Source organism: Mirounga leonina, unplaced genomic scaffold, assembly GCF_011800145.1.
Source record: "Mirounga leonina isolate KUSES-001 unplaced genomic scaffold, KU_Mleo_1.0 Mir_56, whole genome shotgun sequence".
Lineage (NCBI taxonomy): Eukaryota > Metazoa > Chordata > Mammalia > Carnivora > Phocidae > Mirounga > Mirounga leonina.
In genome coordinates this window covers 365,865-437,116 of record NW_023270819.1, presented here as the reverse complement: position 1 = coordinate 437,116, position 71,252 = coordinate 365,865, and the positions used below count along the sequence as shown (strand labels likewise).

At 40.4% G+C, this 71,252-nt stretch overlaps 1 protein-coding gene across 1 annotated transcript; it reads left to right on the top strand.

The window, feature by feature from the left end:
* Window positions 1-10,559: 10,559 nt before the first annotated feature.
* On the top strand, window positions 10,560-66,491 carry LOC118002000 (NADPH oxidase 3). Its single transcript, XM_034992215.1, has 13 exons — window positions 10,560-10,604; window positions 11,236-11,331; window positions 11,438-11,548; window positions 12,759-12,843; window positions 20,664-20,809; window positions 23,312-23,493; window positions 26,734-26,863; window positions 32,157-32,249; window positions 34,037-34,290; window positions 40,224-40,383; window positions 51,689-51,835; window positions 56,424-56,548; window positions 66,365-66,491. Exons 1-13 carry the CDS (start codon window positions 10,560-10,562, stop codon window positions 66,489-66,491), a joined length of 1,701 nt encoding a protein of 566 aa, XP_034848106.1.
* Window positions 66,492-71,252: the final 4,761 nt, after the last annotated feature.

Here is a 71,252-nt window from a genome sequence, read left to right as displayed (position 1 = left end):
AAGAAAGAAAGAAAGAAAGAAAGAAAGAAAGAAAGAAAGAAAGAAAGAAAGAAAGAAGAAAAAGAAAGAAGAAAGCCTACTAGAATTTCCAGGCTGCTGCCCTCTGTAATTTGGACTCAAGACTTGACATCAACTCTTGCCTGATTTGCCAGCTTACTCAACAAATTTCAAACTTGCTAGCCCACATGGTCATGATCACGTGAGACAGTTCCTTAAAATAAATAACCATGTGTGTCCCACTTGTTCTGTCTCTCTGGAGAACCCTGACTCATTCAAGGCAGAAAAGAGAAGGAAGAATGTTTCAGAAAGCAGGAGCAAAATACAGGCGTACTCATGAGTTCACATGTCGCCAGCTCATGGGGTGTGCTGAATAATGGAAGAGGTAAAGCTGGAGTGGGGGCTTGGGCCCAGGCTTTTACTGGGGTCATTGCAGACATAGACACAGAGTTAGAACAGGATTCATTCTGGGCTTTAGAAAGGTAACCACTACGGTGGCAGAGATGGGATGAAAGCAAAATAACTCTAGACAGACATCTCGGTTAGTGAACTGCTGCAAAAATCCAAGTGAAATGTAAAAAAGCATATAAGGAGGCACTTGGAATACATGGGAGGGGACAGGTTGAGATACAGGGGCAGAGCCAAGTGACACCAACTGATGGCTAGCTTGCTGCATGGTGATGTCTGGAAATCAGCCTATGTCTATTCATCGGGGCACCCCAGGGCCCAGCACACCTGAGACACAGCACTCGATAACGTTTGTCAAGTAAGGAACAAATGAAGGTGTATGCTGGAGGACAGGTGACAAAGGATTAAAGACAATCCTATGCTGCTCTCTGAATGGCCGTGTTTTTCCTTTCTGCAGCCTTCTAAAGCTCTACTTCTTGTTGCCCATCTTCAAACCCTGTATGGTCTAAAAATAATCAGGAACAGTGTGGATTTAGCTTCCCACAAAACTTATTCTCCCTCGAGCTTTTCCTCCAATTTCACAGTGCACCCAGTCTCTTCCCTTTTCCATCCTCCAGTTTTCCTTTGTGTCATGTTGAGCCATGAATGCATGAGATGTGATGGATGAGCATCAGGGCTTGGCAATTAGTGAGGAGATCCAACCCGGTGGAAGTAAAATCAAGGTTGGTTCGAAAAATTATTAAGTTACCAAACTTAGGGGGGAAATGTATAGGTAGGCAAGACCTACCCACACAGTAGGGAAAGGCAGAAAATTGAGAAGGTGTCAAGAATACTGGGGGGTATTTTGCAATCATCTGACAAAATCATCTGAACAAAATTGGGAGTCTGACCAAGCGGTTTTGAGAAAAGCCAAATTGCACATTGTACCACCTTCATCACCTTGACAACACATCCTCTTTCTCTTATGATAATGATATCATACCAAGAAAAGCCTTTGCAAATGAGGGAAATATTAATTATAAGTGGAATAGGATATAGCTAAGCTAGCTCTGTCTAGGGAAACAGGTGGTGAGGTATTTGCAAGGAGTTTGTACCACTAACACAGAATGAGATAAGGAGGGAAAATTGAAGTTATGTGAAAAAGGGATAAAACGCGAAGGACAGAGGGGGTTATTCACAACCAGTATCAATCAGTCAAATAAGGTGTAGCCGTGATTTGGGATCCATTGGCCTCACCTTCTGGAAGGGACTTTGAGCTGAAAAATAGACAAGTTGCTGTTGGAGGCTGTAGCTGTTAGAGCACCTGTAGCTCAGAGCACTACACCTTCATTGGGTGGGAGGGTGGATGGAGAGGGATGCAGGAGTCGAACTAGCATCCAAAGCAACAAGAGACAGACATACTGATTTTCAACTTACTTACAGGAGGTCACTGTTCTTGAAGAGCCATCTCCCGTAAAGCACTCTAAGGTGGATTCTGTGCAATTATTTTATTTTCTCTTCATGGGAAAAAAAAAAGGTAAAATACTGCCATTAGAAAAATGCATTTTTGTTTTTAAATTACCTACAAGGCATTTATTCAGGACAATTGTCTTATTAAATTGTATTCTCCCATTGGGAAAATCTACATTTTAAGTATAAACTTTTAAAATTTGACATAAAATCTAGGGTAGAGTGAGCATTACATGACTGATCCTCTCTTACCTGTGGCAGAAAGAGCTTAATGGCTCCAGTCGTCCTGAATAACATTTTTTTCTGTAAAGGTTCAAGTTAATCAGCCAGGCCATTATAAAATACCTTCTAGCTCTGGATGCCAATCAAAGCAGAAGCATTCATGCTCGTAGGAGAAGTTGTCATCGCTGGTTTGGGAAATGCCTCTGTGCATCTGTCTTAAAAGCAACGTGGTCAGACAGACCATTGGGACTGAGGGGCAGACACAATGGGCTTGCAGCTCAGCCGTGATATGTGCTAACTAGATCTTAGTATAGTTGCTGAGTCTCCGCCTCTCCACATTATCCTCATCTATAAAAACATTTTATCATACCTTCCTCAGAGGTCTGTGGGGATTATGTATCACAATGTATGAAATACCTGGCACCTGGGAGGCCCTCCGGAAATATCCATTCCCTAGGCTTCTGGAGAGTGATTAAACCCCCCTTGTGAGCACTTCCAGGCTCCATCCTCTAGGATCGAGCCTCCTGAAGTGAGTTTGTAGGAGATGCTTTTTACTAATTCTTTTATCTCTCTCCCATAAACTATAAGGATATGAAAACAGAGATGTAGAAGAGATGTAACAAAATAGCCAGTGGTCTGGAACATCCTGGGCTCTAGACCTATTTCTCCATTAATCAGCAATATGCATTTAGATGAGTCCCTAATCTCCCCGTCTGTTTTCTCCTTTGTAAAATGAGAATATTGCTCTAAATTTATCCCTAAGATTAAGTATTATGATTTTAGGCAATTTTGATTCAAAATATGAGGCTCTGCAAACCACCTCTAAAACATATCACTCAATAGGGGCACCTGGGTGGCTCTGTCAGTTGTGTCCTACTCTTGGTTTCGGCTCAGGTTGTGATCTCATGGGTCATGAGATCGAGCTTCCCCTTAGGCTCCACACTTAGCAGGGAGTCTGCTTGAAGATTCTCTCTCTCTGCCCACCCCCCCCCCACTCACTCGTGCTCTCCCTTTTTCTCTCATAAATAAATAAATCTTTAAAAAATATATCACTCAGTCTTTTTGTGTGGGCATGTCCAGTGTGTTGGATGATGGTGACAATAAGGATGGTGAGCAGGTTTGTCCCATTTTGTCAGTTTCTTGTTTTGTGCTTATTGAATACTCAGAGAAATCTTGTCATGGTACCAAGCAAACATACCTCCTTTCTTCTTTTTTCTTTTTTAAAGATTTTATTTATTTATTTGACAGAGAAAGAGACAGCAAGAGAGGGAACGCAAGCAGGGGGAGTGGGAGAGGGAGAAGCCGACTCTCCGCTGAGCAGGGAGCCTGATGTGGGACTCGATCCCAGAACCGTGAGATCATGACCTGAGCCGAAGGCAGACGCTTAACGACTGAGCCACCCAGGCGCCCCAAACATACCTCCTTTCTTTTATTTTCCTTTTTTTTTTTTTTAATTCTGTTTCTAGCTTAGTTTCCTAATGGTCTTTTATTAACAAAATGAGTCTTCGAAGTTGTAATAATGCAACGATTGGCAGTCGAGCAGAATGATAACAAATGGCGCATGAGATGACAAATGAAGAGCAAACCATTTCGTCCTAACGCAGATACCACTGAACATTTTGCATGCTGTTGGCATCCTTCAGTGCAAATGTGCAAGCTTTCTCCAGCAAGCTTTCTCCAGCTTCATTTTCACATCTGCTGGTTTTATTTTTTGAAGATGCCAAACCTTTATTTGATCTTCCCATTCTTTTCTGAACTCGGATGCAACATTCCCACAGTTGGGCAAAGTACCTTCCCAGGGACTAGAAGGCTTAAAAGTAAACTTTCCAGCTTGTCTAAATGGATCATGGAAACAAAATATTTCAATAGATGTTAATTTGCTTTCTTATTTGCTACCAGAAAATTCATGGCTGTTACAAGAAATATTTATTTATAGGAAGCTTGTTTTATGTGACTCCCCCCCGCCTCCGTCTATTAAATCAAATGGATGTAATTCATTGTGTGACTCGTCGGAGCCTGCCCTGCTCCACATGGGGGATCAGCAAGCATGCAGCATGGGAGAGCAGCAGAGAGATGGTTTGGAAGTGCTCTCCTCATCACAAATACATGGCTTCAATATTTAGTTGTTGTGGCAGAAAAATGGCAACAAATACATGAACTGTAAACCATCTGCCTTGAAATATGTTCAAATATGAATGTTCATCTTGAAAAATGAAATCTATGGAATCCTGGCATCCACTTTGACTTTTGAGAGATGAACAGCTTGAATATGCAAAGAACGGATTTCTAGACTAGCCTTCTTAAACTTTAAATTTTCGTGAACTCCAAAGTTAAATGATTCACTGTCGAGACCGGAAAACTTCCTTCTTGCTTTTCAACTCTAAGGAAAAACCCTTACTGCTTGAAAATCCTGTGACTGTAACCATAGAGGGATTTGTACAGAATTCTCTTTTGTGTTAAGAAATAGAGCAGTGAATGTGATTCTGTGTTTATTTAACATCTGCTAAGTTCCAGTGTATGCTGGACACAATGTAAAATGTGTAAAAAGCATGAGAATTCTGGCTTTCATGAGATTCCTAAAATAAAATGTTTAAACTGGTAAAACAGGAGACTTTGAACTGTGCCACTTAGTTTGGGGTAAGACGTGAGTCATTCCCTCTGCTCTCTTTTGAACCACGATCCAAAGGCTATACAATATCCGTGCCCTGTGAGAAGGAGCTCTCCAAAATGCTTTGCGAGGGGTTTCAGGTGACTTGATAAATATAAAGAAACAATGTGTTGCAAATGTATGTGAGCAGTGAGGAAGACGAAGGCAGGAGAATGGGAACCAAACAAAGCCCAGAAACCCTCTGGGCTTAGCAGACCAGACCAGAAGTGACCACGGGAATAGGATTGGGGGCAGGAGTCCTTTCTGTTTGCTGTTTGAGGTTTGGGGAGCTTATTAAACTGACCTTTGGGGAGACACAGAAACTTAAACTGATCTTCTTCCTTCTCTTCTTCACACCATATACTTTTGACCTTGATCCACCTCTAGAGAGCATTCTCTCTAGGATAAATCCTCACCTAGATCTCCTGTGCTTTGGTGGTGCCCAGGTGTGCAGTCTCTCCCACTCCCGGATGCACTCACCTTCAATGGTTCTCCAGATGTTGCATGTGCACCTGCTGCCTCCCCACTACAGTGGAAGCTGCTGAATAATGGAATCCAGACCTCTTCTGCCCACTGTGCCCAGCATCATGTGATACGTGCAGTGGTCTCAGTAACTATTCATTTGAAATTGCATAAATGAAAGAATTACGCCATCGGTAGGGAAAAAAGCCTGAACTGGATAAGGTTAACTAAATTTGTGATACAAAGCATTTTAAAATGATGTTAAGGGAGCACCGGTGTTTTCTGAGATAAAAATATGATATACATACCACAGTAAAAGATAGGGGTATTGTTGATACTCTTAATTAAAATTTATTTTAAAATTGGATATATTTTAATGTATTAACTTCATTTTTCTTTGATTCTGCTTTTCCTTTAAAAAATGGAATTTATCTCACATGGAATTTGTCTCATATAATTACATAGTTATCACAACAACTGGTCCTCAAAACAACCATGTAAGGATTTGAGATGATAGGTGTTTGTATTTTATTCTTTATTTTGTTCATCTTTTTCACTTTAATACTTACATGTTTACTTTGCTTGGAGGAAAAGGCAAAAAACATGTTGAGCACTTAGAAGAGGAAAATTTGGCAATGCTATTTTTATACTGTAAGTGCTCTGCTCTATCTACAGGGAGCTTAGATCTACAGGGATACAGCAGCAAAAGTCACCAGATGATCAGTCTTGCCCTGGAGGATCAAAGTGGTTTTTTGTTGGGTCAACTGTTTAACTAAGAAACTAAAAAGGACTAAAAATATAATAGAGCAAATCCAGTCCTGGAACATAGTGTGGGAGCAGTGTAGAATTTGTGTTCATACATACAAGCAATTAACCTGCCTGTGTAAACATATTTGTTCTGTTCCCCTCCTACTTTTTCCATTAAACTAGTTTGTTATTGGTGATCTTTACAAGGGAAAAAAACCACATCATCTTTTGTGGTGAACTGGAAGAACCAATGAGTGTACTCATTTAATTAGAAAGACTATATCTGCCTTGGAAATGAACAATGCAAACTTTACTTTGTTTGTTCTGAGAAAATTCTGAGAAATGAAATGGGCACTACTTATTAACAATGAAAACAACTAGGTGAGACTAATTCTGAGCATTTATGTCATTTTAGTAGATTTTGTATAATTTCCACTCTCTTTATATGCAACCCTATTAACTCGGCCCTGATTCTGGGGAAGTGATTCAGATAGTCTTGACTTAAATTGTAATTTGTATGGATTCCTTCATTGAAGTAAAAACTGAGGCAGACCTTTGGGGCATGATCAGCATCCCCAAACTTTCCCCAGGTAAGTTAAAAATAATGAGAGCAACCACAATGTCTTATTTATCCAAAATGAGAGCTTCCGGGAAGGAGCCCAGAGGCTGAATGAAATTGGACTTAGGTGTGTGGTATAAGATATCTTCAGTCTTATGAAATCTGATTCCAATATTGTAAACCAACCAGTGGTATCATGAGATTATTCTTAAATGTGAAAATAGAAAAGTTGAGATGAAAAGATATGTACATCAGTTGCACAAAAGTGTTGAGCTCTGAATGGATTTGAATATAATTTGAAGTTCACATATTTTTTATATGAGTAAACTAAATATCATTGCAAGTTCTACAAAAATAAAATGTCTGAAGAAAAATGCTGAAGTAAAGTCATGAGTTATGCTCTTATAATACAACCGTGAGCCATTTTTGTGTGCTATAAATGAATAATAGCTACACTTTAACACAACGTGTCTTTACATATTCAAATGAGGAATAAAACACATGGCATTTTACAAATAAGAATGGAGCATGGAAAAATGTGTTTTTAAACCTAAACCTTTACATTTTATTTTTACAGTAGCACTAGCAACATTCTAAGCAATTAACAAAAAAAATGTGACTACACATTATTATTCCGCAATATATGCGTCTCATTTGTAGCACTGTATGAAGAGTACAGAAGGCTGGAAAGTTCCAGGCTTCCTTACACTTATTGAATCTAAAATAGACAAGATAGTATAAAATTCTAGATGTATTCTCTCTGAATTAATTTTTATAACCCAACTGAATAAGGCCTCTAAGATATGTAAATCCTAAACACTTCAGAAATAACAAATCATTTCATCATGGAAGATTATTGGCTTAAAGAAATGAACATGAAGACTTTACAACTTTATATTGTTCACTATTAAACAGGTTACTGAAAATATTTCACTAAGTGCACTCTAACCTCAGGTTAATGCTGCCAAAATACCTGTACTTTTATATATTTCTGGGGGGAAAAAATTTTCAAGAATGGTATCTTTTTCTAAAGAGAAGCAAATTTGCTAGATTTTTACCGGTAAATCTAAGACTTATCCCACCCAGACAGGCATCATCTTCTGTAAGTGTGACTGTGTGTGAATGTGTTTATGAGTGTGGGTGTCCAAGTGTCGGTTAGGGGACCTGGAGGTGAAGAAGCAACAAGATAGGCTCTATGAGGTAGATATTATAATTAGCCCTAGCAGACAAATGGAGAAACAGACTCAAAAGAGGTAACAACAGTCAGAGCCAGATGACATGTAGAAAACTCATCCATTCATCAAAACGCTTAATCTGTGACTCTGAAGTTCAAGATGCTTAGAAATACAGGCGTTTTAAAATGTACCTGGGGTTTGTTTCAATCGAGTATGGTAAGCTGGCAGACATACAGACATCTGCCTTGAAAGAAGAGTTTATCACTTCTAGTTCCCAAGACAAGGGGGTGCATCACACCATGCAGGGCCACGAGGGCAAGCAGTAGGATCAGTGAGGAGGAGGAGGAGCAAGAGGGAGAGCATGGGCCAGAGTCTCTATTGTGCTGTTTTTTTGGGTAGACATGGGCAATGCGGGGTGAGCAAGCTGAACAAGCTTGGGATTGGATAGTTTGAAGAATTTCAATAGGCTTTGGACTGAAAGGTTGGTCCCTAGTTGTCCAGTCCCTGGTCCTGGGGTGACTTAGGGCAGAGACAATATCGGGTTGGTAAGTGAGAGAGAGCTTGATAAAGGAGGTAGCTAGGCGGGCATGGGCTCTAGATGGGTTGTTTGCATACCAAAGATGTGTCCCTGTTTAAGTTGTTTGCTCTCACTAAGAATTAGCCAACCCGAGAAGGGCAATTCCTCTCCTGTGTCTGAAGAACCCAAGATTCCAAAGGCGTCTTTTTACAGAGAAGATAAAAAACATGGTTCATACAATAAGATAACCTATGTATTAATTTTTTTAATCTTTATTATTGAAGGACAGTTGGTAGAAAATGTTACATTTGTTTCAGGTGCACAACTTTGTGATTTGACAATCACATACATTACACAAAGCTCACCATGGTAAGTGTAGTTACTATCTGTCACCATACAAAGTTACTACAGTATTATTGACTATATTCCCTATGCCTTACTTTTCAACCCCATGATTTCTTTATTCTATAACTGGAAGTTTGTATCTCTTAATCTCCTTTATCTATTTCATCCATCCCCTATCCAGCCCCCTACCCGGCAACCACCTGTTTGTTCTGTGTATTTATGAGTCTGTTTCTGTTTGTTTGCTTTGTTTTTTAGATTCCACATATACATGAAATTATATGGTATTTGTCTTTCTTTGTCTGGCTTATCTCACTTAGCATAATACTCTCTAGGTCCATCCATTTGTCACACATGGCAAGATCTCATTCTTTTTTATGACTGACTAATATTCCATTGTGTGTGAGTATGTGTGTTGGGGGGTGTGTACCACATCTTCTTTATCCATTCTTCATAGATGGACACTTACATTGTTTCTATATTGTAAATAATGTTGCAGTAAACATAGGGGTACATCTATCCTTTCAAATTAGTGTTCTTATTTTCTTTGGGTAAATATATGCAGCAGTAGAATTACTGGATCATATGGGTCATTTTCATTTTTCTATAATTCATTATCGTTATGTTAAAATACATGTGTAAATACATGTTAAAATACATCATACTTAACCACATATAATAACTTATTTATTTCTAATTAATAAATTAAATTAAAGGAATTCCTATTGCTTAAATATGTCCAATTTATAGGAATGAGATTACTATCTGTACTTAAGTATGTTTGATGCACAAATTCATATATTAGTATTTAATAAAAAAAAAAACACAGTGTAAGGTAGTGGTTAACAATAAAGATGCTCAATTCAGAGAGAACCAAATTCAAGTCCCAACTGCTTCTACTGTAAGTTACTTCACTGGGCCTCTTTCTACATGTGTGTAATGGAGCTTTTAATACTTACCTCATGGAGTTAATGTATGACTTAATTGGACAATACTCAAAAATTTCTTAACCTAGTGCCTGGATTATTTATTTAAAATCTAGGATTATTATTACTATTATTTAGGTCAATGAATATCAAATTAATGTTCCTACCAGGTTTAAATTTTTTTTAATTCTTGTAGGACAACTAGATTCATCACATAAAGAAACAGAAGCTTGGGCAAATGTTTAAATGATTCAAATCTCCTCCTATTTTCATCTTAATTATATGAAATTGTTAAATGAAATACTTGGGCCAGGACTAACCAGTAAATTGCTTCCATTGGGATAACTTTGTCTACCAAAGAAGTCATAGTTCTTGTATGGAACACAAAACCATAGAATGGCCAGGCTCATGCACAGCCCCTCCTGGAATCACTAAGATAAAAGGATAGTCTCATCTACTTCATGAATGCACCAAGTGGGATTGGGGGGGAAATAGCATTTATTCTATCAATCCCACAAATATCATCTATTTTATTCTTTAGAGTCATACTCAAAGATCTGTTTCATTTTTCTTCACCATCTTCTGAAAAACTGCTTAATTCATGTTTATTTACCACCATTCTATATCTTCCATAAAGGATTTTTTTTAAGGGGTGGGGGGAGTAAAGAAGTAGAGAAAATAAAGTAGGAAAAGTTCAAGTGAAGTGTTTTGCTATACCCGACCTTCGGCAATGAGGTTATTTCTCAAATTTACATAAAGACTTATTATCATCTTGACTGCAATCATGTAGAAAATGAATGGGGTATAAAGTACATGAGGATAATTTAATAAAACGAGCTTTCTTTTCTTAAGAAATCTTTGAAGAAGAGAATCATTAGACAGAGACTTGCCTTGTATTCACCCAGGTCATGAGGCATGTCAGCCTGGTGATATGCCTTTGGCAAGAAGTCCTTAATTAGAAATTCCTCGAGAGCTGCTCCCAGTAGGTGCTTCCTAAGACAAAAAGACAAAATAATTTAGCAGGGAAGCCCTTACTAAGGATACAGCATCCAGGCTCAGGTGAATGAAGGAAATAATTTGCTGACAGCAAAAGAGCAAATCTGTCACAATGGGGTGCTGGATTTTGAATGAGAGTCTCTCCATCATATTAGTAGTAAGTATCATTTTTGTTATTCAAGTTTAAATATATATATTAAACAGTCTTTAATTTTTAAGATAATTTGTATAGGTACGCTAAATAGCTTGAAGTATTACTTTGGTAAAAGACTAAAACTTGTTAGAAAACATTCAGTAGATACATTTAATTTACCCTTACAGAATCATGTAAAGTTGTTTTTCGATTGAGTTCATTTTTAATTATTTTTAAAGTCAAGTAGTCTGTTCTTGCATAATGTATGAATGTTTCTCTAAATCAAATGAAGTCTTTGAATTAGACTATGAAATTGGAAATTTTCTAGAGTACTTTCTGAGTTGTTTTTAAAGATTTCTCCTTTTGCCATCATTGATTTAAAACACTAGAGCAATGTTGATTAGGAAGGTTTTTATACCTTTCATTAAATTCCTTAAAGTATACCCATATGTGTTTAAAATCTTTTTTATAAAGTTAACAATTTATTAACATTGTAATCACTGTTAAAAACTAATCTATGAGAAATAAGTATAGAGTAAGTCTGATTAATATTGAGAAGCTCTTCATTTCACTTTAAAAGAAGAACCCCAAGTGATTTTGAACAGAATAAAAGATTGAAGATAGTATTGATTGGTCTCTTTTCATTCAACACTAGCTCTCATGGCTGGGAGTGAATTTATATCTGTTTATCGACACATTCTGTTGGTATGAAGAGGAAGAGTCTTTCCTTTACACGCGAGTTATTCTGGGTGTAAGTAGAGTTGGTGACTACACAATATCATTTTGGAAAACATTCTATTTTCCCCAGTTTCCTTACTCTCACTGCATCTCTCTCCTATGTCTTTATATATGGACAGTCAACGCTGGCTTGGGCGAGAGCGTCTGCAGTCTGCCTGAATTTTAACTGCATGCTAATTCTATTACCAATCAGTCGAAACCTTATTTCATTCATGAGAGGGACAAGTACCGTAAGTACTAAAATATTTGAAATAATTTCCATTGTCATATCCTATTATAAGTGCCATGGAAGACAAAGATGTACTTTACTGTGAAATTCCTAATAATCCTGTTTGAATTGAAGTTTGTTTCTTTGTAAGAGAGAACACAGTGGCTAAAACTAAAAATCAGAAATCGGTACATCCGGGGCACCTGGGTGGCTCAGAGAGTTAAGCGTCTGCCTTCGGCTCAGGTCATGATCCCAGGGTCCTGGGATCGAGTCCCACATCGGGCTCCCTGCTCCTTGGGAGCCTGCTTCTCCCTCTGCCTCTCTCTCTCTCTGTCTCTCATGAATAAATAAATAAAATCTTTAAAAAAAAAAAGAAAGAAAGAAATCGGTACATCCGGTGTGACTTTTGTTCTTGCCGTTCACTCCCTACATGACATTGGAGCTATTGCTCAGCCTTTCCCTTATATGTTTGCTCCGCTGGATAAAGATGGCTAATAGAATTGACCTGACTCACAAAGATGGAAGTATTATAGCAGTTTGAACTGTTACCACTTCTAATTGAAAGGAGACAAATAAGCAGTTGAGCCAAATGCCACTAAGGACACATCTTTCTGAGCTCTCAACCCAGGAATGCACAACCACAGTGCACAGATTTCATTATGTAGACTTTAACCCCTACCAGATATAACGGGACATTTCCTAATTATATTGACCTCACTGTGTTGGGTACTGTGTTTCCTGTTGAACTGAGTAATGCGCCATACAGAAAAATGAGAATGTCAATAACCCTAGCTAGATGAAATAATTTACTATATAATCATCATCATAATTTTATGAATATTTAGAGGCAGATGAATATAGTGCCTTTGTGTAATAAGGAATGCTTTAGAGACTACTTAAACCACATCCATGAGGATGACGGTTTCCATCTTCATTTCCTAAACTAGTTGAGGCATGGAGATTAGCAAGTTTATTCTAGAATTTGGACTTAATAGTCAGGGAACTATACTATCTCCTTCACTTTTATTGAGCTGAAATGTCAGCAAAGCCAGTAATAACCGTTTGATTTTGCCTGCTTGGACTAATTAAAGACCACTAACTTCTGTGCCCCATCATCCCATCTTCAGGAGTGTAGATAGAGGCAGAACCTGAGTCCTGCTCTCTTAGCTCTGAGGATGCTGTCATTGCTACAATTTTTCCTCAAACAAGACTTTTATTTTCTGTTACTCCAGTGCTGCAGAGGACCATGGAGGAGGCAATTAGACAAAAACCTCAAATTCCACAAACTGGTCGCCTATGGGATAGCCGTTAATGCAAGTAAGTGCTTCTTATTCATCACCCAGTGCATTTTACAAAACCTAATGTTTAACTTGATAATTTTGTTTTAGTTCCCCCCTCCACCAAGGGCTCACCTTAAACAGATCTTTGCCTTCCATTAGACCCCAGAAACCTTCTATAAATGGATTTTTAAATTTCTAACGTAGACTCATGCAGTCTTCCCTACAAAGCCTTCAATTTGTCAGGGAAAAGTTTATGAAACTCCATTGTCATTTGTGAGCACTTAAGCTTGTTGAGAAGACAACAATAAATACCTACTTGCAAAATGAATACCGTGCTATTCGATATGATTCACATTGGAAATAAAACTCACCTATACTCAAAATCTCATTCACAGTCGTGGGAAAATTGTATCATAGGCAGTAAAAGAAAAAATAAAAGGAAGATCAGGTGAACAGGGTTCCGAATAGTATTGAGCTAGTGGATATAAAAGGACCTTGAAAAGATATGAAGCTTTAGAGCATATAAAGTGTTATTGTTATTTTTTGAATAAGAAGACAAGAGAATTCAAGAGAAATACAATAAAAAGTAGCATCCAGGGCCAAGGCTAAACTCTGATGAGGAAGAAAAGAAGCTGAGCAATAACCAACTCGTTTGTGGTTTTGTTGGACAACAAATACACTGAAATGAAAGGCTATCTGCACAATAAAGAGTTATGGTTCAGGACTGTTTCCCTCAAACTAATTTAACTATAAAATGTTTTCCTCATTTGTTTTTATCCTTTCATGCATAAAAAATAGCAGAGTAAAAAGAACACTCAAAACAAATGTGGGTTTAATTAAGCAACAAGACATGATAGACAGTGCCTGAGTGCCAATTAACACAACTTCGGGTGTGCGGTGAGACAAGTGAGGAGATTTCCCCATCGATTGTCCTCATTGCCAGATTAAACCAATCCAGGAAATGTTTGCAAAAGGCCTTTGTAGTTTGTTAAGAAATAAGGGTAAAAAGACATCATGTCCTAGAGAAAACCAGCCAAGGTATGGAGGGCAAAGAACAAGCTAATGCATCTTTATGTCCAAGGCCTACTTAGGGCTGTCGTCCACAGAGGGGCCAAAAACCTTTGATGTATGAGTTGAACGCATGAAGGAATGAAGACTCAGGGAAGCAGATTTCAGCTCAGATATGGAAGTCTTCCAGACCTTCAAAATTATCTAAAATTGGAATGAGGATCCCTGAGAATACGGAGTACCCTGTCGTGGGTGGCGTCAGAGTGGAGTTCAGACTGCTCCTTGGAAGGCTCTTCAGAGAAGGAATTCGAGGATTCTCTAGGTTTCCTTTAAAATCCTAAGAATCTTTAATTCCTGCATTAAAAGAGGAGATAAAATATAGTAAAAAGGCAGGAAAGATATTATCACTATACAATAGGTTTAAGACAGAACTAAACTCTAGGAGAAAGAGAGAAGGAACCAAAAAAAAAAAACCCACAGCATCAAAACACATCAGAAAAGGAAGCAAAAAAATAAAGGAAAATATGTTATGCAATTACTTCATCCTTAAGCTTTGGGTATGTATATTTCTTTCTGTGTAATCCTAGATCAATAGGATAAATGCATCAGTGATGTGTATTGAATGTCCCCCATGTGCGAGATACCCTAAGAGAGGCTATAACCTGAAAGTACTACAGGCAGTGATAATTTAGCAGGGACAGCAATTGACTAGAACCAGGCAACCAAATTATTTTATTCCCCTGTTACTGACTGGTCCTGTGATCTCAGATAAGTTTTTTATGCTTTTTCTTCTATGAAATTAAAAGAACAAGAATACAATCTATTCATCTCTAGATGTGCAGACTAGTTGTCAGGACGTCTCTTGGATTCCACGGACCACGGGGTCATCCACTTGCCACCATTGCAAAGAGAATCACCTCCAAGTTTAGCATGGCCGGTGGGCTCCGTTCAGTGAGCCCTGCCCCCTCCTCCACTCTCATTTCTCTCCATACCCCCTTGCTACCCCCCGCCCCCGGCAATGCCCAGCCACGGGGTCCCTGAGTAGTCTGTACCTTTGCTCCTGTTATCCCCTTTGTGTTACATGCTCTTCCTCTCCTTCCTCAGTGGATAAGAAGTTGCCATATCTGGGGCTCCTTGCCTGGCCTACTCCCCCTGACCCTCTGGGTCTAAGCTGTCAGCCCACCTCTCCTGCTGGCCTCAGCCTCAGTCACACCTCCTACTACAGACTAAAATGTCTCCAGACTCCAATCGCCTCAGGGGCTGAGCTGTGCCTTATCTGGCTTGGCTTTCCCAGCCCCTGGCACATAATAGGTCCTTAACAAATTTGGTCAAACCTGAGGATAAGCAGGAGTCAGCCAGCCAGAAAAGGGATTGGGGGAATTTGTGGGAAAGGTACAAGACAGCGCAGAGTTGTTCAGGGACCCAGCAGCAGCTGGGTCGGGGCGGGGGGGGGGGGGGGAGAAGGGAGGAAACACAGGGTGTGGGCAGGGAAGAGTTTCAAAATGATGCCAGTTGTCCAAGATAAATTCACATTCTGCTGCAACAGGAGGAAGCAGGATGCTCTTTTTCCCTCCTTCCCTCCCTGGAGAGAATCAAATATCCCCTCGGGGCCTCTTCTGCTTGAACCCCCACTGCTTTGCGGGGCTCCCAAACGTCCCCGGGCTCCCCCTCCCGGGGTCAGGCTGCTTCTGAGAGCAAAGCACTCACCCCCCCACCACCATGGCAACCAGCAGCACGGGGCTGTTTCCATTCCCGGCAGAGGCAGGAGGGTGGGGGAGAGAGCTCTCTGCTTCTCCCAAACCCTGACATAGCAATTATTACATTTCACACTAACTAAGAAATGCGGCTGGCAACTGCGCTTTTAGAAGAAAAAAAAATGCTAAGCCCTGGTTTCATAGATATCCCTTTGCTTTTCACATTTTGTCCTTCTGGTATATTCACTTGGGAGCCGCTGAAAATGTCCCCGTGCTTATTTTATTAGCATCACCCATTATGCTGCTTTTCAAATAGCCGACTGGCTTAATAGAGGTGTGTAACCTTGGAAGAAGTGCATCCACATCGAAGTTTGCGTGCCAGCCCCTAATTTCTCATCGGTTCCTCTCTAAGTTGAACTGCAGGCTTTAATTGGTCAAATCATTAAAGGATGTAATTAGAGCCTGGTGGAAGTAGGCTGGGGAGGAGGGGTGAGACAAACAATGGTATCTATAATCAAGGGCATCACTGAAAATGCAGTGACAGAAACTCTTCTTCTGGCTTCCTGCCTTCCCTCTTGCCTGCCTATGATAAGAGCTGCTGGAACATTCTTCAACCACTAATGAATCATTTTCAGGGACCTATAAACCCCAGTGGTATAAAAATCCCAGTTTCACAGCCCCTTCATTCTTATGAATGTGGATCTTTTTGGACTCTGTGGTCCACAGTGCACCTTAAAATCCCTCCAACTGAATAGTCGTACCGTGAGCCGAAGCTTCCTTCAAAGGGGGCTGTGAATAGTGACCCAGGCGGCTTACATCTGCTTGGCTCCAGGGGGGTAACAATTACCCATGCACAGCTACTGATGAGTTGCTAAAATTAGCTTACAAAGCTCAATAAGCATAAGAGACAGGTTGAGAGGAGCGAGCTCAGAAGAGACTCAATAGAAAGACTTGGAGACCGCTGGAGAGAGAACCGCCCCAGAGGCCCAGATGCTTCAGGACCAGGTCCCTAAAGGATTGCTACTAATCCAGTGCTGCCAAAGGCATTGGGACCTCCAAGGAGGCTGTCTGCCCCATCCTGTCTAGCATAATTGAATGTGATTTACAAATGAGTGGCGTGCACAGGGCACCATAGTCACTGTGCATTCCTGCGGAAATCAGACCGCACACCTAAAAGTTTGAGGGCCAGGCTCTGGCTGTAGATGCCAGGATTTGTCCCTGGGTCCTTATTTCTGAAGGCTGCTTAATTAGGAGGTGACTAACTCCAAAATGACTGTTATCACTGACAGGCAGGCAGAAAGATAGCAAGAACTGACCGCCCTTCCAAGGTTCTCCTTCAATTATGCTTTCTTTGATCTCCTGAAAAATAAAAAGAAGGAAAGAAAGAAGGAAAAGAAACTTTCTCAGGGCAACTGGCTCTAATTGTAGCCTTTATGATTTTTTTGTTCACTGTTCAATAAAAGCTCCTTGTTTGAACTCTGAAGTTCACACACCAATTAAATGTGCATTTGTGGTTTGTCCAAGACTGCTGCTCTCTTTTAACTGTAGAAGTACTTTGGTGAGAAAATAGGATTGTGGAAAGACCCAGTTATAGCAACTTTTAGCCTGGCGTTTGGGTGGAGTCAGCTTGAGATTCTCTCTCCGTTTGCCTCTCTCTCTCTCTCCCAATCTCTCTCTCAAATAAATAAATTATCTTTAAAAATAATAAAATAAAATAACTGAAGTCTGTAAAGGGAAGAATAGAACATATAATGTCTGAAAAAACAGAAAATCTGTTTCTCCCTGGGAATCTACCAAGTCCCAGCAGCCATGGAGTTGGTGGGTGGGATACCTTTAGTTCGAAGCCAAGATCACAACAAAATTAGGGTCAGCCCTCAGAGGAAATAAAACGTTTAGACAAACCAAATGGGCACAAGTAGTTTTCCTTCTGAGAATTCCTGAGATAAACAAAATTAGATAGTCTACTTGTTATCTTATTACCTATAAAAAAGAAAACAAAATGGAGGCCGTTGGAGCAAAGGAGCATATCAGGCATGAATTTTAAACTACATGAAAAGAGAAGAAGCTGAGAAGAGTAGTTTTCAACATATCCCCTCAGGAGCTACCTCTTAAAAAGCATCTTGGGTTTTCTTATACTACTTCATTAGTTTCTTCAGCTCTGTTAAGGGAGACCTGGCAATAAGAATAAATAAGTAGTTCAATATCCTTGCTCATTCAATAAATGTACTTAAATCTAGTTTAACAGTGTCAAATTCTCATGTGGAAATCAATCTAATAGAAAATAGATTGTGATCAACAACTCCTTACACAGGAGGAGAATGCAATGAAATGCAGAATATAAGACACGGAATCTATCCTGTACTTCCTTTCTGGCCGACACCGGCGCATTATGGGATCGGAAATGATGTCACTTAATTTGGCTTGAAGCTCAGTATCTACGTCTGTAAAATGGGAACAGCTCTGCTCTGTCTGGTGAGCTTTAGTCCATGGAGAACTGGGGACAGCCAGAGGCAGAGGGGTAAGGGTAAAGGGGCAGAGAGTAAAAGGTGAGTTTCCACCCACCTGCAACGAGGATTCCAAAGGCTGCAATTGGTCTTAGGAGCTATTTGATTCTAAAGACTCAAGTGAACCATTCAAAGAGTTTTAGCTAAGCCCACAGGAGAAATTAGTTTTCAGTAAAGTATAACAATTACTCATCAGTGAAAAGAAGCAATATAACTTAAAGGTCAAAAATGGGGCTCTGGACTCAGACAAACAGGGTTTATCCCACTTTTGCCATTAATGGACTACAAGCACCATAACTTTTTGAATACTGGTCTGTCAAATGGCAATAAGACTAATAAGTCTTACTGAGGATTAAGTGAGATAATATGCCCAAAGCATTTATAACATTGTTTGGAGTATAGTTAAGTATTCAGTATCTGTTAGCTATGAGAAATACGACCTTTTAAAAAAAACTTTAATAAAATTATCAGAAAACAGCAATTAAGGGGCGCCTGGGTGGCTCAGTTGGTTAAGCGACTGCCTTCGGCTCAGGTCATGATCCTGGAGTCCCGGGATCGAGTCCCACATCGGGCTCCCTGCTCGGCAGGGAGTCTGCTTCTCCCTCTGACCCTCCTCCCTCTCATGCTCTCTGTCTCTCATTCTCTGTCTCAAATAAATAAATAAAATCTTAAAAAAAAAAAAGAAAGAAAGAAAACAGCAATTAAGAATACTGCTGAACATGTTTGTGTTCAATTTAGCAAATAGTTTCCATTTTATATATTGCATATTGGGAGAGATGGCTACTAGACAAACTTTTCTAGCTTTATGGATGCTGAGACTAAACAAGGCAGCCCCTTCCTAGACACGGCCACATTTATTGACAAATGGAACATAAGGAAGCAATACAATGCCTTTTTGGCGCTACCCGTGCCATACCCATAAGGAGATAGTCCACATCATGGACCCGGAAATAGCATCATGCTTTGCCTTTTTAGGTGAGCTTTAACCAAAAGCATATTCGAATTGATTTCTAACTTAAAGGGTGCAAGAAAATGTGCAAAAAAAAAAAAATGTATTAACAGGGAAAACACCACTCCAACAATGTTGCATCTGCAGACAACCTCCTGACCCTTTCTCTTTCTGTAAGCTCATTGTCTCTCAGCAAATTCTTATTAAGTATATACTGGTAGTAAGCAATGTGCCAAGTGTTGAGGTTACAAGATGAATAAATCTTGAGGCATGAGAGTCCACTGGGCAACATAGATGTAAATAAATACTCATAACAGTAACGTCTGGTAAATGTTATAATTAAATCATTGCTGTATCATTGGTGTCATTGGTGCCTATGGAATTGAAAACAACTTTGATAGAAAACAACTTTTGAGTTGGGTCTTAAAGCATGAAAACAACTTTGCAGGGCAGAAAAGGGAATGGCTCTGATCAAAGAAACTCAGGGGACAGAGAGTAAAGCTAAACAGCAGATGGTATTTCTAAATAAGTTTGCTATTAGGACCACAGGGACCAAAATGCCACCAATATTCTCAGAAGTTTCGCTGTTCCTTTTTCTTTCAACTCCCAGCACCTCAACCCACAATGTACAGCCATGGAGGATTCCAGAATTTGCCTACAATGTGTAGAGACTGTATAATAGTAGTAGTCACTGCTTCTTTCCATGGTGAAGGGGGGAAAAAAGGTATCAAATGGGAAGTTATCTACACCCTGGGTAATGAATTCTCATTTCACACTCGAATCTGATACCGATGGCTGGTATCAACGGGTCACCCAATAGGGCTTTCATTTGCAGGAAAAGCATCAGGAGGAGGTCCTTGTCTGGATGTTGTGACTGCTTGCTTCCCCACAGATTTTACAAGACAGAAAAGCGTGGCATTGGACACAGTCTCCTCAGGCTAAGTTATGCTGTGTTCCTGAGCTTGTTCTCTTCATTTAGAATTTAGACATCACCAATTCTCAGAATTAGAAAGCTGAGTTTTCCTCTTCAGAATATACGGAGAGGATTAATTCTATAAATACTAACTTATTTCTATCCTCAAGGAATAACACATGCAAAGATATTGTGTATATGTGTAGGAGCGAATATACATATACAGTGAAATATATAAAGGAAGAATAGAAAGTATAACGTCTGAAAGAGAACAAAAACTCTTCCTTGGTATCTATCATATGTGTCATATGCACAGATGTCCATGTATATGATATACAGTACTCTAGAATAATGCTCTGTGATTGCTTGGAAAACATATTATATAAGATATAAAATATGGATCTATATACATATATATAAAACAGAATGTGTTCTATATAAAATATGGAGTTATATATATATAATGGAACATGTATATAATTATGTTGTGGCGTCCTGATACCTATTCCACTTGCAGAGTGAGCATGTGTTTATAATTAAATTAAGGGGAATTGAGATTTACTTTATTTCTTCAAATAATTAAAATAGATGTGGCGAATCCCAGCATACCTTTAGAACTAGTCAATCCACTCCATTCGGCACAGTGTGAAAGATGCACAAATAAGTCACTCTTTGGAGATTACAAAAACCAGAACAGAGAAACTTGACCATAGAGGCATTGTGTTTCTGAGTAGCCATAAAGGAAGAAATCCATATGGCACATGTCTGATGTCAGCTCCTCGACCGCAGCCATCCACATCGTCGCCCATTTGTGCAACTTGCAGCGCTTCCACTGGAGCCAGTCGGCCCACGCAGAGGGACTTCTGGCTGTGCTTTCCAAACTTGGCAACGCCCCCAATGAGAGCTACCTCAACCCCATCCGAACCTTCCACACAGTGAGTCCTTGCATGCTACCTAGTTTCTCATCTGAAAAGTCCTTCCTTTTCCAATCATTTTATCAGGAACACCATGTTTCAAAAGCTATTAATAAAAGAGCTGGAGAGAAGTTTCTGCCAATTGTTAACATCGGTTTCACCATTTTTTTTAAAAAAGCTATTTTTTCATAAATGTTGCTAAAAGGTTATGAGCGAGAAGAAAAACTGATGCCACTGAGTTTATAGGAAAACATAACAAATACACCTAAACAGGAAATGCAGTAACCTGTTAAAACCCTGATACTTTAAATTTTAAAGCAACTCATGATTAGATATTTTTTTGTTGGTGTTGGAATCAGAATATGAAGTGCCATCTAAATCCAGGGATTATAAATTGGATGTCTTCATCTTCAACTTGCAAATTGTTTTTGGATCTCTTCTCCTATGTCGTATTTTGGCACACAATGTGCCTGGTTGATTTGCCAAATCAGATACTGGGCAGAGTAGCTAATTTCATAATCAGACCTGCATGGCTAGTGACATCATTAATGCTAATTATCTGTGGGCACAGAATGGCAGCACATGTGGGAAACAAAAAGAAAACCAAAATTGTAGCTCCAGAAATCCACCTGCAGAGATTAAGATATTCCTCTCCCATCATCCACCTCCTACCCCTTTTGTCCTGGTTGATCAAAATATTAGATCATGTACTACCCTATTGAAATAGGCATCTACCATGTTGACCAGGCTAAAAAAAAATTGGTATTGCTCAAGAAAAACCCAAAGACAATGCACTCCAGCCATGGAAATATCTCTTTCATGACACTTTTGCCCATGCAGCCTTATTTGAAGAAGCAAAATTCAGAGTCTCTTTTTGGGGAAATTCTTCTATGGCATGCCCCTAATTACCCTAAGATGATTTCCAATATCAGGCCATTAATCAAGTAGAGCTACATTTTCTTAGCAGACAACAATCAGAAGCATAAGTTTCAACATTATAAGTCAAAAACAGATGCCATAAGCCTGTGGGAAGGCCTTTGGGGGTCACTCGTTTGAGCCACAGTATTTACCTTGACACCTACTGGGGTTAATACTTTTCCCCACTAAGGCTCTGGAGAGCTCATTGTTACAGACAACCAAGAATAAGCCTCAATATTTTGAAAAGACCATACAGTGAATAGTATTTATTATAAGTACTTTTAAAGCAATTTAACAAGATAATTAAGTTACTCCCAATATGGTTTTCTCAAAATTTTAGAAGCAATCTACTATGTAAGTGCTAATTAAGTTCAAGAAACCCTCTACTTTAGGGTATTTGGAGAAAGATCAATAATACAAATTGGTACATTTGGAGAAAGTATCCATAACACAAAGTGTACATTACAGAGTATTTTTAAAGAGATGCAATGGGATTATTTTAGAAGATACATGGCTATTCAAACCAGTCTATAAAAATATGTTGCAAGAAAAGGGAAGTGGGGATTTGCTTTAATAAGCAAAGAAAGATGATTTGAAATTAGCACATCCTATGATATAAATGGACTTCTAAAATGCCTGAGTACACTTGCAAAAAAAATATCTTTTAAATGTTTTAGACATAGCCCTTTCAATTTTATTTCAACTATTTGTTCTATGAAGAAAAAAAAATAAACATGAAGTCCCTATCCAAATTACCTTGAGATCTCAAAGCAGCCCAAATTAATGAGATTTTACTGACAAAAGATACAGTGTGAGTTTATTGAGCTCACAGTCGTCTCAACGATAGTAACACAATGTATGAATACTAATGACTTGGCAAGAGTATGGAAAACTCACAGTAAATACAAAGTGCTTTGTGATTCATATTCTAACAAGCTCTTTAACCATCCCTTACACTCATAGGTCAGAATGCTGGTCTTTTGGCAGTGTCTACCAGATAAGAATAGCTGTATCTTTATTGATCACCTAGGATTTACAAAGCCTTATTCCAAGCCTCCCAAGGTGGCATGAAAGAAATGCAAGTCATGGTCCTTCCAATTAAAAAGCAAGAGCAAGAATAAACTACCAGGGGAACAGAATGTGCAGCTGCTTTATTAGGAATGGCCCTGAGGGATCTCTCCAAAAAAGTGTTTATTAATGTTAAAATGCAATTAGGCATGGCAATCCACATTTTTATTTTAAAGATTCAAAACTTGAGACTTGGATTTATTTTGCAAGATTTTATCTTAAAATGCATTTTCATATATTGTCTTCATTTCAATTCAACATAATAACTTTGACAGGAACATTGATTTATACAGATGGAAAACATATAAATGATCAGTGGCATTTGATGGAATGGAGCAAAGCAAATGTCTGCCACCAAACGGGAAAAGGAAAAGACAAGGAAGCTCCCATCTTGAGTCATATGGGGACCCCTTTTTGAGGCTAATATGCTCCTGATCAGAACATCCTAAATTACCCCCTGCTTGAACTCTCAAATATTGACCCTAAAATGGAAAAGTAGAACTAAGATATCAATGTCATGGTGCTTGTTTCTTTTAGAACACCATCACTGAATTGTTAACGACAATCGCGGGTGTTACTGGCCTGATCATCTCTCTGGCTTTAATCTTGATCATGACCTCTTCCACCGAATTCATCAGACAGGTCTCCTATGAGTTGTTCTGGTACACCCATCATGTGTTCATCATCTTCTTTATCAGTCTGGCTATCCATGGGGCTGGGTAAGTCCATATTGTGTTCAAAGTGTAAGATTTTATGTCTGTGAACCTCAAAATCATCTTAGAGAGCCCTTCGGATGGAGGAACACGACTGGCAGGAACTAAAGGACACATAGAAGGTATGGAAAAGAACATTCACTGGGGCAAACACCTTTTTTTAGTAACTGAAAATAAGCAACATAGATGGTGAAGTAATATCTTTATTTTTCTTGCTAAGTTTGTTGGGGAGTATTGACATGTTTATAAGATGCAGAAATTTTAATGAGTGCTGGAAAACAATAGATCTGTGTTTCATTCAGAACATATTTTCACAATCCAAATTACATGGGATTAGTCAGGATATATATTTTGGACACCTAGATGTCATTTCTGCCTAACCAAAACCACCCACTGGGAAACCCGGTGTGGGGGAGGGAACTGTGTGCCAGACGGCAGTGAGACCTAGGCTCTGCCACTAGTCATCAGCGTGGCCATGTGCAAGTCCTTCAAATTCTATGGACCTCAGTTTCCCCATCTGACTTCTAGGATTCCTTCTTGCCTCAACATCTCATACAATGCCATTCTGGTATTCAACACCTGCCTGACACTATTGATCTCTGCATCAGGAAACTAGAGTAGTGCGGCTCAAATACAATGTTTTCAGTTCTTTAAATAGTCTCAAAATGACTCTGGACCAACTAACCCATTGATGTCTATTCACTACTTTGTTCCACATTAACTATTTCATAAACCGATGCCTTTTTTTTCCATCTCACAATGTTAAGAACACATTCATGTGCATGATCCGTCTGATCCCAACAACAGTCCTGTCCAATGAAGAGGGTGACATCAGCCCTATTTCATAAGGAGGAAACATGTCCAGGGGGCTAAGTGATTCACTCCAGGTCCCAGGACAAATAAATTCCAGAGTCGGATATAGGGCACCCGTCTTCAGACAACCCAACCTTTTCTGATAATAAGCCCTGCAGAACAGCTCTTCACTGGCTCCCGGGAAACATTCCTCCACACCTGCAGGAATGTGCATCAGCACATCCCCTCTCTTGAACTTTTTTCTCCCTCCATTGCAGCTGCTGAGCCTGGAGGGGTCTCTGCTTCTGCCCTGACTCGGAAGAGCTCGGCCACAGAGACTGTGGGGCATGGCCAGGCACACAGAACAGGGTGACAGAGGGGCTCACTCAGGACCCTAGGGCAGCTCTGCGTGATAAGCCACTTCCATTCCTCCTCCCCACACTAATGGCCTCCCTCCAGCTCAGTTCTCTCCTTCCTGAAGGAGGTCATTTCTGCTGCTGCCACGGCTCCCCACCATCCACCAGCTCGTCAGATGCGCAGACATTGTAGAAGGAAGCATTGCTCCCCCGGGGCATTTTTACCCAAAAAAACTGCCGATTCCTCTGTTCATCCTTAGAATCCTAGTCAGTCAATGTTCCTATTTATGCTGCTGCCTGGCTAATGGCTTTCTGGTCTTTAAAAGATCAGCAGTTGGCTCTTCTGATGCTTGATCCCCCACCCTGACTCTCTATATTTCGGGGAGCAGGATGGATGGTCCCAAAGTACTCCACCCCAAAGACTGCCAGTCCTCCCTTTCTCTGTGGATTCTTCTCCTGATGCTGGGGCATTAACCCCTGTAGCACGTTTGAGAGACTCTTCATAATCCATATGGGTCTAGAGCTCCTCGTCTCAAAAATCATGCACACGTCCCCGGATCCTGCCTCCCTGCATTCACACAAGAGGATTTCAATGGGCCAGTGTTGCATTGGAGATATATTTTTTTTAATATCCAAATAACATTTCATGAGATGAAATATTTTAGTCATTTTAACTTAGTTGAAAGGCTTATTTTGGGATAAGGGCTTCATTTAATCCTCTCAGCTTGAAGTATTCTACAGCTACTGTTTACAGCAAAAAGTAATTTGCAAATTCTATACAAAATGCCAAGTAAAGGAGGATTATTGGAATGTGTTAAAGCCCACTAATCTTTCTATTATGGGATAGCGTAGATGAAGACATAACTTTTTTTAATTTTTAAAAAGATACTGCATTTGTGAAATGTTCTGAGGTTTAGATAATATAGAGAACGTTACCTAGAGCTTGAGAATGATGGTGTTAAAATTTACAGAATCTTTTCCTCTGGCTCCTATTTATTATTCACCCTTCCCATGTCTGGCCATCAACATTTCATGGGAGATTCACAGATAGTTGTGCTCATCTAACGCAAAGGGATGCTTTGGATGCCTTCCACGACACAGATTGGGACAAGGGCCAAAATGTCAGTTCTCCAGGCTGAGGTCTGAGGTTCCCAGGGTCATTGCCCCTCCCTCCTCTAATGCCTGACGATGCAAAAGGGGACATGTTACTCCACAGACTACCCAGGACATGAGCCTGTGTGATGCTAAAGTTTCTCAGTCTCTGAGTAGCATGTTCCTCAAAAATAAGTCAATGGTTTTTATTCATAAACACCTAGGAAATGAGCAACTCCTGGATTACATTACCTCAATTCTTAGGCTCGGCAGCCCAGTGCACCAATGGGGAAATCGAGGAACTTACACCAGAGCAACTTGTCAAAGGTCAGTCAGAGCTGCATTTGTGGCAGATATAATATAGCAGAATTACAGGACTCTTGATCCAGTGCTCCATTCACGAAGACAGCCTTTCCTTTTCACCCTCAGATTCATCATGGAGTCCTGAAGACATACTTCCCACTGACCTATTTTGACCCTGTCAAACACTACTCCTGCTTGTGGTCACTGGGGGGAAAAATATCATTATTCAGGGCACTTCTTCTGACTCCTTCACTTGAAAACTTCTAGGTGCTCAAAAACAAACCAAAAAGGGTAGAAGTTAAATAAATCTGCAAAAGACCCAAATAGTACAAAGTTAGCCAATTAGCCCAAATCAGCAATCAGGACGAGATGTAACCTAATTAAATTCAACAGTCTACAAAAGGATGTGTTCAAACAATTTCCCTTCATTATGAATTCTCTAATATAGACACTTTCAATTTAACACAGGATACCGCAGAGGGGCACTTCTTTTCTGGGATCTTCAAAGTTACTTGAAGCTTCTTAAATTCCTATTTTTAAAGATGTTGAGAGAAATGAGTGACAGCCCGAGTTTCAAGACAGTTGAAGTGTTATTCCAGAGCCCACTGTAGAATATATGTCAGTGGTATCATCAGACTGCACAAAATCAATTTTAAATGTTTAGGTTTTGTTTTGTTTTGTTTTGTTTTGTTTTAATGGCAAGTCGGATCGTTCGAGGCCAAACTCCCGAGAGTCAACTGCGGCACAACGTCACCTTCTGTAGAGACCACTATGCTCAATGGCAGAAGGCGGCCCCGTGCCCCATGCCTCAATTTTCTGGCAAGGAGCCTTCGGTAAGAGCGAACCCAAGAGCTTTTAAAAAAAATAGCTGTCTCCATAGTTAAAAGAACTAGAGCTTTATATGCTTGAGAAAAAGAACAGCCCATGTCACCACTAGACAAAGCCAACTCTTTATTAAGTGTGCTAATGGAGAAATCTAGTTATGGATCATTTTAAAAGAGGTTTACTGCCAAAATTATTCTGTCCATTTTGAAATGTGCTCCTGCACTCACATTTAAATGTGGATGTCTGTTATGGCGGATCGCACAACATCACAAGCGCTAACAACCGTGTCTCTGGCTTGCCACCCTCAGCTCAGAAGCTCAACTCCCCGTCCCTCTGCAGAACTGCCCTCGCCATTCTGGGAATTAATAGCACCACTTCTCCAACGAACGTTAAGCAACAACCAAATGAGAAGCATGCCCTCCTTATTAAGCTTGCCTTCTTGCTTTCTGCAACTTTGGGGATCAAAAAAATTGGGGTATTAGATGCATTTACTTCCTGTTCTAATTAAGCTCCCATGACTAAAATAATGATGGTAGACAAAAGGAGACCAAATTCATTAGAGTAGACGATAATGTCCATAAGATCTCAAAAGTAAGATTTCCTGGGCATGCTGTCATCATTATAGTTTGTGGCATAGGTAAATAGAAATAATGACCCTATTTGGTCTCCTCGGGAATCTTCGTACGATGCAAACCATCGGGCAGCTGGGTGATGCATAAAAGCAAATCAGTAAAACCAGCAGATTAAAACTAGAAGGAAACAGTGCCCCCAAAATATGTGTCATTAAAAATGAGATAATAGTATGTAAATGGTGGGGGATTAGGAAATGAAGTCATCAACTTATGAAGACTCTAAGGATGGACTTTTTCTAAAATCCTCGAAAATACTAAATTAAGCACTGGATTTTAAAAGTGAAAACTGCTAGGGGGAATGTGTAAAACCGAACCAGAATAGATGTGCCCATTAGACTATGGTTCTTTTAATGGTCAGTATAGATTGTCTCTGTCTTAAACTCAACTATTGGTAGCCACGACCCAGCCTGCATATTAATGAGGAACATGAATGCCTCTCGAAAATCTTCAGCTACAGCATCTCCATTAAAAAAAAAAAAATCAATATTCTCCCACACCTCATGAATACAGACCATAGCTGGCTCAGCAGCAGATGCTGACATTAATTATTATTAAAAGGAGAGAACTTACCCATCTCTCTGTTAACTCTCCCCTGCTACACCTCCTTGCACACCCAAACTCATGTTGTCACTCTTTCTCATTATTTTTAATGGATCCTGATTCAAAGCATGTGTGGGTTGTGCAATTACTGCTTGGCTGAATGTACAATATTCTCTCTGATGTCTTGCAGACACTGAATCTAGAAGGTATCCCAAGGACAAGGAAGGGCTCTTGCGCTTCACTGCACCACATCTACCCATCTCTTCCTCTTTGCCTCTCCTAACTGCCTTTTCACAGTTCTTTCATCGATAGAACATTTGTCAATTCACCTTCAGTGGTGCACTACTGCCCATGTTAGGAGGGAGAATGCTTTTTGTACATCACCACAGAGACACTGAACTGATCAAGGGAACCAATTATACCCTCAGCCCCCTTCTGTCTCCAACTCATGGACACATACGAGGCTCCAGAGTATAGAGTTACTCATGGAACTTGGTCTCAAAAGAAGCCTGGTCTTCCTTAGCCAAAGAAGCACCTTCTTTTATTTAACTACAGCATCAACAAGTGACAATAATAATAGTAATTATAAGGCTAATGCTTTTTAAATTACTAGGGCATGATATCAATGGCAGAGGAGGAAGCTTTAACTGAGGTAGAGTTAGTATAGCAAACTTTTTCTTTTTTATGTGCTTGGAGTTGCACTAGACTCAGGATGCAGAGACATGGTTCCTTCCCCTGGAAATCTTATTGTCTAGAAAAAGAGCCCATTTATAAACACACACATAAAATAAAATCAGAGCCAGCATGTTCTTATTTTCTGGTAAGAATGAAAAACCAGGAGTGAAAGTGGAAGAAACAAGTTTCGTTATTGCAGCTTTAAATCAATGTAGCTTTATTTCCATCATAAAATATTCACTGTACCATGACTTTTTTGAGTATTTTTTGAGAAGAAAAACTAAAGCAAAGAAGCCATAGCGTATTTTAGCATTAAAGAAATTTAGATATTAAATAGCCCTGCCCTTTATGTAATAGATGGAGAACTTGTTTTAGTTTCTTCCCTGTGGTCACAAAAGGCATTCCCAGGAAAGCCACACCAAGAAACCAGAGTTCTTGTGGCCATGAAATTTCATCTCTCTTCTCTTCAACATTCATTCTGAAGCTCCAGCCTTCTCCCACCCCTCACTTTGTCCACTCTCTACTGCTCTCCTTGAGAACATACCCCTGACACTGTATTTATCTCCATAAATAAAACTAAAACATTTAAGAGCCTGGAGGAAAGCCAACCAATAATTTTCTCCAACACTCTCATTTTACAAAACGGAAAATTTGAACATAAAAGGCCCAAGATTTGCCACAAGGCATAGGTGGAGGGATGGTAACCCCGAGACCAGAAGCCCGGTCTTCTGAGACTCAGTTCAGGAGCCCCTCCTGCCCTGGGGCCTGGCCTCCTTCTGTCTTTACTCACACTTGTCTATCCCAGTTGTTGCTGAAGGATAACCTAATATTCACCTCTGGCCACTCCTGTCCTTCACTCCCTAACTTCCAGGGGCTCCGGGAGTATCACGGTATACCCAAACTGGGCTTTCTCCTCCTGGATCAATTTATATACTAGAGTAGAGATAGAGCCAAGGATTCATAGCTTACATTCTCCTTCCTGACTAACCGTATAAGGAAAAATAATCTGTTTCATTTTTATCAATATGGAAGAATCGGAGACCATGACTGACTTGACACCACCAAAATGAAGTGTGTGACGTCTAAAACTTTCTAAAATGGGCGTGGAAGATTATTTGTAAAAGTACATAGAGACTATGTTGAGTGTTTTTTGTTGTTGTTGTTGTTGTTGTTGTTGTTTTAAAGATTTTATTTATTTATTTGACAGAGAGATAGAACAGGTAGGCAGAGAGGCACGCAGAGGGAGAGGGAGAGGCAGGCTTCCCGCCGAGCAGGGAGCCCGATGCGGGGCTCGATCCCAGGACCCTGGGATCATGACCTGAGCCGAAGGCAGCCGCTTAACCGACTGAGCCACCCAGGAGCCCCAATGTTGAGTGTTTTTGCAAATATCTCTCTAAGCTCACATAGAAAGAATTGCATTCTTGCTATCCTTTCTGTAAATATCCAAACCAATTCTCAAAACACTCTGTGGTTCATTCAAGCATAAGAGACCAAAGGATTCGTTCCCTTGGTCCAACCCCATCCTTCATGTCTACCCCTTCCTATCTTCTCCCTTACTCTGCTCATCATACCGCCTCACCCACAGCACAGGTGGACAAAAGGCTTTGTTCTCTCTGCTATGCTGAACACGTTGCTGAACCCCACTGAGGCATAAAAGAATAAGTGGGTCAAATTGCTTTGTGTTGCCTGCATAAATCGAGCCTTTATCAGGCGAACAAGAGGCTCCCAGGGAAAAAGCAAGGAGTGTTGATGTAGGTGAGCAGAGATGCCATGCAAACAGACCCAGCAGTAAACAAAAGAGAAATACACAAGAAAGATAACAGAAGCAAAAATAACACTAAAGGGCTTGTGACCCATCAACAGAACAGACCAAACAAGATAATGGGCAAGAGTAAAGAGCAATAAAGATGGTGAGCCAGCCAGAAAGGTTTTAGTGAACGTGAGTTCAAAAGGTGAGACATCGTTCCTGCTCCTAAGCTAGTGTGCTAGCAGGAAGGTCGAGGTGCACTTAGAATCCCAAGCAGAGGATTTAGGGAAATTATGAAAGGCTTGAGTTCTAGTCCGAGCTCCCCCGGGATCAAGTTCTGTCTCCCTACACCACTCTACCAGTTCCCACAAAGTCAGGGATTTTTCTTCTTTAAATGAAGAATTAGATGAGATTTCAGAGAACCCTTAACATCCCAAAATTCAATGAATGACTGAGTCTCTAATGTTTTGTAAAACAAGGCTCAGTAGCAATGTCAACACGGGACAGAAAGAAGCACAATTCGGTGGTAAATGCACGGGGCAGGCGGTCAGACCCCTCTGGGCTCATGTTTTTCTGGTGCACCTCATTACTTTTGTGACCCGGACAATCTGCTTGATCTTGCTGAGCCTCAGTTTCTTCTTCTGTGAAACAAAGAAAATACCATACGCCTCGTGGCGTTGTTTGGTATCAGACCTAGTGTAAGTCTTCAAACATTTTTTTTTTTTAAGATTTTATTTATTTATTTGAGAGAGAGAGAATGAGAGACAGAGCATGAGAGGGAAGAGGGTCAGAGGGAGAAGCAGACTCCCTGCCGAGCAGGGAGCCTGATGCAGGACTCGATCCAGGGACTCCAGGATCATGACCTGAGCCGAAGGCAGTCGCTTAACCAACTGAGCCACCCAGGCGCCCCAAGTCTTCAAACATTTTAAGTGTATGTTTGTACACAGCAGTTGGAACAAGACTAGCCTGCTGGCAAACTGATCTTCAGTGATACTGATTATTCTCATGAAAGGTTAACATAGGAAGGGATTTATTAAGAATGGAAATATTCGCTGTCACAATTGTCCAGAAGATTGCGGAAGATTTTGTTCTGATTCTGTAAACCCACGTTTAAAGTTCTGAGACACTACCTTTATGTCTTATTCCTGATAACATTGGATATGCCTGTGTGTGTGAATGTGTGTGTGGGTGTGGGTGTGGGTGTGCAGGTGTGGGTGCTTCTTCAGGCAGACCCCCAAGTTATGACGCATTGGTGGCCCAAAAAATTACTGTTCACGATGTTTTTATTTCATTCTCCATGTCCTATTTTGGCTCAAGAATGTAACTCTGTAAGCCCTTGACTTTGGCTGAGTTGGGAGCATTTATGACCCTATCCTATGTAACGTAAACATCAATCTGCTTTCCTATTTCTTTACAAATTCAATTATTTCTAATTACATAAAGGCATCATTGATCAAGTAAGCATAAAAACTAATACAGAAGAGTTTAAACTCTGAAATAAGCTTGTAGACTTCAAGGAATAATTGAATGTTATAGTACTTAATACAAGGAGATATCTTTATTGTTGATAACTGGCCCAAAGTTAAAGGAAAATGTCTGAATCCCATCATGTTGTGTATTGATCTCGTTCAAATTGAAAATATTTGGATTCTATTTTCATTTCCTTTTCCTCTCTCTCTCTCTCTCTCTCTCTGCTGCTCTCTACAGGCTTGGAAATGGGTTTTAGGCCCTGTGGTCTTATATGCGTGTGAAAGAATAATTAGGTTTTGGCAGTTTCAACAAGAAGTTGTCATTACCAAGGTATGCGTGTAGCTTTATGTGTGAATAAAAGCCTGAGTGTAGATGAAAATTTTTTATTAGCCCAAGCTTTTAATTTGCCATTTTTATTGCAGAACGGTCTGTAATTTAGAGGCCCATCTTCTGTTCTAATAATTGCTTATATCCCGCGTATCTTTTAGTGTGACTAATTTTACTGAAGACGGGGATCAGGGCTCCAGACCGGTACACGGAATTCTGATAAAGGTTACGGTGCAGCCCAGGAACCATCCGTTTTGCTCTTTATTTCAGTTTTTCACTGGGGGGTTGGGAAGGATGGGCAAGGGGACTGACTCAGCTTTGGTTGGTTTACGTTGGTTATGGTAACTTCTAATATAATCACTCCGTTCAACACATAAAGATGGCGATTTTGCAAACACACAAATAATAGACATCTTCAAGGCCACACGCTCCCCTCGGAGCTACTGAGCAGAGGACAGGGAATGGTCACCCTCAGGTTCAGAGTGAGAGGGAGAGTGAGAGGGGAGGGACCACGCGAAGCCCCACCTAGTGAGTGAGGGGCCCAGGGAGTGTTTTCCAACCTTGCACCCCTCCTCACAGCTCTCCAATTTACCAAATGCTGGAGGAAGATGGAAAACATGTCTAGGAGACTGAAAAGTACCAAAGACCCGGCCCCCGGTGTTTTAAAGGTCCAAGAAGAAATGCTCTGCTAACCAAACTTATATTGCTAATACAATATTAACAGAATCCCCTTTCTCCTTAACTGTCTTCATGAAAGCAGATGCATAGAAATTGCTTCATATTTCTGTTTTAAGCTGTTTCCATGTTGCTGCTTTTAAGTTAAGCACCAAAGGATATCAGGCTACGTCAAAAGCCAGACAGTAAAACTTCTGGAAATCCACTAGAGCCGTTACTAGGGAGACAGTTTAACAGCAGAATCAGAACAAATATCAGTAGGGAGATGGGAAACAGAACTAATGATTAAAATGCGCTGAGATCCTCTTCCAAATGGAAAAATACTGTCACAGGATCTAGACATTTGCTTTCGCTCCCTTTCACCTCCTGCCACAAAAGAAGGCACGGGAGCCTAGAGAGATTTTTTTTTTTTTTTCCAGGAAACAAGATGGAAATCAAAGAAGGGAAATCAGTTCTTTCCTTCCGATAAGCAGCACTTGGCAAGGCTCTTAAAAAAGCGAGGAGAGTCTTTGCCTGCTACTTCCATACACCTCAACTCAGAGCCTGAGCAGGACCATGGATGAGACCTGACTAAAAAAAAAAAAAACAAAGCGAAACATGTCACAGTGAATTTGAGGATTGTTTTCCACTTAGAATGAAAAAATAATAGGGCCCAATCAACCAGGGATTGAGAAAAGATACAGGTCACTGAAAATGGTAACAGACAGGACCTACATTTTAAAACCATGGAGATGGTTCGGTGGGTATTTTAATAACCCTAAGCATCATTAAGTGCAGTGTCTCATATGTTGGCTCCTATCCTCTTGATCCTGGTTAACTGCGCTAGCGAGAGCTTGGCCGTCGGGGGCATAAAGTCACGTGTCAGACACCACGAGGTGCAGCTACCCAAATTTCAGATGGCACTCTGAAGGAGGTAAGCTTCACGCTTGCTGGAGTTGCCAAGCCAGATATAAAAGGGATGGCAAAGATCCTTGGAAGGTAACAGCAAATGGCAGATGGAAAGGACCCCTCAAAAAAGCCGGTTCTAGAATGTAAAATCCTCTGGTGGACAAAAGTCATTGTCTTCTCCCTTCACCTGAGGAAAAAAGGCAAACGACTCTCTTGCTCTGATTTAGGTGGTGAGCCACCCGTCTGGAGTTCTAGAACTTCACATGAAAAAGCGGAACTTTAAAATGGCCCCAGGGCAATACGTCCTGATCCAGTGCCCCTCCGTATCCCGGCTGGAGTGGCACCCCTTCACCCTCACCTCCGCTCCTCAGGAGAACTTCTTCAGTGTCCACATCCGGGCGGCAGGAGACTGGACAGAAGCTTTATGTAAGGCCTTCGGGGCAGAGGGACCAGCCCCACAGGAGCTCTGGAGCCTGCCAAGGTTGGAGCCCATTTCATTTTTACCTATAACTTAGAAGAGTATAACAAATAAGTCATTTTCGTGCATCAGCAGGCTTCCCATTTATTCTAGATGGCAAGTTTTAATCCATTTTTTAAATTTGAGCACCTATATGGAGTCTAATTTAGTGGATTTCCAGTAGAAGCAAGTACATTTCTAAAAAAAAAAAAAACACAAATGTGCAACAAAGCCAAGCAGTGATCCAGGAAGAAGGAGCATTGTGCTTTCTCAGCTCCAAAACAACACTTGACTAATTACACGCAGCCCGCAATGAGTAAGACAGCCCTGTGAGCTTTTTGCTTTTGCAGGCTGAGGTCTTTGTATTTGTTATTTTGGTCTTCCTAAGGAGGATGCTTTACAGTCAGAGTGAGGCTGGCAGGCCCCGTCCCCTGGAGAAAGAGCTAAACAATTGCAGATTGAAACTCATAGACTGACAAAGTGATCGAATGGTCCAGAAAGTTGTGCCATTCAATCTGTTGGTGCCACCTGTGTGCATGCAACAAGTACTCGTAACCTCCTCTAGGTGCCAGAAATAGAGAGATGACAAAACGCTGCCTCCTCTCTCTAGAACTTCGAGAGGCCGAATGCAATCAGCATCAACCTGCACACAGACAATTTAATTTTGCTGCAAGGTCAATGTGCAGAGGGTCGGTCTGGGAAGGGTGGAAAAGCACAAATGACATCCATATTCATTTCTTAGGGTTGTGGTAACAAAGGAACACAAACTGGGTGGCCGGCAACAACAGAAATGTATTCTCTCCCAGTTCTGGAGACCCCGGGGCTGAATTTAAAGGACAGCAGGGCCGAGCTCCATCTGAAACCTTTCAGGGAGACTCTTGCCCTGCCTCCCCCTCCGCTCTGGGGGGTTTGCCAGCAATCCGTGGCATTCCTTGGCTTGCACCTGCAGCAGTGCCCTCTGTCATCCCATGATATTCTCCCCTCTCATGTCTGTGTCTCTGTGGCCTCTTCTTATAAATCCAAGTCATGTTGGATTCAGGGCCTGCCCGCCTCCAGTAGGACTGCATCTTAACTTGATTAATTACACCTCCAACAACCCTATTTCCTAAGAAGGCCACATTCTAAGGTATCGGGCTTAGGACTTCAACCTAGAAATCTGGGAGACACAATTCAAAGACAACATCCTATTCAGACAAGCATGGGCCCCAGTGTCAATGAGCGCTCCTTAGCTCCCTTTGGCAGTGATCCCCACTCTTCCAGCAGGATGACCCAAGAGGCAGACCAAACCCATGTTTAAGCCCCCAGGAAAATGGGCACACACGAAAAGGGTTGAGAAAAACATTTTGAAAGAATTTGACCTTTCAAAAGAAGCATCAAGAGATTCCTTCTCCTGCCGTCCTTGGAGGGTGTCAGAAACTAGCAAGCAGTGGCCACTGACAGAAGAAATTAGGGAGTGAACACGGTCAGGATACGCTTGGCATGGAACCTCCTGGGGGCGGGGCATTGCCTGTCCTCCCATCTATGCCCGGTGCCTGGAGCAGTGTCCGACATGTATTGCATACAGAGAAAATATTTAATGGAAAAATTAATAAATACCAGACCCAGTACGGATGCTTTAGCTCATTTACTTTAACAAATATATACAGGTGGCAAACTAGGCACTAGAATAAATGTAAGGCACAGAATCTAATCAGCTTAGTGTCCCTCTTTCCTCCCTCCCATAGGACACTGAACTGTGACCATATAGCTCTGGGCTTGCTTGTGTCCAGTGGCTAGGAAGAGTCACATGCCTTCATTTCAAACATTGGAACTGAAGAGTGGTAATGATAACAAACCAAGTGTAAGCATCATCCTGTCAGACCACAGCCCAAGTCAGATGATTCCTCCTCCATTTAAGACCTTCTCTTTTTAATCATGGAAAGGAAACAGTGTAATAGAATTCTAAGATTCAGAATGCGGTGCAAATGCTTAAAATCAGAAATAAAATTAGACACACACACACATACACACACACACATCCCTGCCCTCCTTTTGGCATTGCCAAGATCAATACTTCCAACCTGTTGTCAGCCTGGTCTCTACTCTTAGTGCATACAGTTCTCCGGTCTATGAACCAAACTTGCCTTTCACAAACCAGCTAGCATTTCAGCCAATAACCCAATGAGAACTTGGAACATGTTTCTCAGGGGTCAATATGCTTTCTATCTGTGGGATGCCTTGTCAGCTCATGGCCTGACACCATGTGCCCTCTCCCCCACCCCCAGGCCTCCCTGGGCTCCCCTGCCCCACCTCCTGCTCCCTCCTTGAACTCAGCCATTCTTCCAGACTTCTTGGCTTTCTCCCACACCGAGCACCTTTACCACTGTTGTTCCTCCTCCACCTGGAACATTCTTCCCCAGATTTCTGCTAGGCTGCTCCTTCACCTCCCCCAACTGACTCTCAGTAATCGCCTTGTCCCAAGCCCTACTTTATTCTTTTGCATAGTACTTATCCCCACCTGACATACTAAATCTCTGTTCGTTTATCTGTTTGCTATATATCTTCCCACACTAGAATGGAAGTTCCATAAGAAAAGGGACATTATCCATGTGGTTCACTTTGTTATCTTGTCTTTGGTGCCTAGAATAGGCCCTAACTCTTAGTTGGTACTCAATAAATATTTATCGAATGAATAAAAATGAGTTGTTGGAAGCAGAGCAGTTTCCCTTCATTTGTTAAGTTCGTTTGACCTCTGCTTCTATACATGTGTAGGCATATGGATTAACAGTAGAACCAAAAAAACCCTACAATTTCTTCAACTCTTCAATATATTAAGAATCAGAATTTTATTGGACTTCCTTGGATGATTTTTATCTCTTAGGGTTGTTTCGATTTTGAATTGAATCAAACACATGGCAGAGAGCACTATAATTTTTCACTGTTTTGAACCCAGAAAGGATTTAAACCAGCCCCAGGAAAAAGGAGCATCTGGGTGGCTCAGTCAGCGAAGCATCTGACTCTTGATTTCAGCTCAGGTCATAATCTCAGGTTCGTGGGATCAAGCCCTGTGTGGGGCTCCACACTCCATGGAGTGTCTGCTTGAGGATTCTCTCCCGCCCTTTCCCTCTGCCTCTCCCCGCCTCAAATAAATAAATAAATCTAAAAATTTTTTTAAATAAAAAAATAAAAGATTTTGCCTTCTGAGATAAAATGGAGGAATTTCTCAGAGTTGATGCTAAAGTTTTCAGTGATTTAACCTACTGCCCAGAGCCAAGGACACCAACATCCAACAGCCTGGGTTCAAAGCCCAGTTTTGGATGTGATCTTAGAGAATGTATGTAACTGTGTGCCTCAGTTTCCTTATCTGTAAAATAAAGATGATAATAGTATCTAGGACTTTGTTTAAGAATAAATGTCCTTATAAAGCCCTTCACATATTGCATAGTAAGAAAAGGTTAGTTATTATTATGAGCAAACTAAGAAAGGTCAAGTACTGCAGAGACGTCCATGAAAGTGATGATCAACAGGGAGAACATGTAGATGAAGCAAAGGCAGTGGGCTCAGAGAGTCGAGGTTGGAGGTCGATGAGGTGGGTGGGTGTGCTCCCGACTGAAAGCAACAAGGAACCACACGGTGTAGATGCTGGAAAAGCTGCATCATTAAACTCTGTGTCCGAATGAAAGAGGAAGTAGCTGAGTGAACTAGATAAACAAGAATTTGTGCAAAGGAAGCCAATTCAGGATTGTGAGGTCTTGAGAAATGGAGACATTTTTGTCCAAAAAAGAACAATCAGGGTGTCATGATAGCCACGATCAACCACTTAAAGGGCTGAGACAAGAAAGGGAAGAGACCTGGTATGTGTTTCTCAGGAAGGCGAGCGGCGTGAGTTGTCAGAAGACAGATTTCAGTGAGACATGAGAAAAACTATCTCCTGCTTTGAACTGCCCCTACACGGAACAAGGTGCCCTGCAATTTAACATCAGAATGGGATCAACTCTCAGGGTTGTGGAAGGAAGGATTACTATATTAGCAGGGAAGTTGGACTAAATATTTTCTCCTGCCTTTTCCAGCTTAGATTCTCAATTTTAATTATGTGGAAATGTGTTTATTATGTATTTCTGTGGATTATACGACACAATTCTTCTTTGGGTTTCATTGTTATCTTTTCAAATCAGTGTCAAATAAATCCCAAATACAACTAATTATAAAAACAATTAACAATAAGACATTTTAATCCTTGGACAGTTTCATTTTTTCTCTCTCGATTCCCCTTATCTAATTATTTATAAACTAATCTACAGTGGGCTGAGATACTAACCCTTTCTGGTTAATGACCTTTTATTTTTATTCTTCCATTTCCACATATCAATATATAATAAAGCCTTATTAATTAAGATTAACTTGAGGAGAGTTAATTTGAATTATTAGGAGGTCTGGAATATGGAATATTTAAAAATAAAACCCAATTGAACTTTCATGAACACATAGTAAGCCCAAATGGGCCAACCTCGGGTGCCTTCAACAGACACCCCTTAGGGAATGGTTATGAATAACTTAGAAGCCTTTTAATTAGCATATCTTTGTTCATATGTAAATGTGTGCTTTTGGAATAGTTGAGGTTATTTAATACATTCTGCTGACTGAAATAGTTTAAATATTCCCTTTACAATTTATTCAATGAATTGTTATTGAACAGCTCCATGCCAGAGAGCATGCACAGCCCTGGGATGCTGAGGGGAGCAAAGACAGACCTGGCTCCTCCCTCCAGAGAGCTTGTGGTCCAGTGATCAAGATAGATGCAAATCAAATCATGCACACACACCCAAAAAACTGTAAAATTACAAATGTGATGAGGACTCCAGAGGATGGGTACATGGGGCTATAAATTATATAAGGGGATTTAGCCTAGTCTAAAGGGTACATGAAGCTTCCCCAGGGAAATGATGATTCAGATAAGACCTAATGAAAGGATAACTAATAACCAAGTCGGGAGAGTGGGGAGGAACCGGGACAGAGTATTTCTGGTTACTTGGATTTTCACATGCAAAGGTCCTGGGGCAAAAGGGGGGTGGGGTTACTCTGTATTTTAGGAAATGAAAGAAAAGCCAGTGTGGAGAACTGTTGTTGAGAAAGGGAGTAGAATCCAGGGGCTGGTCTATTCCGGACCATGTTAAAGACAATTGTATTTATTCAATAAATATGCTTCATCCTTTCAAAGAAAAATTTGCTAAGCAAAGACATCAGTGCCATTTCAGACAAAAACCCAGATTTTGAGTTCACATCCTCTGAAATAACAAGCTTTAGAAATTCCACATAACTGACAAATTATCTCAAAATCATATTTATTCCAAATGAATGGCTTCTAGACTAAAATTATATGGATATACTAAGATGTGGGACTGAATAAGTAAAAACAGGAGAAGCACGTTAGCAAGAGTTAAGAGATAAGACTTCTAAACCACCTTCTGCTTCTGCTTTATTCTTCTGATGGCAGCTGCAGAAAAGAAAAAAGAGAAGGGAAGGGAAGGAAAAAAAGGAAAGGAAAGAAGAAAGGAAAGGAAAGGAAGAGGAAGAGGAAGAGGAAGAGGAAGAGGAAGGGAAAGGGAGAGGGAAAGAAAAAAAGAAAAAGAAAAAGCCTCTTCTGCGAGGCTTCATGATGCCTGGAGCCAAAACAAGCATCTAAGAATTGTAAGAGCTTGCCATGTGGAAGAGGTGTGAGCTCGAGCCAGAGAAGCAAGGCTTTGTCCTCCCGTGAATGGCACCTGGACTGGCCTGTCTGGTCATCCCCCACCCCTAGGAGACAGGCCCCCATTTCCTCCTGCTAAGTCCAGGCTCTCCTAACATGGCATCCTCAAGCACAGAGCCAACCCCCTGTGCACAGTTGCGAACACATCCTATGAAAAGCATCGGTTGAGGATGGCTTTGTTTTCCAAAGCAGAGCGTTCTGAATGTCACAGGGCTGCACTTCGTGATTGCAGGCTGGCGGTGGACGGGCCGTTCGGAACCGCACTGACGGACGTATTTCACTATCCAGTGAGCGTGTGCATCGCTGCGGGAATAGGGGTCACTCCCTTCGCCTCTCTTCTGAAATCTATATGGTACAAGTGTGAGTCACAAACCCAGCTGAAGCTGAGCAAGGTATGGAAAAAATCATCAGTTCACACTCCCATGGATTAAAAGGTTCAACATCCTTCTATCTATCATCTGCCAATTCTTGGGGAGGATTTTAATTAACTATGAGGGATAAACTCAGGGATCCTTAACTATACTTATGTTCTTAAAAATCTCCATTCGGTATTACATTTATGAGAAGGGTTATGTCTAATCTTGTTAAAGATGACAAGACGTAAATTTTATTGCTTCATTGCCATTACAGGGCATGTAATTGCTCATGTCGGTAAAATAGGGACAGGCTGCAAACGGCTTTGTGACTGGGCTGCTGTTAGTGACATTAACAGGCGGCCTTTTCTTAGTCTCTTTAGCCTGATACTATGGCTGCAAGTATGTGATTCAGCATCTTCCTCTCGTGGACTCGGGGTCTTAACGAGAAGCAAAAATGCCACAGTTGGGATTCATTGGCCTGCTTGCTTGGTGTTGCCCAGCTCCGAATCTCTTTGGTCATTTCTTGAATGTTCTCTGACAAGACACCTCCATAGCTGCCTTCCTTCCTTTGTCCTACCCAAAGACGGTCCATACTTTAACCCTCTGAGGAGCCGCAGGAGAAAGGGAGCCATGTTAACACCGAGTGGTGTCCATTCAGGAGGACTCAGGATGTCAGGCAAGCCTGGTTCTGGGCCTGATTCTGCCACTTCCCTGGTTCACACTTTGGCTCCAGTTTCCTCCTCTAGCAAAGGAATTTGCTTGATTAGATTAGCATGTCTATCTAACATGAGTTAGGTATGAACATTAGTCATGTGCTATGGTCCACTAAAGAGAATTCAGTGGTCAAAAGAACTTAAGCTACTACAAATCCCAATCTAGAAGATTCACATCATCTATTAGCCTATTAAATAAGTGCTGTAGAAAAGAACCTCTTTCAGTTGTGTTTCACCCATCCTTCCCAAGCTTAGTTAGCCATGGAAACTTTCTCCACCTAACATTTATTAAGGAATAGTATTCTCTGAAGCCCTGGGGGCAATACCAGAAGATCTCTAAAGTTGGGGCTTTTCCAACTAAGAAATAAGAAAAATCAGCTATCATTTCATGAGTTTCCAAGTGATAGGTGCTTGACATACATTTTCTCATTTGGTTGTTCTAATTCCCAACAACCTTATACAGTAGATAATAGCAAGCCTGTTTTTCACATTAAAAAAAAAAAAAAAAAAAACCTGAAGCTTAGAGAAACCAAAGTGACTGCCCTAAAAATACATGGGTAATAAAAGGCAGAATGAGGATTCAAACTTAGATCCATCTGGCTCTTTCCATGACATAACCAACATATGGTAGATATGACTGCCACCATTGTATTGTAGGCAGACTGAGGGATCCTGGGCCAGAGAATCCGCCTCAACCTGATTTCCACCCTCACTAGAAGCATCGTCTTGAGTGACTCAGGTCAACTCTTTGAGCTGGGTTTCCTGATCTGCACAATGGAGAAATAAGAGTCCATATCCTACAGGGAGTTTTAACACCAAATAGGACAAATCAATAATGTGATGTGTAAATAATGTAATGTAGATTTGTATAAAATGATATAAAAGTTCATTATAGCTGCCAAAGATGTAGATAGATTACTAGTACTACTGTTACTAATAGCTTAGATTCATCAAGCCTTGACTACCTAGCAGGCAGGAAGTTAGCCATTTTATACATACAGTCTCACATCATCTTTTTAAGGAACTCACCGTTTTTATTCCCATGTACAGATGAGAAAACTGAAGCTGATCACAAAGCTCATAGGAATGATAGCGTCATATTATCAAATTATCATAATTGTTCTTTCGGATAAGTAACATCCTCAGTTTACTACTGAGGAACCCAAAGCACAGAGAGCTAATAAATAGTAGAACGAGAGTTCAAAACTAGACTTTTTGAATGCAGACTCATCTTTCCTCTATACCACAATAAGTTCAACAAAGTGTCTTAGTCCGTTTGGGCTGCTATACCATGATATCATAGACTTGGGTCACTTGTTAACAGCAAAAACAGATTTCTCACAGTTCCAATACTGGGAAGTCCAAGATCAACAGACTCGCTGACTTGGTGTCTGACGAGAGTCTGCTTCCTGGTTGATGGGCGACCATCTTCTAGCTCTAACTTCCCATAGCAGGGTGGTGAGGTAGCTCTTGGTAGTGTTTTGAGTTTTTGTTTGTTTGTTTGTTTTGGTCAGAAAGGGTCAAATTTGTTGACTTGCAGTTTGCAACTCAATGAGGAAAAAGTAGATACAGAGGTCTAGAAGTCTGGAGTCTTTTTTTATAAGGGCACAAATCCCATGCATGAGGGTTCCTCCTGTATGAACAAATCACCTCCCAAACACCCCATTTCTGAATATTATCGCATCAGGGATTAGGTTTCAAAATATGAATTTTGGGGGACACAGACATTCAGTCTATGGTACAAAACAAGCAACACAGCTACTCTTTTATTTATTCAGACCCCCCCCCGACCCAGCAATGCTTTGTTATGATTTATGATGATTTCTCAATCCCCCTAAGCTTTTTCTTTCCTCTCACTGTCTACCACGTAAAACCCATCCACAGAGGCAGCTTCTTGCTTCATGGTTTTCACAACACTAAAGGTCACATTATACTTCACACGTGATGGATTGTATGTCTCGCTTTCATTCACTTATTCACTCCATGAATATCTATTGAGCACCTACTATGTGCCAGGCCCTTTGACACTGATATGACAAGCCTCTCACTCTCCTCACACCAGACTTATAACACCTCACCCTTCTTTCAATAATCTGTTATCCATGTGCTTTCATGTCATGTTCACAAAGGATCTCATTTCTCCTAAAAGATTCTGAGCTCCTTGCATGAGGCTTCTTTGGGTATCTTTATAAGATACACACACACACACACACACACGCATGCACGTACACACTACAATTTTCTAATAAATCAATAAGTGTGCCAAAATGAACAAATGACTTCTATGTAATTTTTTATAAAATTCTAGATTACTAAGATTAATTCATTTTTTATTTAACCAAGAAGACTATTTGTTCAGTAGTTTTATAACTCAAAGAATATATTCCAATTATTTTACTACAAATAGGAAAAATTCTTGTAAGAACCCACAAAATCTTAAAAGTCCATATAGGAATCTGCAAAATCCTCATACCACCTCCTCCCTCACTATTTCATTGTTATTTCTGGGCTCTGTTTATGGGGTTTCTCAAGGCTGTTTCAGTGGGAGGGTTAAGCAATTACCACAAAACTATAAAACAGGGACATTGATCTCTATCCCCCAAAAAAAGAAACCAAAGAATTAGAAATTTTAAAAAAATGTTTTTATAACTTACAGAAATTGGTGGCAATATTGGGGCAATATTCCACTGAAAATAAAGGTCAGGATAATGGCATATGGGAGAAAAAAAGCTAAAAGCATAGAATCACAAAATAATTTGAGAGGTCTTAACCTCCCAGCTTTGCATATGACCATGAAAGTCAGCATCTGTACTGAGACTGGGAAGTGGTTTGTCCAAAGTCATCTAGTTGGTTAGCTACTGAGTCAGGATGGGAGCGGGCATTTCTAATTTCTGCCTTCAAGACTCTGCAAAAAGTGAGATTTCATGCTATTGAAAGTTTACGCTGAAAATTCCACTTAAGACCCACCTGGTTAGAGTGTGCATGCGGGAGAAAAAGTTTAAGAAGTTTTTCTGTTTTAAAGCCACTTTGTGTGTGTTTTGACTACAGCTATCATTAGGCTTAGGTAACTAATATTTGTCAGGGCCGCCTACATGTGTTTGAGATATAAATACTCTTTCCACAAAACTGTCAGCATCTATATAATTTTTAAAGTGCAGGAGAGCACAGCAGTACATATTTATCCAACAACATCCTAACGATTATAGACCTGGGCTATAGTTTCCAGATAGTTCTCTTCTGTAACAAGCAAAAGGGAAAATGCAGCATAGGGGCTCAGAGCTGAAAACTTAAATCTAAAGGGTTAACTGCAGTTAGGTGGGATTTTCTTTCTGTATACAAGACCAGTTGACATAAAGGCATACATTTTTACATACAAGCCTGATGTTGCAAGTCTACAATAAAAAAAAAAAAAAACTGCAAAGTTTTCTTGGTTGTTACCCTTGCAAACTATCTCTCTTTACCCTTCTCCTCTGCCACGTTATTCTAGAACACTTCTAAGTAAAATGCAGGAGAATAGCCAATAGGATGCCTGCTGCTTGTCTGGGATCATGTGTAGCACTTTCTATTTGAAGCTGGTGTTTTAAAATTTCTTTCTAACGATCTTTTATTTTTAAAGATGGTAGGGAGGAGGGGGAGAAGTGGTTAGGAGGAAATTTCCCAAGAAGGCAAAGTAAAAATAAATGGAATGATGGCTTGGGAGTGGGTGGGGGGAGGGGAAAGCTGTAAGATGTGAAAGGGGTATTTTCAACACAGGAGTAAGAGCCAAACTTCACTTAGTTGGAGGCAGATGAGCACACACCGCTCCTTCAGGATGAGGGAAGGGGGTGTGAGTGGTTGAGGAGTGTCTGTGATGCAATTCAAAGGACCTGAGCACTGGGGGTGCAAATGCCCCATCGCAATGAACGTCCTCTAACGCCTGCCTAACGGGATGATTAATTCCACATCACACTCAATTTGTGAAAAGAGCTCTTGAAAAAACTTTTGCACAAGCAAACTGTCAAAATGATGAATGAAATAGGTGTGTGCAAATGGGGAGGGGAGATGGCAGGCATAAATGTATTGGCTTATACATTTTCGTTCCCCTAATGTCCCAGCCGTGTAGACAGGGCAGAGAGAACCGCCAACTGGAAGATTTGGTTCCTTTTCCGAACTGCATATGTAATCCGCAGACTGTAATAAGATAGATTATAGAAAAAAAGAAATAATCTCATTTCTTCATAAATTGTCTTCCTTCATCACCCCAATAATACATAACCATGATAATGGGTATTTTATAGTGTGTCCCATGCAAGATGGCCTTGGGTCCTTAACCTAATATAATAAACAGATAATTCAAATAAAAAGACAGCTCAGGCCAGTGGGAACAGGGCAAAGAGGCCAAGAAAGGCAAAAATCCATACTCTACTTAAATATATTAATAAAACAAAGGAGGGCCTGCTCTCTTTTCTAATGAATGAAAAATGCACTTAATTTAATCTGTTTAGTTTGAGAAATTATTTGCTTTCCCTTTCCCTCACACTGGAGCTCTGGCTACTTCTGGAATTGATCATCTCTGCTAAACACTGACGGTGTTGTAATAAATTGAACTGGGGCACACAAGGCCACATGTGCCCTCCAGAAGACAACTGCGCCCCCCCATCTTTCACTAGACAGCCTCAAAAGACTTCAGTCCCCCAGCAGGCATCACCATTGCCCTGTGGGGAGGTGACCAGTATTAATAGTTTTAATATTTTGGTTTATTAACCACACAAGCCATACAAGAGTATAATGTCCTTGTAAAAAGATTCAAATAAAATACTCAGTCAAGGGCACCTGGGTGGCTCAGATGGTTAAGCGTCTGCCTTCGGCTCAGGTCATGATCTCAGGGTCCTGGGATCGAGTCCCGCATCAGGCTCCCTGCTCCTCGGGAGCCTGCTTCTCCCTCTGCCTCTCTCTCTCTCTCTGTCTGTCATGAATAAATAAATAAAATCTTTTAAAAAAAAAATACTCAGTCAAAAGGTGTCCCTTCATCAGCCTTCCTCCCCAAACTAACCACCGCCATCACTCTGCTCTCTAGGGGTTCACCATTAAACAGTGGAGCGTGTATCATTCCATTCCTTCTCCATGCATTTGCACCCATACGCATATACAGGGTGCTATTTTATTTATACATAAATAGAGATGTGGGTAGGGGGAGAGAGAGAGAAAGATGCACTTTGTTTTGTTTTCGTTGCCTTTTATAATATGGCTTAGCGCATCTTCCGTGTCAATACCTACTGATTCACTTCATTTGATTGAGTGTCTTCAGAGTATTCCGAAGCATGGATATCCCCCACTTGATGTAATGATTTCATTATTAATGAACATTTTGGTTGCCCAAGAAGTCTTATTAACTATACTTAGAACGAACTGAGGCACCAGCGAGGTCAGTCCTCCCTCATCGGGCAAAACAGTAGTACAGCCATGAAATAATTAACTTTAAAGATCTTTTAAAGAAAAAGTCTTAGAGACTAACAATAATTGACAAAGAAAAATTGTTTTATAATTACATTTCCTTAAAACGGGACATGGAAGCCCCATTAAGGAAGTTTCTCAATAAGAAGGCATAATTGCTCCAAAATTTGTTTGCTATTATAATCATCCAGGAAGACCTTTGCAACAACAACAAAATAAAACACCGGGACGATAATAGCTGCCATTTATTGAGGATAATAAACATCTATTTTTGTTTTCTAATCAGTCACAGTCTTTATCTTTTTAGAGAGAAAAATTCTTTTTTTGGAAAACGGTCACAATTCCCTCAGGGGAAAGTCCCCATCACCCTACTTGTTTGGAGTTTCTGTCAGTTCTGGGTTATTTTGTACAGCATGGATATCTTAGCACACAGCATATAGTTCAGGCTGCTATAACAGAAATACTATAGACTGGGTGGCTTACACAACAGACATTTGTTTTTCACAGTTCTTGAGGCTGGAAGTCTGAGATCAGGGAGCCAGCATGGTTGGGTTTCGATGAGGCCTCTCTTTCTGGCTTACAGATGGCCACCTTCTTACTATGTCCTCATGTGACAGAGATAGAGAGAGCTCTGGTCTCTTTCTCTTCTCAGAAGGACACTAATCCCATCATTGGAGGCCCCATTCTCATGACCTCTTCTAAATCCAACCACCTCTCAAAGGCCCACCTCCCAATACCAACCATCACATTGGTTTTCAACATACAAATTTGGAGACAACACAAACATTCAGTTCATAACAGTGGGGAACAGAGGGCACTGTCCAGGAGGCAAGGTCACAGTGCAACTCCACTGTCCTTCTCCTAGGTGGAGGCATTGGTCAAGGTCAAGGTCAATGTTGGCACCCCATAAAATGCCTCCTGTGGGTTTAGCACACACAGAGCGTGGAGTGCGCTTTGCTGGTGAAGGGATTCCTCTGTCAGGACCACACCCTTACAACCAATGCTGAGGTTCCCAGACCGGTGCTGGGGATAAAGCTGGGCTTCACCTCTTCTCAGTGATCACCAGCTCTATAATTCACAAGTGCCCAGTGGGAACACAGACCCCCACGTAAGGCAAACGATTCCCCTTGCTGACTCTAATATAAACATGTGGTATTCATTCTGTAAGCTCCTCCACACGACAGCAAGGAGAGCAGCAATCACAACTAAGAGCTCTGAGAACTTACTGCCTTTGTCAGACATTATGCCAAATGCTCCCATGAACCATACCTTTCATCCTCACAATAATCTCATAGGTTGTTGTTCTAGAGGTGGTTTTGTTTGTTTGTTTATATACGTGGTGATCTAGGTTCAAGTTAAAAAAACTGCCCCCAGTTACCCAGCTTATAGATGGTGAAGCTGGGAGTCTAGAACAGCTTAGAGGACTCAAGGACTCACAGTGTTTAATTACTCTGCATCATAACACTGTGTCCTCATGTACATTTTCCTTCTTTGGAGAGGTTCTGGGCCATAAATAAATAGATATATAAATAAATATTTTTGTCCCCAGTCCATCCTCAGGAAATGGATTTGGGATCTAAAGAAACACAGGTTGTACCTGTGGATGTGTCTTCTGTCTGTGTTTGGGGATGCCTATCCAGGCCATGAGACAGGGAGCATCTGTGGACTCTGCTAGTCAAATAGATGAGTAGCTTTTCTTATTTCATTTTCTGAAATTGTTTCTCAAAAAGTAGCACAGGTCCATTTCCTTCTGGCCCCAGATCACCTTGACCTGGTCCATGTGCATGTCTGCAGAATTCTTAGAGCTGCAGGAGCATGGGGGAAGAGGTGGTACTCACAGAGAACACAGCACTGCGTGTTGCTCACACCCAGGCCCTCCGAGGTGGAGGTGGCTGAGTTTGGGATGGCGGTCCATGCCAGGAAGGATGTGACCTGAAGACCTGTGACAGGCCACATGCACACAGAGCTCCCTAAAGCCATTGTCCATTCTTGGAGTCATCTCCTAAAAGATCTGGGACTCCATTAGATCTACAGAAACGTGTGGTATGAGTCCTGCTAAAACCAGTACCTTTGTTGCTATGAAAGTTCAGAACTTTCATCTCTTGATGGAGGATGACTTTCTGTTTAACAAAACTTTTTAAAGTAACCTTAAGTATTAGGGGTCTCTGATATCAGCTACAGAATTCTGGAAGCCAGGCTTTAGACAGGTGAATGATTTCAGGTTTTTTATTTGTGGACACCGAGGAGGGGCGAGTGTTGGGCAGATCACAGAGGTGTAGTCTGTTGTTTGGGATATTTGTTCTACCAGTGACCAGGTCCTTCCTACTGGACGAAATGCAGAAGTGGAACTGCCCTGTCCCTTCACAGTGAGTGTCCCTCACCGTTAGGATGAAAGAGAGTCAAAGTCAATAGCCTCTTTCTCTGTTCAAAGTCTCTTTTCTTCTTTTTCTGCCTGAAGCACTTCTGAGCCTATTCAGTGTTCCTTCATTGCCTCTTGCACCAAAGCTGCCCAGTGTCACCTCTAAGTCAATTACAGAGGGAAAAACACACAAAGCCATTACAAGGAAGTAAAAAGTATAAAAGGCTTGGCAAGCCCTAAGAAGGCTGACACACTGCTAAGCCACAAGAAAGCAAGGACAGGCATGATTTCTATTTGAAAGGATAAGGGTCAGTGTGAGCAGGAAGCTAAGATGTGGGCATTTTTCAAGGAAGGATGTGATTGAGATTGGATTTGAAATTGACAAGTTTTCTAAAAAGTAAATGGGGATATTGTTCCTATATGAATGTATTTGAAGCACGTCCCGTAAGGAGTAGAAATAAAAGAAAATAAATCAATGATGTTTGTTCTCATCCAAATGCCACCATCAATGTTCCTAGGTAAAACAACCTACTGAGAGCAGGAAGGAAGGGGAGGTGCATCAGTAAGAATGGTATTAAATTCAGTCAATAGATTTTCTGTTTCCACCGGGAGCAAAGCAAGTCAAAAGGAGGGCTCAGGTTTTCAAAGAATAATTTAGATTAGGCACGATGGAACTTGAAAAGCAAGATGGTAGCAGTACTCATCACCAACATTGGATATAAAGTCAGCCTCCTGGCCTCCATTCTCCCAGGGATCCTTCCTCCTGATCCTTCCTCAGACCCTGTTGCTCCCCTGCTCAACACCATGCAGTGCTTTCCCAGCTCACTCAGAGTAGAAGTTAAGATGGCCCCAAACCCCACATCTGTACCTCCCAGCCTTCCCGTCAGACCTCATCTCTTACTGCCCTCCCCTCCTTCACAGCTCCAGCTACACCGGCCCCTTGGCTCTTCCCCAGAGGCCCCACTGCTTCTGTAGGACTCTTGCCCCAACCATGATTCCTCTGCCTCCTTTCATCTTTGCTCAAATGTTCCTATCCCTTGATCATTTGACTCGGTATTGCAGCCCTTTCCAGCCTGCTTTGAGTTTCTCCATAGTACTTATCACTCTCTGATGTACTCTATGTTTTACTTATTACCATCTTTCTTCTCCCTCTACACACAAACTCTAGAACGGTGAATTTTTGCCTCTTCTGTTTGCTCTTAAATTTCCAGAGAAGAGAACAGTACAGAATACATATTTGTTGAGTCAAAAAGCAAGTGGATGAACACAATCACTATACTTGTGGGGGGCCATGTGGAGTTCAACAGAAGGAACCATTGGCTCAGATTTACAACTGCAAAGAGACAGCACTCCTTTTGGGGGTTAACACACTTAGAGATTATTATCTGAGCTGGGAGTAGTATTGAAAATGCCTTCTGAGCTGTAGCTGTCCAACCAATATTGGGCTCTAATTCTTTTTTATCCAAATTTTTATTTAAATTCTAGTTGGTTTACTTACAGTGTAATATTGGTTTCAGGAATAGAATTTAGTGATTCATCACTTATATATAACACACAGTGCTCAACACAAGTGCCCTCTTTAATCCTCATCACCCAATTAGCCCATCCCCCACTCACCTTCCAGCAACCCTCAGTTTGTTCTCTATAGTTAAGAGTCTCTTATGGTTTGTCTCCCTCTCTTTTTTTTCCCTTCCCCTATGTCCATCTGTTTTCTTAAGAGAAAAGGTCTTATCCTCACTAGCTTTTGCTCTTACTGACTGTTAATATTATAAACTCCTGCACAAACCTGGAGAAAATAGACAAGATGTTTAGCCTTGAAATACATTCTGTAAATTTTTTTTTTCCTCAGGAACTTGATCAGTTAATTAAATCTCATGTATAACTTTCATCATGATTGTGAGCTTGCAGGCTGGCTGGTGGAGAAGGGAGGCAGGAGTATACACCATCTCTTGGAGGAGATATTTCCCAGCGGAGGTCAAGGCCAGCCTCCTGGTAGATCTTGTTAAGCAATACAGAAGTCTCTTTGGGGAGGGGGTGCAAGAGACAGTAGTGAGCAGCAAGGAATAGGAGAGTGAGAAAAATCAAGAGAATTAATAGATCGTTCTCCTGTGGTTTCTTCTAGATACAATTACCTAAAACTCAAAGCGCAAAAACTAAGCCTTTATTTCAGCAAACCCAGACTACTTCTTGTCACATGCCATTTGCTAAACACAGAGAGTTTAAAAAAAAATGTTCCTAGACATAATTCCATTATAGTAGTTGACACACAACCATAACCAACACCCCCCACTTTCTTGGACACTGATATGTCTGGATGAGAGAAACTTCTGGCCTGTGTGGCTTAATTCTGCAGTTGCCATAATCTCCACCCTCCAGAAGTTGGAAGTCATGATGGTAAAGTGGATTACTGCACAAGCCGTTGGGGTCTCTGGAGAAGGGAGTTCAAATCCCAAGCTTAGGTCATGAGTAAAGATGAAGGGGGTTGGTCTAATGGTTTATCCCCCTTTGGGAGCCATGAAAGGCACAGCTAGTTATGATTATTAACCTCGTTCAAAAGAAGCACAGCCAGGAATGTGGTGAATTGATCCTCATCCAATGAAACTGGCAACAGCCCACAGACTCCTGACTCTGAATTCACTCTGGACTTTTTCAAACACGATGTGAAATTTTTCAAAAGAAATCACAGTGTGACTGTTCCCTGGCAGAGAGAAGCATGTCATTTTGCAGAAGTGCCCATTTGAGCTCAAATAATTTAATGGAGATAAAGTAGTCTGTGATTATCAGCACATTATGGAAAAGAGGGACAGATCCGTTCTCTTGTCTTCTCTCTTGACAGGTGTATTTCTACTGGATTTGCCGGGATCCAAAGGCTTTTGAGTGGTTTGCTGATCTCTTACTTTCACTGGAAACACTTATGAGTGAGCGAGGGAAAGCTCATTTTCTGAGTTATCATATATTTCTTACTGGCTGGGATGAAAATCAGGTATTGACAAGATTCAGAATAATCAGTATTACATAAGTCATCTAATAATAGAGCAAAGAGCAGAGGAACAGTGTCAATAATGAGCTCTATAGTTATCTGGTGGCATGAAAGAATTATGTGTATGTTCTTAAAAAGGAAGGAAAAATAAAATAAACCAGGTTAGAAAGAGGTATTCAAATCATAGCAATAAAAGAATCCCAAGTATGGAAATCCAAGAAGAATTCTGTCACGAAAGGTTGCATTTGTCATTTTATTGACATGAGGCGAATATTACCGATCAGCTATATTGTCTTGTTCAGCTCCTGATTGGTTCTAATTCTATGATTTGAGCTATTCAGAGTTAGCAAGAAAAAAAGCCAAAGTGTTTACATTCGACATTTTGTATTGTGATGTATGTGAACATCTATAGAAAATAATCATTATGAATACATGATTTATCTAGAGATTTCTTTTTCTTAAGACATTCTTAGAAATTGTGTGCACATATGTTCATTCACCTAAGATCAAGAGGATCTTCTTTTGTGGCACGTGTTCTGCAGTATATTGTATCAATGAAATAGTAAAGTTGTGTTTACCAGAAATAATGTATATCAAAATATTGCACTAGGGTAGAATTTCAGGGTTGATAATATTGAATGATAACTACTACCTTTTAAATCTTTTTTAACTCCCCAAATATGGAAGCTAACAATGAAGTAATCACTAGGTTTATGAAATGTATGCTGCTCCTGTTGATATTTACTTTAAGGAAAGTATGTTTGAGCCAAGATTTATATTAATCACTAAATTTACAAACGAATGTGTTCCTGAGAGTGGGTACTCCTGCTCTCTCCCTCCCTCTCATAAACACACACACACACACACACACACACAGAGGCCCTATGGGACATTGCTGAAATTTGACTCTGTACCTTTGGGTAAGACTTAGCTTAAAATTCAGTAGCTAAATGAATTTTTAGGGTCTTATTTGCAGTCGGCCTTAAATATTTATTCCTTTGGGATAATTTGAAATACAGGTTCCTTGGGAACGAGCCTTAAAACATCTTTTTTTCTTTAATTTTATTTTATTATGTTATGTTAATCACCATACATTACATCATTAGGTTTTGATGTAGTGTTTCATGATTCATTGTTTGCGTATAACACCCAGTGCTCCATTCAATACGTGCCCTCTTTAATACCCATCACCAGGCTAACCCACCCCTCACCCCCTCCCCTCTAGAACCCTCAGTTTGTTTCTCAGAGTCCACAGTCTCTCATGGTTCGTCTCCCCCTCTGATTACCCCCTTCATTTTTCCCTTCCTACTATCTTCTTTTTTTTTTTTAACATATAATGTATTATTTGTTTCAGAGGTACAGGTCTGTGATTCAACAGTCTTACACAATTCACAGCGCTCACCATAGCACATACCCTCCCCAATGTCTATCATCCATCTACCCCATCCCTCCCACCCCCCACCACTCCAGCAACCCTCAGTTTGTTTCCTGAGATTAAGAATTCCTCATATCAGTGAGATCATATGATACTTGTCTTTCTCTGATTGATTTATTTTGCTCAGCATAACACCCTCTATTTCCATCCACGTAGTTGCAAATGGCAAGATTTGGGGGGTTTTTGATGGCTGCATAATATTCCATAATGAATTAAATACTGTTAATTATGTTTTCCAAACAGAAATTTTCCTTATTCAAATGGGATTTTTGACTAATGATCCATTTGATGAAGTACAGATACAGTCTTTGGTTTTTTTTTGCTTTCGAGCACTGTGCTTGCTCTTCAGCTTCTACAGTGAATTGATTTCAAGGGTCCATCTCAGAATTCCCAGTCATTTGGGAGTTTTGAGACTGAGGCCCTGTTTGATTTTGTGACAATACAACTCTGCCCCATCCTATCTCTGCCCCTTCTCAAAGTATGCTTTAAGATATACTTTTTTACTGAATACAAGTAAATTAAAATTGACGTGTTCTTAAATTTTTGTCATGACACATTGAAACTCTTTAGATGCTTGAATTCCAGAAAAAAAGTAATTGGTGCATTCTGTCAGTGAGGAATCAAAAGGCTTTTTTGGAAATAGCCAATTGTTAAACTGAATTCAACAACCTCAAAGTGGCAGAAAGACAAGAACAGAAGGGACAGATGGAAAAGGTATTATGAAGGGCAAATCAACAGGGTTTGAAGATTAATTGAACACTGGGCTGAAAAATATGGAACAAATATAATTCCAAATGTTTGAACATCACTGATTGGTAGCTTGACAGTACCACTAACATAAGTAGAAAGGGACCTTTTTTTTCTATTAAATAATGCCCAAACTTCTCCTCAAGGACTTTAAGGCCCTTCCTGACTGCTGGCAACCAACTGTTGCAATTCCATCATGCCTCTGGCACTTGAGCCACTAGACAATGCCTTGTGTTTGCATGCCTCCATATCTGCCCTCTCTGTCCCATTTCCCTGACCGTCACTTAATGTCCTCTGTCCTCCCCACTGCCTAGGACATGCAATGGTTCTTTGAAGCCCTGGCCATCCCCAGTTCTCTTAGTCAAAAGTACTTGGGGCTTCAGCAGTGTAACTTGTCTACTTCTCCAAGAGCACTTTGTTTCTATCTCCAGTAAAGAAGGATCCTGGTCTAACTTATGTCGTTGACGTCATGCATGTGGGCTTCCCCTCCCTTGGATGACCAGTTCTTCACAAAGCAAAGACCTTCTCTCTTTATTTTTGTACTGCTCACTCGTAGTACCCTGCCTGCTTATAGAAATCACTCAACAATTGTATGTGGAAGGAAGTTGAAGTCACACAGTATTTGAAGATTCATCTTGAGCTATGATGATCAATTTGAAGGAACAGAAAAAAATTTACGTAAAAATATGCTCAGGGAGTTCAAGACCCAGGACTCTACTCGGGCAGGAAGATGAGGGTGTCGGGGAGAAAGTTAGTAGTCATCTTTGTAGACGATGCTCACTGGGACCATGAAAATGAAAGTTCTTTGGGGAGTAGTGGTCCAAAAAGGACTGGAAACTGGGAAGGCAGCTGCATTGTGAGACAGGAGCAGATCATAGGAAAACAAATCTAACATTTCGTCCTTGAAAGAAAAGAAGAGTCAGAGAGAAGTAGAAGAAATAGTATTTCATAATGCATATAAAATCAAGGAGAAACAATGTTCAGCCACATGGTTGGTGGAGAAGCCAAGGAGAATAGGCCCGAGCTGGTCATTAGCTTAGGCACTTAGTCAAAAGTAAATTGGCTGCCTCTGCCTTCTTCTTTGCCCACAGCTGAAACTAGTCAATCCTACTGTTAAGCAAGAGGGCTGTGGGGCTACAATTGTGCTGCTCTAATCTGGAGGCTGACACAACTCTGACCTTGACTTCCAGTTCTGATAACAGGGCTTCTGCCACTTTTCAAGGCTCAGTCCTCAACTACTGCCGCAGTTCCTGTCCCTGAGCTCTTGTCTCCTACTTCATGCTTCCCTCTCGGTCTTGGTAAACCTGGCCAAGAAGAGGATCCTGCCGTACTCTCACTATTGCTCTCCTGGAGTCCCCTATTCCCAAACTCCATGCCGATAGGATCCCTGCCGCCTGGGGTCAGACCTGCCTGATGACAACTTCCTGCAGCCCGGGCTTCTGTGATTCCACCACCGTCCACCCTCACCAGCTGGTCTGTTGGGGCCTTACCTGGGGTAAGGTTTGGCCCAGCAGGGTTGTTAGCCAAACTGGTCAGGAGCAAGATGAGTCAGAGGACATGAGCAAATGGAGCACCAAAGGTTGTGAAACACGAACTCAAGAGCTGCATCGGTGTCTAAGGGGTGAGCATAGAACACACAAATCCCAGGAGGTAAGAAGAAAGTAGCTACCAGGGTTCAGCAACCTAAAACATCATCAGTAGGCAGTGCTATGCCCCAGGCTCTTATTTATCAATCAGTACTTACCTGGGTGCTTTTATATAATTTGAAAGCAAATTGTTGGGCACAGAGCTCCAATCCTGCCCCTCTCTGTGCTTGGCCACCAGGTCTGTCTGCCAGGCTCCGCCTCCTCCCAGCACTAGAACCTGGACAGTCCACTTCAAACCGTTTCAACCCAGTAGGTAGATCTGACTGTAAGATCCAACCACTTCCTGAACGTTTCCTATCATTTTAATCTGGCAGTGCCCTTCTCAAATCCCTAAGGTTTCATATTAAGTGAGTGGGAACAGAGGCAGAGATTAATTTCTGAGCAGTTTGGTAGAAAAAAGGAAGTAGCTTAATGCTTACTGTCCCTTAACCATATTTACCATACTACTCTAATCCTTGTCAAGAAAATTCCTCCCAGGTTCATGTTACTGTACCTCACCCAGGCACACATCAAACCCTTTGTTTCAGTAGTGCCCAAGGTAGAATACAAAGATAAATGAGATATGATGTCTATCCCAAAATGCAAAATCAGTGATTTCTGATGCTAATGATAAGCATCTCTAGCTGCATGAAGAAATGTTTTTGAGTATTCTATCTACAAATGAACATAATTACTTGATCTTTTATTTAGAAGCAGGTTCCTGTTGTGTTTTGTTTTTTTTTTTTTTCCTAAATGTCACCTGATGCAACAATTTTTATTTTAGGCCGTTCACATTGCTTTACATTGGGATGAAAGTACTGACGTGATCACGGGGTTAAAGCAGAAAACATTCTATGGAAGACCTAACTGGAGCAATGAGTTCCGGCAGATGGCCTACGCTCACCCCAGGTAAGGCGTTCTCTTTCCTCTGCCTGTAGGAGCCTCCCTGGAGGCTGCTGCTGAGGTGGAAAAGTCTAGGGCATGAGCTGCTCAACGTGTAGTAGTGAGCACTTTGTTTAGGGAGAAAACATCGACCTTAGAAAGGGTGGTCATGGAGTTTTCCAGAAACCTCTCTGCTTGACTGGCTTTCAACATCTGACAATTAGCAGTTGTGCTGAAATGTTTCACACTTAAATTCAATCAAAGATGGTATTTCTTTTTTTTTTTTTTAAAGATGGTATTTCTTAAACTACGTAGGTCTTGAAGAAATGTTCAGTGAACACAGCTGATCTCAACTTACCCAACTGGAGAATTCACTTATGTCCAACTGTAAACCGTATCTAACATGTTCAGCAAAGCAGACAAAAATTGTTCCAAGACCAAGCAGAGATTTAATGTGGTGGCTAAAGACCCAGGATCTGGAGCCTGAGTGCTTAGGTATAAATCCCAGCTCCACCATAACCACCTGCTTACTTTGGACAGGTTATGTATCCTGCCACTGACTTAGTCTCCTTCTCTGTAAGCTGCACTTAATAATAGAAGGTTGTGCTTTCTAATTCTAGAAGTTACTGGCTATGTGACCTTAGACAAGGTAGCTTGTTTGAGTTTTTGGGCCCCATTGTAGAAACATGAACGATACCATGCAGCCACCGTGTTGTTTTCATAATTCAAAAAATACATAGCTTGATAAAGTGCAAAGCACTAATGCAAATATTTATCATTGTTATTCTATGTCCCCTAACTCAGTCTCTGTTTTGAATCCCAGCATCTATGGCTCTTGAAAGTCAGTATGCCCTAATATTGTCCTTGTTTAAAGAATATTTTCCATATTTGAGGAAAGGCCTTGGAAGTGAGGAAGTATGCCACATAGATAACTGGGAAAGAGCAGAAGGACAGCATGTGCCAAGATCCTGAGGCAACAGACAGTGTTCCTGGCATGATCCAGGAGGCCAGTGAGGTTGGAACAGAGTGGGTAAGAGGAAGAGGGGCAGAAGGCATATAGGAGAGATAACTGGGGGACTATTACAGACCATTATAAGGCTTTGGATTTTATTCTGAGAGAGGAAACCACTCAAATGCAAAGGTTCAAGCACAAGAGTGACATGATCTGCCTTATGTTTAATGAGGCCACCTCTGGCTGTTGTGAGGGAATAAATTATAAGTGCCCTAAGGCAGAAGTGGAGAGGCTAGGAGGAGGTAAACAGTGGTAGTGGTTTGGTTTAGGAGCAGTACAGGTACTGAGAGGCAGTTGGATGCTGGTATTTTGTGAAGGTAGAGCTGACATGGCTTATTGATGGATTAGATGGGAGAACGGTGTGACCCGAGCTACAATGGACTTACGCTTACTAATTTGGGGATGACTGAGAGAGCAGGTTTGCCAGCACAGGATATCAAGAGTTCGGTCTTTTGACATGTTTAGTTTGAGATGCCTGTTATACAACCAAGTGGAGAAGTCAAGCAGACAGGTGAATATGAGTCAGGAGTCAGAGGTGTTCAGGCTGGAGATGTACACGTGGGAGATGTTAGACGTGAACTGTATTAGAACCAGGAAACTGAATGAAATAGACAAAGAAGCCAATTCAGATGGACAGGAGTTTAAAGGACCACCATATCCAGAAGAGAGGACAACACATTCTCTATTTGCAAGTCACAGAGTTTAATATAAATTACTCATAGCTATCAGATTAATCATGTCATTTACATCTTCTATAGCCTGACCTCTCTTCTGTCCACTTTATTGGTATTGAACCACTAAGAGTAAACTAAAATCTACTAGGGTCTTTCTGACTAATTCCCTGTTTCCATCTCTCCCAGAAGTTCTGGTGCTGTTGCTTTGTGGTCTCTCATCAGGGTCATTGCGTCCTGAAACCTTCCATAATTCCCTTGCATGCTTTCTGCTCTATAAGATACTCTTCTGGTGAATATTAATTAACTTTTGGTCAGTTTGGCTGCTCTTTTTTACATTTTTCTAATACTCTCTTTGTGCTCAAACTTTTCCATTTTCTTTTTTGTTAATCGTTACTAAATTTTTGAGACCTCCTTGGACCAGCTGTTTGAAGAAAGTATGGTGAGACACGGAGTGTGGAAGGAGTGACCAAGTCCAAGGTTCATAACCTGTCCAGTTCCAGCCCTGTGAGACCCCGAACCAACCCTCTATACCCTATGCTGTGGCAGCCTGCCTGAGAAACACCAGACCCAAACTGAGAGCATTCACTGCAGAGGCTCTGGATTCCTGAGCACACCGTGCCTGCATCTGCTCAGGAATGAATCCATTGGAAGTAGTGGGGACCTTCTCCTAACCTTGAATTGTCCTAAGAGTAAAGGATTTCCAACAAGAGAGGCCAAGAAAAGCTTAACCTTTAACTTCAGGGTTAAGGGAGGGAACGAGTGGACCAACTACACAGTTGTTTTGTCCTCAGGCTCAGCCTCAGATGCCCTAGGAGAGCTGGACAAGCCCATGGCAAGTGGCCTTGGGACTCTCCAGGCACCACTTCTGAAAACTGCTGGCTCCACTTTGTTTCTTACCTTGACTCTTGCTGACACTTGACCTAGAATCCAGTTCCAGTGTCCTATCTTCTCTCTAAATATGGTGCTTAGAACCCATCCCAGCTTCCAGAGCCTCAGAATCTGGTTCCCTTGTGCTATCTGCTCAACGTCCTGTCCCAACTCCCAACTCCTAGAGCCCTAGCCTCCTCTGAGCCCTGAAGTCACCACCCTTCATCTCCTATCCATGGGGTACTTATCCAGGGGCAGAGATTGGATCGTTTTATCTGTGAGTTCTTTAAAAAGATGGTGGGTGGAACACTAACAAAATGATACAAGCTCATATGTTACAACCACGACCAGGATTTTCTTTGTTGGTATGTTCTCCTTTTGGAAAAAAACATCTACTCATCTGATAAATGTTTTACACTTAGTTTTCAATTAAAGGATGAATGTTCCCACTTGCAGGGTTCTTACAGGACACATACATCTTTACTCTGAGTTCTTATAGATAGGACCACTCTTTGTTAGGATTGCCCCTTATTGACGAGTCACGTTGTATTTGTTTATTTGTTACACGTGAAGTTCACGGCCCAGTGGGCAAGAAGGCCTTTCAAACCAAACCATTTAATTATCATCCTTCCCTCAGAAAGGTGTGAGCCAGAAACAGCACCAGGAGACCCGAGAGCAGAACTGAGTTTGCACTAACACTGCCCGAGCAATTATGTCGGGTAGTGGCTGGGAAGCGAGTCTGTCCAAGCATGCGGGGAACGAGGAGTAGGAAACAGTTTGAAGGCAGGAAAACCACATAGTTGTCACTTCTCTTGTTGCCCTTGTGAAGAGTGTGCTCATTCCTGTTCAGAAGCTGTAATCAAAGTTTAGTATGTAAATGTACTTAAAACCCAATTGAGCTTTTCAGCACATTAGCTGATGGATGACTTCGCCTCCCCCTGAGCAAAAGAGGCCCCCTAAGACTGTCACCAAATCAAGCCTCTACAGCATACTTCTTAGCCCCCAAATTTTAAAAGTAGCCTATTTGTAATAGCCTTAGACACTGGAACACAACTTGTTATATAGCTCCAACTATCAATGTAATTAATATAAGACACATGTAGGCAAAGATCAATGATCATTTCTTCCTTGGAATGCCAGATCCTGGGCAAGACAAGTCACCAGTAGACAGCTTAGCACCCCCCTTCCAAAAGACTTTTAAAATGACCTCCTTAAAATAATTTTGTTTTCTGCTGTGTAAAAGAAGATTTATGTTTAATGAAGCTTTTAATGAAGAAATCTCAGAAAGAGAATGCCAATAAAATCTAATTTTTAAACAAGAAAATCTAATTTTGAGAAGTATTTCAATATCCTGGCCTTTGTCCAGATATAAATGAAACACACAATCCAATTATTGTTCCGCACAAAGGACAGAGTAACGTTAATTTTCCTCAAGATGGTTATTAAAGAGATAAACAGTATGTTTTTCCTTGATTATGTCAAGGATATGTTTGTTCCCAAGCCTACTTGGCTACTCTTAGAAGACAGGTCTTTCCTGTCATTAGCTCATATCTTTTGGCAAAGATGGGTCAGAAAGAATTGGTGGATTTGTTAGTGGCCTCAGAAAAGGTTCTTTGTTCTTGAGGGCCTTTGAAGTAGGCTCTCAACCATTTCTATTCATCAGCACGAAGCCAAGGATTCTTAGGGCTTACTCTTTTAAAAACATTTACCTGTTCCCTCAAAGCTGGAGTTTGTTCTTGTTCTAAGAAGAAGGAGTTAAATCAAAAGAATAAAGGGAAGAGAGGCAAAAATATTTTTTTTACAGAACATGAAAAACAGCACCAAAAATAAAGCTCGAAGGGAAGCAGATCAAAGAGAATAGTGCAAGCTCCAAAGGAACCAGAAAATTGCAAAAATAACAGTAATAGAGAAACAAATTGATGGGCATCAAAATGAATACAAATAAGGAAAGGGGAGGAAAAAATTAAAAAGTGATCAAAGACTGAAAGTAGAAAAATGGGAAAGTGTACTCTATTGTTTTTATTTGCAATTAATTTTTGTAATTTTATCAGCTGTATTACAGAACACAAGTATAGTTTTAAAAGAAGATCACCAACTAGTAAGTGAATATATAGAAAGTAAGCCTTTGATTGGCCCAAACTCACGGGCACGTGACATTCGCTGTACATTGCTTATGTTGGACAAGCCCGGAAAAGTAGTTCAAACACAAAACAATGAAAACAGTTCTCCCGACTAGAATACGGTAGGTTAATTAAATACAGGCATTGAGAGTCATGTCTTCCTAGTCTATAGAAATGTGTATCTTTCACAAAAATGGAAGCTGTATTTCATTTTTTGTAAACGGTCTCGACTTGTTCCCAAGCTTTCACAAAATATTCAGAAAATCAGGGAATCATTTCCAAGAAGGTACACAGAATGAAAATATATATATTTGTCACATCCAGCTACTTTTTGGATACATACACATTGTGCATATACTCAACCGTCTGGATCTGCAGATTGGTTGTTTTTTAATTAATTGAATAAAATGATTTTCCATAGGACTTTGGTCTTTGGTCTTAACATTTCACCAAGTATTTATCATTTGCCACTTTTGACTTAGCTGCTAATAACTTCCCCGTGCCATGTAGATGTAAAACTTTATGTAATTAATGACCATAAAAATTTTGAAGATTCGGCCATTTCTTCAAAACTTGAGTAGAAGTGTTTCTCTTATCTCGAAGAAACAAAGACTTCAGAAGAGTACTACCATTTGTTAGAACTGTTCAATCCAACCCAACGAGGGAGAAAGGTGCCGACTTACCATATGATTGGGAACTTCTAATCCATATTGCAGGAATGTATTTTAGACCACCCATTGTTTTCAGAAATGTAAAAATACCTTTATACTAAATCAAGTAAATGTGTCCATCTGGAACCACATTTGCTTGTGTGCACACTCTCCAATTCTCATTTGTACATGCATATGTGCAAAATGTTTTTAAATGATATTTTGGAGAAAGTCACATTCTGATGATAGCATACAGGGCCCTCTATCTAATAGGATATTCTTTACATTCGTTATATGACTAAAGTGTTCAGAATACCCGAAGAAATAGACCTAAGTGGAAATCCCACACATGACAAATTATAGCTTTATGAGAGAAATAAAGCCACCATTAACTTATGACTGGGATAACGTTAGCATGTTTCAATAGTACCTTTCCACCAGAGGACATCCAGCTCTCCCTCCAGTTAGAGTCAGGTGAAGATTCAATGAAAATTACTGGCTTTACTCTATTTTTGGTAGCAAAGGTTAGGGAGGTTGGGTGAGCACAAGTGGATTTGTCATTATTCTGCTAAGCATCTTTGATGGTTTTACCTAGAAAATCATTAGATATGGCAACTATATGAGCATATTTCTGGATGAAGGTGTATACATTCCTGTGTTTTATCAGAGAGGGGAGGAGAGAGGATGGGCAGAAAAATGGCCCTACCATTCCCTGGCATCTAACGCTACAAGTCACCTACTTTTATTTCTCTCTTATTTCATTTTCTATTGGACCATGACCATCCTCAAAGACAGCAACTTTCTCTGTGCCCCCACGGAGCTGAGCACAGTGGCCAACATCAGCAAGTGAAGGGACCATGAGAAGGATGTGGAAGCTGGGACCAGATTCCTAATTCTTCCCAAATAAAATGGAGTTGGTGGGAATAGCAAGTTAATTCTCAGCAGTGAGCAAGCACTGTTAGGGACTTTGTAGCTCCTAATGAACCACTGAGTAATTAAGATGCAGAGAGAAGTCACAGAGCAGGCTGCTACAAATCAACTGGGAGATGGGTTTAAAAAAAAAAAAAAAAAAAGCTGGCCAACACAATTATTATCTGTGGTTGTGAAAAGAAGGTGCTGTACAAAATATAATTATACGATGAATCATTTGGAGGAATTTCTAATGAAAAACATTCGCTAGGAAAGATTAACCAGAAGTTGTGTCCATTGTCTGATACCAAGTTTGTAGCCCTCCTTGTCTTCTTTCTAAGCCTCCATAAATCCACGGGAAGCTTCTGTTTATCGATTTTATTTGCAGAATGCACTCAGGGTATAAAGTAATTTGATTTTTTTTAAATGGGGTTTAGGGTCTGCCCCTACAGGGTTATAACTTACCAAGCATAAAAGCCAACACATAAAAACAAACGTACAATTTAAAGAGAGAAGTGCTCAAGGCAGCAGAACCTGGGAATCCAGCAAGATGGTGGGATTACTCCCGGGCACACCCACTCTCCCATATATCTGCTGAGCAGAAATCTCCTGGTGGGTGACATTTTGGATGCCTTTCATGCATGGCATTGCTGAAATGTTTTGAAAAATGCATCAACCCTACAGAAAAGAGCACAATAGTTATTTAGCAAATAAGAGGGGGAGCGGGAGGATTCTCCTTATTGTTCATCAGAGCTAAAAATAATACTGCTAATGTTAAAACCATCTTTGCAGCTCGTGTAAAATTTGTCCTTTTCCCATCAAAGTCAGCAGCCCAGACTGATCGATGCCGCTAATGCTGTCCTGGATCCAAGTCCTCATTCATGTGCAAGCTCTGCAGCTTGCAGGCTGTAAACCAAAGGATACTGCCTTGTGTTTTTATACTTCTTTTACAGGGAATCTTTTTTTAATTCTAAGCAATCGTGGGTAATTAAACTTGATAGGAGAATTTTTTTCTATACCAACCCCATTAGGGTTCTGTTGCACTTGTCCGCTGCCTCATAAAAGGAAAAAAAAAAAAAAGCTGCCGCATCTGTGCCTTCCACACTCTGTGCAGATTCTCGGCTCTGTGAGCCCCACGGTATATGCATTCGGGACAAGAAAGCTCCGCGCTTGAAACTACAAGTGCCGAGGCGGGTAAGCAAGGCAAGCGATCGGCTGCCCTGTGCGGGGACAGGAAGGCACAGAGTGCTCGTGAAGGGAGATAATGAATGGCCTTTGTGAGACTTTTTGGCGACTGCATAATCATGACACTTACATGAATCCAGCAAAGTGTGTACTTCGTTGTGCAGCGTAATGGTCACGATTTCAAAAGAGGCAGGGTTGCTGTGAACGGCTGGGGACACCAGTGGTTCACCTGGCCGCCAGCAGTCAGAACCCTTTGAAATGGAGTCTTAAAGGCAGAGCATCAAAGGGGATCCTCAGGACCCGCAAACAGTCACTACGACTGCAAACGAAAGGGCAACTCTAGCCTGTTGGGAATGGGCCAGTGGGCAATCACTTTGGTGACACCTACGCGAATGGAAAAATTATCACCACCCATATAGGCGTCTTTGAACACGGATGCAGGGATACCTCTGGGCCTCAGACACAAAGCCAAGCTGTGACTCTTTACGGGGAAGGGTTTTGCCTGACCCATCTATCATTCAAAATGTTTCACTCCAGAATTCAAATAGCCCAGTGCTGGAGTGCTGATCCAGGAGGACTGTCACCATCGTTGGGGTAACAGCCCATGTCACATCTGTTCAGCTCCGCGAAGCAGACAGACATCTTGTGGGTCAGAGTGTAGGCTGTTCCTGGGGCTGGCCATGTGCCAAGCACAGGATGGAAGGCTATACTGGCAATGTCATGTCTAATCCTCTCAGAGGTTCTAAGAGCTAGGTCCTATCATGCACCCCATTTCACAGAGAAGGAAGCAGGGGGCCTTTGAGGAGATAATAAACATGCCCAAAGCTCCTCAGCAACAGAGGGGTAGAACCAACAGCATTCTTAATCAGTGCCTTCTATTTCCATAAACACCTGAAAGTTGCTTCATTAAGTCATAAACTCGTATTTTTCAGTGGAAAATACTTTCGGAAAAGGCACTTTCTCGAATTTTGCCGTGGGAATAATAGCTTCAAAAATAGTCCTTATATGTTTTGAGCATATTGTCATTTACAAATGAGTCCACTTGATAAACTCGTTTGAAGCTAGAGTTTGAAATATAATTGAACCATCAATTTCTACCATGGTTATTATGGTCCTGGAACACATAATTAAAATGTGGATTGACTACATGGCAGAGAACCATGTTAACATATAAGCTAAGAAGAACGAGCTATAGAGGAACTTCCCAACCACAGCCAGCTATCAAGGAGCAGAGGTGCTGGGTGGGCTGGTCCTAGAGTCCCAGTAATTTCTCCAAGACAATGTTTCTCAAAGTGTAGCTCACAGGACCATGTGCCTCAATATCATCTGGGGGACTTGCTAAAAATGCATTCCTGGGATTCAAGCCTGGGAATCTACATTTTAAAAATCTGCCTAGGTGATTTTATGCGCAGTGCCAGAGATTGGAAAAATGCTATAAGGAATAGAACAGTGCAAGACAAGGGAAGCATGGTCTGTAAGTCCCTGTAGAGACTGGTTACGCCTGACTTCTGGAGACAACCTGAATCCTTGCACCAGTGTGTTATTTATATTTATTTATAGAAGCAGAGCTGGCAGCCGTGGTCCCAAGGGACCTGAGCAGCCCGGGGACACTCACTATATGCAACAATACCTCTTCCACACGGTTTTCTGAAATGTCCTGACTAGAGAGGACAGTTTTCAGGTGACTCCACTTTCAGTAATGTCTTTTTCCTTTCCAATTCTTCTTTTTGGCCTTCTTTGAAAACCAAAGGCATTCCAACAGGAAAAATAAACTAGCTTCTCTCACTTTAGTATAAATTTTATTAGCTATGAAAAGGCAGGGCTGAACAAGATATTAATAATAACTAACACTTTTTAAACCTTTTTGAATGCATTATCTCATTTTGTTCTCAATAAAACATATAATGTAATCATTAGTCTCTTTTTGCACATGCAGAGATTGAGATCTTGCCCAAAATCTTGCAGATCATAATCAATGGAACCATTTATTCATTTATTCAACAAATGTGTATTTTTCACTGTGGCCAAGCACTATTGCGGGCTCTGGAATAGTGAGGAGTAGAGCAGAACAGGAACCTCACATTCTAGTCACCAATCCAGGAGGACATGAATCAGGGTCACTGGACCAGAAATCCAAGTGCTATCACCTCTGTCATTGAAACTCCCTCCCCAGTCATCATGGCCCTGCTACTCTCGATCTCCTGGGCTCCACCTGCCTGTGTGTTTCAGGGTCTAACAAGACGCTGGGAACCTGTGTGGGAGTACGGCACTGAGTAGGAGAGAGAATCTAAGAAAAAGGAAGTGAGTGGAGAAAAATAAATGAAGGCACAACCGCAACCACTTCACTAATTTTATAACTCTGTCTTGGTTTCTGGCTAGCCTTGCTCCTGCATAACACATTCTTTCCTTGTCTTATCCTACCACAGCAGCAGCATTGGTGTGTTCTTCTGTGGACCCAAAGCTCTCTCAAAGACGCTTCAAAGGATGTGCCGCTTATATTCCTCGGCCGACCCCAGGGGCGTCCATTTTTACTACAACAAAGAAAGCTTCTAAGCCTTGGAGAAAAAATTTCTTGTGTTATGTAAGTGGCTGCAGTCATGTAGGTCAGCAGTCAGGAAACGTTTCCTGTAAAGGGCCATATAATAATTATTTTGGGTTCTATGGACCATATGATCTCAGTCACAACTACTCTACTTTACCATTTTAATGCACCAAAGTAGCCACAAACAATAAATACGTCAAGGTATGAGCATGGCTGTGTGCCAATGAAACTTTATTTATGGACATTGAAATCATATTTCATATAATTTTGTCATGGAACATTCTTTTGATTTTGTTTCTAATGATTTAAAAATGTACAAGTCATTCTTAGCTCATGGGCTATCCAAAAATCAGATGGTGGCCCAGATTTGGCCTGCAGGAGGTAGTTTGCTGACCCCTCATAGATGTCATTTTTCTCAAACTTATTTTCATGCTCAACAGTGAGCATCCAACATGGAGACTGATATGGCTGCCTGGCTCAGAGTCTCCTGTAGAAGTCATTTCAAATTTCATCACCCTCATGGCAGAGACATCTGCTTTCTATCCAAACCTGATCTTTTCTGCTTAAACTTAAGCTCCTTTGTGCTTTCTTTTCATCCCCTATAGACCTGAGAAATCACCAATGTGGGTTATCTTTCACAAAAATCCTTTATATCTTGAAAGTGATAAAATCATCTCTTACCTATCTCTTTTCTAGTCCAAACAATACTAGATTCTTAACCTTTCAGCCTAGGATATATATTCTAGCCCTTCAATCATTCTTGTTGCTCTTCTTCAAATCCATTTCCATTTCCTCACATCTTTTTAAAATGTGTGGACTAAAATGAGACATAACATTCTAATAGATGCATGACTAGTATTGGGGAGAAAAGTGATTTTTTAGATATTGTGTGCCATGTTTTTCAATACAGCTAAACTCTATATTTGCCTCTCTTTCTTTCCTTCTTTCCACATCCCTTTCTTACTCTTTTTTAATGCATACTTTTTATTACTATCACATTTTATTTTCTTTTTCTTTTTCTTCTTTTTTAGTAAGCTTTATGCCCATTGTGAGCCTCGAACTCACAACACTAAAATCAAGAGTCACATGAGCTACCAACTAAGCAAACCAGGGGCCCCTACTATCACATTTTGATCTATGATCATCTTGACACTTACTCCCCAACTCAATTTCTGCCCCACAAATAGACTGGGAATGTTTTTTTAATTTTATACTCTCATTGAGCCCATCTTTTTTTTTTTTTTTTTTTTACCATCAGCTACTTGATCCCCAGAAAGTTCCTAAAGTATTCCTCACATCTTACAGTTTTCTCTAATAATATTGATTAATCTTTTAGAATTTTTCTTTCTAATATTTCAAGATTGTTTTGAAGTTCAGCCCCAGATAATAATACTAGTATTTAGTTTCATAATATCCATAGATTTAATTAGTGATATCTTAAATCTTTTGTTTAGATTTTCAACCAAATTATTGAATCCAAAGAACTGCACCATGAATTCTTGCAACTACCTGTTAATATGAGTTCCCAGTCAGGAACAAGTTAATGATAACTAGCTATTGAGAATCATACACATCATACTCTCTTAGCTTATAATTAACATGACATATGCAATAGAACAAAATCATTTCTTGAAGTTAAAATAGATTATGTTTTATAAATGCTTCTTATCTTTGTAGACCGTCACTATGCCATAAAAGAGGATTAAATTGGTCTGACATGATTTGTTTTTACAAAGTCAGGCAGCCACTTAAGCTTTTTCAGAGATTTCTAAATTATAAATTGATCAGTTCTTTTACTTTATCCTCAGATATTGACTTTGATTCTATGATTTCTAGGGTCTATTTTAAAATACACTCTAGGAAAAAAGGTGGGTATATTCCCTGATGTCTCTAAAATTATTTCGACTCCTCTGAATTGGAATTTCTTAGTATCTTTAAGTGTCGTTTGATAGATATCATTCAAACTCTACTAATTTTAATATATGCAGCCTTTCTGTTTATTCATTTCCCCACTTACGTTTGATTCAGCTTTTATAAGAACTTTCTGCAAAGTATATATCTAATCTTCAGCAGGAAAATTAAATGTATTAAAAGGTTTTTCTTGGTTGTATTCAGTTATTAGTTTTCTTTCCCTATTTGAAAATAAAATGCACTCTTTAGCCATTGGATTTCTGTCTAACAAATTAAAGGATACTTGTTCTTAAGAACAGATTTCTTTAAAAAAAGAACAGATTTCAACCTTTCTACATTTCTCTCAATTTTGTGTAAACCTAAAACCATTCTTTAAAAAATAAAGTCTTTTTAAAAAAACTGATTTTGCTGCATTTTTTTATCTATTTACTTGAGAGAGAGAGCATGAGCAGGGAGGAGAGGCAGAAGCAGATTCCCTGCTGAGCAAGGAAGCCCTACATGGAGCTCAGTCCCAAGACTTCAGGATCATGACCTGATCCAAAGGCAGACCTTTAACTGACTGAGCCACCCAATGCCCCTTGCTGTAGTTTTTTTTTTTAAATTTCTGCTCCTTGCATCCACTTTTTAGTTTTGACCTTTATGTTACTTCCCTGGATACTATGCAGAACTTGACACATCCTGATAGAAAAAAAATTGTTAAAAATCAATAGATTTCTTTAATGCAGCAATAACCAACTAAAAAATGTGGATTTTGTTTAAAAAGGAAATAACCTATTCAAAATAGAAACAAAAACATAGCAAGCTTATAAATTTATCTAGGGGCGCCTGGGTGGCTCAGATGGTTGGGTGTCTGCCTTCAGCTCAGGTCATGATCCCAGGGTCCTGGGATCGAGCCCCGCATAGGGCTCCCTGCTCCGCGGGAAGCCTGCTTTTCCCTCTCCCACCCCCTCTGCTTGTGTTCCCTCTTTCGCTGTGTCTCTCTCTGTCAAATAAATAAATAAAATCTTTAAAAAAAATAATAAATTTATCTAACACGAATTATGGAAGATGATTTGATAAATGACCAAACGTTTATAGAGAGACATTTTCAAATGGAACGAACGGCATGTGTCTAAATGGGAATATCAATATCAAAATACCAATTGGTTCCAAATTAATTAATAGGTTACACAAAATTCCAATCAAAATTTAACTTCTCTTTACAATTTTTTGAAATGCTAGATATTCTAAACTTCATCTGGAAGTTTAGAAGAAGAATATATGAGAAAGACAGAGGCAAAAAACATGTGAAAAAGATAAAGGAAGGAAGGAAAGAAAGAAAGAAAGGAAAAGAAAATTCAACATCCAGGGACATTGTCATGAAGGAAAAGACTTTAAAGTAACCAGAAAGAAAAACGTTAAATTACCTACAAATGAACAATAAACCTAACAGCTGCCTTCTCAAAAGCATCAATAGAGACCAGATGATAATGAAATAATACCTTCAAAGTGCTAAAGGAACATGACAATCAGTTGAGAATTTTGTGCTCAGTGAAATTATTACCCAAAAGTGAAGGCAGAATACAGATATTTTCAAACAAAAGAAAACTGAAAATTTATCTCCCTCACTGAAACAACTACAAAAAGATATATTTAAGAAAGGAGGAAATTCAATTAATGGGATACAAGAAGCAGTGATAAGCAAAGACATTGAAAGACATTTTGTCAAAATCTCTAAGCATTGACTGTAAAAGAGAATGAATTATTATTTCAGAAGGAAAGCTTTTAGAAGTAAAATGGAAATACTAGACAACAATGGTATAGAAGATGGGAGCATGACACTGGAATTAAGGTATTCCAACGTCCATATATGTTCAGGAGGATAAAAGAAATATTGATTAAATGTAGCCTTTGTAATGTTTTATAAATAACTTAAAAGGGATAACTCAGAACAGATTGCCTGTTGACCACCATTTCTTTGAACCTGACTTCTCCATTCTTGAGTTTTGTTGAGCCTAAACTACTAATTTTTTGGATTGTCAAGCAGGATGTTTTAAGAAGGACTCATGAGTGTTATATTCCCTGATTTAATTCATATTTGAGAATGCAGCCTGTTGCCTTTTCACTCACCTGATAGTGGGCTTGATGTCGTGTTCTTGGACCATATTCTCTTCCCCTCATAACTTTGTAGAAATGACTCCAATGTTTGCTGTTTTTGGACATTGCTGTGGTGATGTATGAGGCCAAATTCATTCTTTCCCCTTTGTAAATAAATCACCTTTTTAATGTGTTTTTTTTTTCAATGAAAAGTATAAATATGAATATTCAAATTAAGTGGGATAAGCAAAGATTATAAATAACCTCACATCTGTTCAGGACAGATTATGCTACCACATTTGTTACCAAAAAACCCTCTAAATTTTCTTAGGTTTTTTGATTTTGGAATTTCAGCTTAGGGAGAGATTATGGACTTGGCATTCAGCTGTCAGTAATGTTTATTTTATTCCTTACTAAGGTTTACAATTTTTTAATTGGTTTTATAAAGATGTTGCTTGTAGCCCCAACTTGTTACCTTAGATCTGCGATATCCCTTTTGATCTCATTCTGTTGTTTCATAATTTTGTCTTTTTCCCTGTCTTATTAACTTACTGTTCTCATTCAGTTCAACATTATATGAAGCAATATTGAGGAATTACCTGAGTTATAATTTCTACTAGATTGGGGTTTTTTTTCCTTATGCTACATTGGTTATTTTCCCTTTTTTCCTGTAGTATTTTTGCACAGTTGCTATGCAAAAAAAAAAAAAAAAATATATATATATATATATATATATATATAGTTTTGTTTTGTTTTGTTTTTACCTTGCTCATATTAACTAACTC

Bases quoted from the DNA above. Each gene is read 5' to 3' on its own strand.
- LOC118002000 (XM_034992215.1), top strand. From the start codon at position 10,560: ATGGGGTGCTGGATTTTGAATGAGAGTCTCTCCATCATATTAGTA. The intron at 26,864-32,156 runs GTAAGAGCGAAC...TGCTCTCTACAG, and splicing joins TTTCTGGCAAGGAGCCTTCG to GCTTGGAAATGGGTTTTAGG. The intron at 40,384-51,688 runs GTATGGAAAAAA...CTCTCTTGACAG, and splicing joins CCCAGCTGAAGCTGAGCAAG to GTGTATTTCTACTGGATTTG.